At 39.4% G+C, this 63,917-nt stretch overlaps 1 protein-coding gene across 1 annotated transcript; it reads right to left on the reverse strand.

Annotated features, from left to right (window-relative positions):
• Positions 1–14,817: 14,817 nt before the first annotated feature.
• Positions 14,818–58,931, reverse strand: cdh22 (cadherin 22). Its single transcript, XM_079684495.1, has 10 exons — positions 58,817–58,931; positions 55,838–56,005; positions 53,967–54,148; positions 53,043–53,299; positions 48,434–48,570; positions 38,777–38,898; positions 26,312–26,429; positions 22,332–22,481; positions 21,394–21,495; positions 14,818–16,404 (listed from the first exon to the last, which is right to left on the reverse strand). The coding sequence occupies exons 1-10, from the start codon at positions 58,923–58,925 to the stop codon at positions 15,878–15,880; spliced, it is 1,872 nt and encodes a 623-aa protein (XP_079540621.1). The 5' UTR covers positions 58,926–58,931; the 3' UTR covers positions 14,818–15,877.
• Positions 58,932–63,917: the final 4,986 nt, after the last annotated feature.

Raw genomic sequence — 63,917 nt, forward strand, 5'->3', positions numbered from 1 at the left:
AGGTTACAATTGTTGTCAAAAGCTACATACTGTTAATTTTTATTCTAAAACACTTGTATATTCTGAAATGTGGTCATTAATACTTTTAAAAGGCAGTCAGGCATTCACGATAGAATAATGTCATTAATAATTTGAACACTTGGTAAATGTTCTAGTAATACTCAAGTGTTTCTTATTATATAAATCAAGTATAATCCAGAATAATTAGCCACTGAACATGTCTCAAGTAAGCCTGATTTCTCCCTGTTGTGCATTTTAGCAACACCATTGAGCAGCCGGTGGGTGGAGGTTATAATCCGTTTACAGTCTCCTTAAAGAGACTCATGGGTAATGAGATTGGTACATAGTTAATAATGCATCACCATAGACTTTTTAACAATTGTCCTACTTCCCAGCATTAACAATTATTGTTTTCTTCTTTTTTGTTAACCTCAAACTGAGCTGACCTTAACGTTTGGTCAGTCTGTAAATGCACAGTAAGTCAAATTAACTCACAATAACAAAAAAGATGTGCAATACACATTAGATCAGTAGAGCCTCCAACTCTACCTCCAGCAGGAAGCAGAACATTTAACTTCATGCAATCTTGTACAACTGCTGTGCAGAGTTCACTCATTAGTGAATGTCAAATGTGAGATATGTGTGTACTTACAGTTTTTTTTAATCAGCTACATACTAAAGCACAGACCTTTTCACACTCATGTGGATGACATATCACTTTGATGTATCTGCAATGACGTCCTCCTTTTTTCATACAAAAGAAAATAGATCAAAATGTAGAGAAGAAGGGGATCGTAAGGACACATCAGGCGGAGTAATAACCTTGCCATTGGCATTCATTTTTTGTATGGAATGGTCTGTGTGTGCGATTAAATATGTATGTGCGTAGCAGAAGGCACTTTGTCAATGTAGGCAGGGACTTGCCACTATGCAGACACACGGAAACGTACAAACTCTACTAATACTTGGAAATAAACTACAGACACATTAAAGCATGCACTCATCGAATGTTTCCATGTGGAGAGGGGCTGCAACCCTCTCACTATGGGGTCTGGCCTGTTGCCTTCACATCACTTAACAAACTGCTTGATTGTGAACTCTTCAGTAATAGTAATCAAATGTGTCAAGAGTGTAGGTGGAACCAGCCATTTAGAGGAGACTTCAGCAGTAAACATGCCACCCATGCGAGAATATGTGCTCGGCATAATATGAACATCAAAGCAAATAATTTAAGCAATTTAAACTAAATAAAGATAAATCTAAAAAAAAGTATTTTATCCTTGTGCTTTTTACATTTCTTGTCACACAAGATACAATATTGAAAGTATGATAGTCATTTTAATATTACCACATCACAATTTCAAAGGCTGAGAAGAAGGTAAAATCCACCGTATCGCTGTAAATATTACATGAGTCAGGTCAATGAGAAAGTAATTGGCTTTTAGAGTTGGCTGATAGTGCTCCATTGTCTCCACTGAGATTTATAATGTTGACTTACTGTACAAGACAGAGAGAGTAATCTCAGTGACAGTTTATTCTTAAGCTCCATCTGTCTCTCCCCCTCCGACATTGGGAGAGGAGTTCAGGTGTTTTAGGGCAAAACAGGTGTTAAACTAAATCAACTTTGAATAATCCATGTTAAAAAGGACCAGAAACTAAATGGAAGGTTTCAATCTATTGAAATTAGATCCAGGGAAGATCTACTTGTTATGCTTCATTCCAAATTAATCTTGTTGTATTTCCTTTTCATCTTTTTCTAATTCATCTTCCTCTCCCGCCACTTCTCCCTCCCTTGCTCTCTCTAGGTTTTAGCTCATATTAAATTGATTTGCATAATGAAGGGCGATCAAATTTACTGTACAGAAGCAAAATAGAAATCAAAAGGACTTTCCTCTGAGGGCGGAAGGGGTATGAGCAACAAGAGGAAGGAGAGGTGAAAGAAAGAAACAATAAAATGCAATTATAAAGCTTCAATAAACCCATAATTCCAAGACGTACGAAAATACCCAGATATGCGGTTCACATTATTTAATTCGACAAAGCTATAAAGACTCATTCAAAGCCACAGTGAGCCTTACAACACCACAAATTGGCTAAATGCTTGTGTGAAAACTAACCCTAGTGACAGCCTCCACTTTAGTTGTTATTAATAATTAGATTTCTTTATGATGGTAATGCTTGGCAATCTTCAACAACAAATATTCCTCTAATTATTCCGTCATTTGTTATATCTCTGTGCTGGGTACCTTTGTGAAGTGTGGGATTGCTTTCGTTTCTGATACAACAGGGACGGAGATCTCCTAAATGTTGACATATATGAGATGAAGGGAATGGGTCTTGACTCAATGTCCGTAAGTAAATTCAATTCAGTTAATCCGTTTTAATTTGAACTGTTTTATGGATTAATCTCAAACATTTTGTGATTATCCTCTATTTTCCCTTTACGGTATAGGACTGGTGTCTTGTCATTATACTGTGTTTGCAGAGGCATTTCAGTGAAATCAATAACCTTATGATGATCTCTGTTCATGGATTGTACTAGATAAAAAACTCATTATTTCCATTAGTATCAGAGACATCTTCTCCAAATCAACTGAAGGATAAAGGAGTTTAATGTGCTTCAGAGGATTGATACAAATGCTGCAGTTTCTGCCCATCATGGCCTCTCCTCTCCACTGCCATGCAGTTAATAATGTATGAAGGCTAAGTCTTCCTGTCTTCTTCCTCTCTTCATTGCTCAAATGTCAGGTGAGTAGAAAGGAAGTGCGGACTAAAGAAAATGATTGCAGCATAGCACACCATTTTAAGCAGCAATGCAAGCTTCATACCTACAATATTATTTAGTCATTTTTGTTTCTTCAATTCCTACAACTCAAATACACAGACATATATATTTATATAAAAATGGGTACCACTTTACAATAAGACTACCCTTATAAAGGATTCATAAAAGGTTTATAATTAGGTTATTAATTAGGTTGTAAACACTTTATTAATCATTAAGAACCATTTATAAACCAGTCATCAACGCAGGCTCACTATTTGGCAAGATGACTAAGCCTTATATTGGTATCTCTTGTTCATTAAGTGGAATCTCCCCCCTTCCATCTTGATTCTTGGCATCTCTTATGACCATTTATTTATGAGTTACTAACATTTATAACTGCCAAAAGGGAGCCTTATTTTAAAGTGTAAAACACATTCCCATTTATTAATGAGTTACTACTATTTCTAATAAGGCTTAGCAGTACAGATAAATTTGGGCTCACTATTTGGCAAGCAACCGGTCACGGTTGCCCTGTTTATGTTATGTCTTATAAAAGCTTATTAAGGATTTATAAAGTGTTCACAACCTAATTAATAAATGAATTACAAACTATTCGTAAACCCTTTATAAGGGTAGTCTTATTGTAAAGTGGTACCATAAAGGGTACATCATATATGAGCCATTACTTTTAAAATAGTCACAAAATGTATATTTGCTTTGTTTTTAGTTTTTTTAAAGGTATTTTGTCCGCACTTCCTTTCTACTCACATGACATTTGAGCAATGAAGAGAGGAAGAACACAGGAAGACTTAGCCTTCATACATTATTAACTGCATGCTATATTTATTTTATATATATATATACACCTACAATTTTTCATTACTCATTGTGCACAATTTCCATAATGGGAAATCATGAAAATAATGTGATATAAATATTTGTATGTATCCAAAAGTCCTAAACAAATGTTCACACAGGCATGTGCACACATCTGCAGTTGTTCTCTATTGCCATATGTTCTGTTCTCAAATAAGTACAGTTCCACTCAACCTTGTTCTGAAGGTGTAGACCAGGGGTTCTTAACCTTTTTGACCTTGAGGCCCAATTTTTATAGTACAAAGTGGCCCGGGGCCCATTAAATATTAACACTGTATAGGTTTAATTGACCTCATTCTCGGTTTGATTTGTATTCAATAATAAACCAAATCCACTAACTGTTTAACAAGCAAAAACCTTATCAAATAAAATGACATGATAAAATGGGATCATCACAAATACTTTTATTAAACATGTGTATGTAAACCTACACATACTGTATCAAGACACCGAACAGGCTGATAATTCCTGGACCAAATCAAGCTGTGACAAGAAAAAATGTCAAGGATCAAGTCAGGCTTTTAAATAATAATAAAAAAGACCAATATTAGGATTTTACTTTAAATTAATAAAAAAAAAATATATATATATATATATATAAATAATCAATCAATCAATAAAAGGGGGTGATAAAATAAATGCATTCAAATAATATAAATCTATTTTTAAATTAAATAAATAAACTAAATGAAATTGAAATAAAGTGCAAATGAAACTATAGCCTTATAATCTGCAAAGCTATTTGAAAATTGCTTCAGCAGTCTCCATTTTTGCATGGCAGAACCAGAATAATCTTTATATCTGTGACAAATGAACAATGACACAAATAATAACAACAATGAACAACAATAACAACAATAATACAACTCCCTTTTTATCTTGACCTCTTAATGAGACACTTGGGCCTGCTTCTGAGACATAATCAGATCCAGTCTGGGTGGAATGGGAGAAAGGCTCACTCTCAGAGTAGACTCCAGTGTTGCTCTGAGTCTGTTTCGGGCTTTGGTCTTAGTTGTGGCCACAATGGAGAATCCTGATTCACACAGGTACGTAGTTGTGAATGGGAGAAGGAGTTTCACAGCCCTCAGTGCAAGACATGGGTACTCCTTTGAGACAGCAACCCAGAATGAGCCCAGGTCCAGTTTGCCCCACTGCAGCTTTAAAGTGCTGTCAGTGGAAACGTCCAGAAGCTGGGATTCCAGGTGTGAGGGCAAAGCAACATCATTTGCAGTGGGATCCACTGAAAACGGGTCCAAAATCCACATGTTTCCCTCTCTGGGATCCTCAGGAAAGTAGTCACCAAATTTCTCTGCCAGTTGTGAGAGGTGCTGGGAGACTGAGTCGCTGATCTTCACCTGAGGGGAGTTTTCCAAAATGTCAGACAAAAGTGGAAACATGTCCATCCTATTTTCCTGGGCCCTCTTGGTCCACAAAGCAAGTTTCCTCTTGAAAGCTTCAACTTTGTCTGCAACACAAAATATGTTGCTGTTTCTTCCTTGAAGTGAGGTGTTCAGTTGGTTCAGTAGTGAAAAAATGTCACAGAGGTAGGCAAGTTTTGCTGTGAACATTGTGTCAGCATAGTAATCTACAAGATTAGATTTTTTCTCACTGAGAAAAGAGAAGACCTCATTCCTCAGTTCAAACAAACGATTGAGGACCAGTCCTCTGGAAAGCCATCTCACTTCACTGTGATATAGCAGTTGGACATGATCTGCTTCTATGTCCTCACAAAGCTTAGCAAAACATCTGGAGTTCACAGCATTGTTTTTAATAAAGTTTATGGTTTTCACACTTACATCCATCACCTGGTGGAGGTCTGGTGACATCTTTTTTGCTGCAAGGCTTTCACGGTGGAGAAAACAGTGTGTCCATTTAGCTTCTGGTGCACGATCAAGGATCTGTCTAATGACACCATGATGCCTGCCAGTCATTGATGCTGCACCGTCACTGCACACCCCGACACAGTTCTGCCAGTCCAGGCCGTTCTCAGTGAAGTAGTTATCCATGCAGCGGAAACATTCCTGAGCCGTAGTTCGTGTTGGTAGCTCTCCACAAAACAGTATGTCTTCGTGCAAACTACTGTCCCAGCGATAGCGAACAAAAACAAGCAGCAGTGCAGCATTCGTGACATCCGTGGACTCGTCTAATTGCAAAGAAAAAAAAGGGCTGCTTTTTATTCTTTCTATAAGTTGATGCTGTATGTCTGATGCCATGTCCGCGATACGGTGACTCACAGTGTCGTTTGAGAGTGGGATGGTCAGCAGCTTTTTTGCAGCGGCCTCTCCGACCATCTCACGGCACATATCAACAGCGGCAGGCAGAACCAACTCCTCCGCTATGGTGAATGCTTTCTTACTCTGTGCCACACGTCTGGCTACGAGGTAGCTCGCTTTCAATGCACATTTAGAGTTGCTTGTCAGTGACACGACAGACCTTTTCTGCATCTGCAGCCCACTTTCCTTCCTCTTAAAATATTCCACCGGCTTTCCCACGAGATTCGGGTGCTTGGTCTCTAGATGCCGCTGTAGTTTTGAGGGCTTGAGGGCTTCGTTGCACAGCATTAGCCCACACTCCACACACTGGGCTTTTGGCACTGCCTCTGTTCCTCCATTTACGAAACCGTATTTAATGAAGTCGAGATTGTATTTCCGTAAAAACTTTGTCTTTTGGGTGGGGGGGTTGGCAGGACATTCGTCTTCATTTTTTATTTTTAAAAACTTCTCCATTTTTGCCGCTTCATCTATGTGTATTGGCGCTTGTTAACAACTGAGTGGTAATAAAGATACATTGACAAAAAAAAAAACGCCACCACGTGGTCGAAAGCTGCACGCAGTCTCGCGGCCCTTGCGGCCCACAGGTGCAAAACTGAAAGTTTTTTGTGGCCCTCTGGGGGGCGCTGGCGGCCCAAGTGTGGGCCGCGGCCCTATGGTTAAGAATCACTGCGGAGCACTATTAGTAGGGCTAAGATATGTAGTATAATCAGGGGCGGTTCTGGGGGGGGGGGGGGGCAACAGTGCCCCCCTAACATTGACTTTGGAGCCCCCTGTGGCCCCCCTGAAAATGAAAAGTTTATGGTTAAACGATTTCTTGGCTGACGGAATAGGCGAAACTAACGTTATTTGTCATTCTAGTCGGACCCATTAGAGCGTAAAAACTGTAACTATAAGTATCTGAAATAAATATGTGTACTGAAACAAATACCAATAACTGTATTGAATTATTTTCTTATGCGCACTTCATATTATCTTTTTCGTCCTGCATGTATTGTGCCCCTCTCAGAAAATAACTGGCCCCAGCCTGGCCCCCCCAGTCAAATTGCTCTAGAACCGCCACTGAGTATAGTCCAACAAGAACTTTCAGAGTTGCTACCGCTGCCAGGGCTTACAACCTTTGTGTCTTTGAACTGTGTGAGGAAACCCACACTGACACAGGGAGAAAGTGCCACTCACACAGAAAATGTCTAGCTGGCCAGCTGTGAGCTGCTGACCACGGACATCCTGTGCCACTCTTAAGCACACCAGCCACACATCAACATTGAACACGTTTTTCGGCTTTTGAGTCTGTTTGCTTGTTATCATGGTGGCAAAAAACACGGTTTTAGAAACTACCACAGAGAGCCCATTTTTAAACACCTTGCAAACTGTGAGGTATGTTCCTGCGATTGGATCACAACCATGCAAGATATATAAAAACCAGGTGTGTAACACTAAAGCATGTGACGATTAGTTAGCAACTCTCTTATTAATGCAAGCACATGTGATTTTCTACTCAAACAGTGAAGCCTGGGAAGACCATTGCTCTTTTAAGTCCATCTTTGAAGTAGCCTCTTCAGAGTCTGGAGCCCTTTTACTGGGATGACCTTATAACATTTTATGCTCATGAATAGCAATGAATCGTAAAAGCATTAACGACATTTCTATTAATAAAGTCGCAGCACATTTAGGACAACACAATGTTCATTCATCCGAGATCCAAAAGTGTTTGTTAGTTTGTATTATTTTTCGGCCAAAGTGTGAAAACAAAGTGCTTCTGAGCATATAAAGCTGGCAGAACAAGCCCTTATAATTATTTTCACCATTTACTGGAGTTTATCTAGTATTGTTATTCGATATTGAATGCCAGTTCAAGTGACGAGTCATTGTTGTTCCTATGCTCATTACTTTAGGGCCACCATAACTGTATGAATAGTCAATCAAGAGAGAAGGAGCATAGAAACCCATTTTAATATTCACAAATACAAATATTTATGACATCCCAGAAAATAAGTCCAAAACCATCAAAATAAGAACTGTGGAAAGACTAAAAGAACAGACATTGAGGATTTTTTTTCCCGAACACATTAAGACAGTTAACCCAGTTCAACTATTCACAAGTTTAGTACTTTCTCAAACCTCTGCTGAGTTATTATCTCCATTTGGCAAATTGATCGAACCAGGGCAGAAATTGTTGAGGATAGGAAGAAGACCTCTGCATGGATTGAATTCTCTCACTGTGCCTTCCTCCAGTACAGCTTGAGGCACAAGAGACTCAGTCTACCTCCCTGTGGGAAAAGAGACTTTGACTTGAAACACCTCCCAGTAGAGGGATCAACTACCTCAACGCCATGAATTCATCCATAAATCTTAAAGTGAACATCACCGATGAAGTGCTGAATGTTCAATAAAACAACTTTTGACGTGTAAGTAGGAGCCTATATCCTTGGATAAGTCTTTGCAAGGTGCCGGTTAAATGGCTGGATCACATATAATATGCACTCCGTGTTGCAGGCCCTGTATCAGAAACGCCACACTTGTTCATGGCGAATGACGCTTGAAGGGCAACAAAATACAATTTTTTTTGTATGTCCTATGATGACATCAAACACAATTGTCTTCAACTTTTTAAATGTGCCATTTTATTTTATTTATGTTTTAAAGGTTGATGCTTCAATGGGCCCCATTTTAAGTGACAAGACCATTTTCTGAAAACATTCATGGTAGATATGTTGATGGTTGATGTCAGCTCAGGTGGAGTAATGTTCTAAGAGAGGAAGGTATCATCTAACACAGGGGTGGGGGACCTTTTTCTTCTCAAGGGCCATTTCAATTTTTACATCATCCTCGTTATTCGTTAGCATAGCTAGCTAACCAGATGCTAATAACAACAAAGTTATTGACTGTATGATCAGTATGACAGATGAACAGATCGCCACTGGGCTTACAACTAAAGACACAGCCACGCAAAAACTGCGGCATGTATACAGCTCCTTATGGGTACTGCAATTTTAGAAGTGGCAGAGCGGTGTTTATGGTGCTCTCCTTCAACATCTATCATCAGACGAGACATATACCACGTGATGACACGTTAGCTCGTGTTGTGTTCAAGGACCCTGACCTTGGCCAGTAAAAACAGACACTCGCTTGTTTAATTATTTTGCGGTCTAGATTTCTTAAAACGATTCTTTTGCGTGTGTTTATAAATTACCTCGAGGGCCGTATCAAATGGTCTCGCGGTCTGTATACGGCCCAGAGGCCGGAGGTTCCCCACCCCTGATCTAACGATCTAACAGATCTGGCAGAGCCTCAGAGAGTGCAAGGATATAGACAGAGCTTCTCAAGGGCATCTTTAAAAGAGATATGAGAGTGGATCAAGCTCCTTTGAACTATAAACACGTTAGTTAGATTGTCGGATTTTTCTCCACACCAAGCTTTTTTTTCTTTTGTGGTATGCCAGAAATGAAGAAGAAAAGGTGTAAGGATAGCAGATATGTAAAGCCATAGATATATATAAACAATATTTATTGTGTTTATATATCTATGTGTAAAGCCCCTTACACACCGAGCCTCTTTTGAATGACGAATACACACTACCGCCGCCTGCTGGTAAGGAGAGTTATTGCCACTCACGCATGCGCAGTTCGTGCAACTTGGCCGTCGGCTGAAGTCTTTGCGGCGTGTTCCAGTGCAAAACATGGCCAAGACGCAGGAGACATGAGGCGACGTTCCGTCGGGACGTGTTCTTTGGTGTTCTTTGGTGTCAGTTTGGTGTCTAAGAGGCTTTACACACTCACATTTAATTACTTATAGGGAGATTCATTTTTCTCTGCGACAACATTTTACATTATATTCAGAGTTCAACATAAAATAAGTTTCTATTAAGATTCCCATAAAAACTGCTCTTCAATCAATTAGTAAAGGCTGTTTGGTGCTCAAACATGGTCCAAGTTGATGGACAATGTTTCCCTGATGTCCAGTTTTTATTGTTAACATTATCTGCCTCTAATTCATTGTTTTTGTTGCTGTCGTTTACCTTTTCAATGAAAATGATGCACTTGAAGAACCAACTACTAGTTTTGTTTTGTCCAGTTGTAAATTATAAATAGATTTAGCTACAACTGCATTTTACTGTGAAACTTAGATTTTGCATAATGACGATAAAAGATCCTTTAATTCCTTGTTAGTGTCAACCTGCAGGAGCGGATATGGGAAGTAGCTGTAACTGAATCTGCAAACAATGAGTATGAGTAACACTAAAATGGTTTTCTGATGCATATTTTTGCGTGTTAGCAATGTGTGAAAATCCTTTTCCCTCATGCATCTAAAGCTGTAAAACAATTCACTTCACAGCATCCACACAGGCCACATGTCAAGAGACTACAACAGCACTAATGTCCTCCGCATTGTATATTGAGGCCTCAGTGAGATGTCCTCCGTTATTTAAAGTGACAGAGATGCTGTGGAGGCAGACTCAAATGTAGTAACAGAGACAGCGTCAAATCAATTGTCTGCAACACTGTCTGCCAAAGTGCAATGAGTTATGGAGGAGTCACGACTGACCTCTAAATGAGGTCTACACACTCTAAATGGACTGCTTCACAATAAGAGTATAGGAAAAGCTTTTAGAATATTAATCTCTCTGTGAATGTGTGTCATCATACCAAGACATCCTAATTTTAGGTGGTTTTTTGGTCATCTTAAACTTGAGGGCCAGATGTATGATCCCTTTAGTGCTTCAAACATAGTTATTTTAAAAATGGTTGTTGGTGTAGCAAATCCAGAAAGCTGTGCAACAATTGGACTTACAATCTAAAAAAAAACGTTTCAGTGCTATGTTTTTTCAATCTACCACCTTCACTGAGCAAAACTACCATTGCAATAAAGGCAAACGTCAAAACAGCAAAGGATTTCCTCAGCCAAGAGAGGAAACAGCTTACACACTTAAAAGTGTCAAATAAAAAATAGTAACTAAAGCAGTTGACTAGTTTACATTAATCAAGAAAAAAAAAGTTTGTCTTAAAACTGTGAAGTAACACTTATTTCTGTGTGAAACCGCTCAATGAATAACATCTCTGGTCTCGTACAATATACATCACCTTGGCACATTTCACGAGATGAAAATCATTAAACGTCTGGGTATGTTGAGAGCTGCAAATACACAAAAGGGGAGTTAGGCGGTTCCGTAAGGGCCAGCATGCGCACCGGCTGTACAAGGTTTCGGTGAGTGTTAAACGAGTTATGACTTCACTTACGTGACTCTTGGATTTGTGGTCTTTCTGGTTGCGTATTTTCATTGTCTTATATTTCGACAGTTTTATGACAAACTGTGACTTTCTTGATTTGAAAATTATTTTTCGAAATGTACAAACATCATATGTGTAATTCATTGCACAATTCAAATGAGATCAACAAATAATTTCTCTCTCGCCATTGACTACCATACATATTTATTCCGAAATGAGGTCCCATGGTAGCTATGTTCGTGTGACAAAATAATAAAGAACCTTGAACACTTGGTGGTCCACTGGAAAAGGAGGGACTTTCTATAGAGTCTTCATTTTAATCGCACAATGAATACGGTCTTAAGAGGTATAACTCATTGTACAATCTTTGTCTACAGCAGGCGTGCTGTACATAAAGTGCTGTAGATAAAGAACATAAACAGTGAACTGTATTTTGTCAGTAGAAAGAAGCTCACTTGAACCAGACCACAAGGGTAATTGCAAAACATGACATTCATGCATAAAGTCCTACTATTATTCATCAATGTGGTGCTAAACCATTTCATACATTATTGTTGCTTGGCAGAAAAACACAAAATAAATACTTTACTTTTTAAGTACAGCTAATTTCCCCTTATTTATTTTATTTTATTTATTTTTATTCCAGCCTACTGTAACTCTTTTTATTGGAGTATAAATCTAAATAATCCACTAGCCTTCAAAAAGCTAAATCCTCACTCTAACACCTTTTATAGCCCGGTTAGGTGTTGCCCCAGGCTATACTGCATACATTGAATCCCACTATAAGCCAGTGGACAGCCTGTGACCCCCCAGCAGAGCCCCCCCAAATGATCAAACATTCAGATTTAAACGAATGGGTATCCAGGGTGTTTTTGAGGTGATTAGGAACAACCTATACATAAGGACCTTGGGCAATAACAGAATCAATATAGTTTCAGCAGCTTCAAATGTATTTTCTGAATCTGTTTTGATTAGACGGAGGTACTGTTACCTCAAACTGAACAAATTAATTGTCTTTTGAGTTCACAGGCTTTTTCCTCCAAGGGTTTTTCTCTGCATCCACCGGTTTCTTCCTGCAGTCAAAAGGCATGCAGGTAAGAGGAAGAGGAAGCTCAAACAGCCCTGCGGCTCTCTGTTAGCCTGTGAGAGAGCGGCATCATGTCCAGAGTTTAGCCTGCCTCTTGCCCAATTCATGCTGGGAAAGTACCAATGCTCCACTGCCATTCTAAACAAGGTAAGTGGTTCAGAAAACGGATGCAATTTTTATTCAATTAACTTATCTACCCTTATCCTGTCTTATTTCGTTTTTTTCAATGTTTAATATTACAAGACTGTTTTATCTGATTTTCAAGCACTTCAACCTCGGTGTTTTTAAAGTGCTGTACAAATAAATTGAATTGGTTTTAGTATAAATTAAATGATCTGAAAGCCTAAGTAATTTAATGTCACAAGAGCAGCAAAACAACAAAATCATCCTCAATATCCAAGTTTTCCTTAGCATGGAAAAGGTGTGTGGGAATAAAACACAAGCTTTCGCAAATGCAGTTTTTGTTTGGAGTCAATGGCCATCTGACTATAATAGTAACCTCACTTTATTAATTCACTTGTCAAAAGTGCTGCATTTGTTGTGGTGTGCAGTGTTATTTTAGCTAAATGGATTTGTTGTTACCTCAGTGAAGCCTTGTTTTGAGTGTGTCTAAAATATGAAATAACGAATGCTATTCGGCTATTAGGCTATATATGATTGATATTTTCTGCGGTTCACATTCACATTTCCCCACAATTTAAAATCAATTGTAATTACACTGCCAAGCACAGAGAGAAAGATAAATAATATTTAACAGCGCAGAGCTGTCCTCTTTGAGATCTGTCCATCACAAAACATCTATCTGCATAACTAATGATGGGCCTCACGTTGCCCTTGGAGATGTGGATGGCATTTCATTTTGTATGTTCACATTTACAGGTCATCACTAATAAGGAATGACATTTTCTTTGACAATGATGGAAGATGAACAAAATACTTGTTTGGGGGGGGGGGGGAAAGGGTTCAAGTGACCAGGGGAGCTTTCTTCCTAATGTGCTCACTGTTTAACCTCAGCTTTCACAGCATTAGTCAAATGACCTAGCCATCCGGATGACATTGTCTGGTACATAGGTTCTTTAAAGGCACTCATGTTTTATCCTCTTACTGTATGACTTTTCGTTTGTGACTCATGCTGACCTCCATTTGTGTATATTTGTCCAAACCATGACATTTGCTTGTCACTTAGTGACTACAGTTGGGCCAAAGGCTATGATTAATAATGGAAGGCCATTCATTGGCAAACATACACATATACAATAAATATATACGCTGCAGCAGTATGAGTAAATCCAGTGTGAAAGAGTTTGCCACATATAAAGGAAGTCATGTACAAGGGAGAAATGCTCTGATATCACTTGCAGATTACGATACCTGAATTTAAATAACATAAAAAACATTCCAATACCAGTGATTTAAAAACACTACTATATACACCATATTATATTACCAAAAAGAATTAGGGCCAAATTTTCTATTGAGATCCAACCAAAAGTGACCAAAAATGTTGGGTTTTAAGTCAGGATTCCGACCTTAGTGTCAACACTCCAAAAATAAATTAACTTTTGGTCAGATGTAAATACTAGCTCACAAGAGGCCCTAATCCTCCTCCGTACTATATATATTCATAAAACTCTGTATTATTATTGTTTTGGTCTGGCTCAGGTTAAACCTTTTGAACTAATATTTATTTTGTACACAGAGAAACAGAGAATACATGTTTTTAATAAGCAAAACCCTAATCTGCTATTTGCAGTATCATTCCTATACTTTTAGACAAATAATGAGTATTACAGCTGCAATGCTTTGTACTATTCCAAGTTGCTTCCACTTTAGCTTTAACAGAACCGTAAGCGTGGAGAAAGCTTGTTTTTTTGTATAAGCAGCGACAGATAACTCGGCCCATCTCCACTCAGTTCTCAAAAAGTAGTCAGTGGATACAGTAGACCTACTTATGATAACAAAGCTGACATATTCTTTGAATTCTAGTTATGAAGGCAAGTGAATGTGAATTCCACTGTCTGGCTGGCCATTTCAGCAGCAGATCACAAAGATGAAAGCTGCTTCATATGCTTCAGCAACCTCTGGTGACTACCACAATTACAGAAGTTTTGGCAGAAGGCAGCCATGAGGGAGCCGTGCGGGGACGTCTTTGTTTGGCTGTGGCCTGTCATATGGGCTTTACTTTGAATCAACCTCTGGTGTAAACCCAAGCTAGCTCCAGAATTATTCATTATTCAGGAGAAATTCTCTGCAAACAAGTGGCAAACAATAGTTAGTAATACAGATGCTCTATTTACTCCATCATTATGTTCTTATTTAGCAAGTAGTTCACTGAGTAATGTACGATTGTTGCACACAGTGAGATGCAGGTTTTTACCAAGAAAAATTAAATATTTATTTGTTTTCATCTTCTTCTTTTTTTTTAAAATTTTCAATACATTTGCAAGTTAATGTCAACATTGAACAGGTTGTGGATATCAGGTGGATGTGACCAGTCCATTCATTACACAACCATCCTAGTTCCCCCCCCCCCCCTCCCTCCCTCCCTCCACTCAAGTAAACAAAACATCAAAAGCAAAATCAAACGTCTCAGGTTATAAAAGGAATTAAACACATTGAACACATTCTCACACAAAATCTAAAATTGAAAATTGGCTCCCTGTGGGACAATGCTGGCGACCAGCCAATTTAATGAAACAGTCATTTTGTTTAGTCTTAAATCACTGTTGCGGTTTGTGCCTTATTGCCTTACAATTGGCTGTGGAGAGGATAAGAAAAGAAATTGTTAACACACAATTGTCCTCAGTTGGTGACCGACAAAACCCCTTTTATAAATCACTATAATACATTTAAAGTATGTCAGTCTCAAATGTTCAGACTGAACTGCCGGCTCTTCTTTTCTGCAGTTTTTCACTCAATCTTTTCCCTTTACATTTCATTTATGTCTTCAGTAAGTTGTTTTACAAAAGTGGTCATAGAAAATAAATAGAAATATTTTCCAGAAGGTAATTTATATTTGACCCCTAATGTCACGTTGTTGCCTATATTTGTGTTGTCATCTGCCACTGCAGTCCATCTTTCTTTCTTCCATGTTGTCCCTCATTCTTTTCATAATGTCCTCCTCCCCTCACGTTTTCTTAAGCACTTCAGCAGAGTTCACTGTTATAGTTACCATAGTGATCATGGTGTTAATAAATAAATAAATAAATACATAAAAACAAATAAATATTTAAATATTTCCTCAAATAAATACATATTTGCCAGACAATTTGCCGTGGAATTGTTTTACCCTACCTACATGATGGTGAGACTTTGTAACCCTAAAAACAGTTTTTACAGTTTACAAATTAAAGTTTAGATGACAGAAAATCTAAATGGCAATTTTGGTGACTGAATATCTCTTTCTTTATTCTGTCTCGTATCATCGCCAAAGATTTCCTGCTGAGGTCTCACAAAAAGCAAAGAATGTAAAAAAAAACAAGAGTTCAAAGTTTGAAAGTGGGATTTGTCTGTCAAGTGATAAAGAGATGGTGCTCGGTCTTTAAGGAACACAGTGCTGGCTCTGATGAGTGCCAGAGGGTGAGAAGAGGAGGCAGAGAAGAAGAAGGAGGAAGAAGGAGTTTAAACGTCTCTCTGCAGAGGAGCTGTGCTAGGACCCTTCCTCCTCAGGGTTTGCTGGAGCATAGTAGCCTGCCAGTTGCCTGAAACGTGGTCCCCAGTCGCTGAGGTAGGAGAAATCCTGCTCTGAGGTGGTGGACATCGTGTGGATGGAACTTAGTGAGAGCGCCGGTGAACTGTTGCCCTCAAATGCGTATGTCTGGAAGGAGTCATATGGTGGCACCGACAGGTCTGCATCAGCTTGTTCCACCTTCTTCCGGATGTAGCCTTTGAATAGGGAGAAGTCTGCTGCCGCTGCCGCTCCCTCTGCACCCCCACCCACACGGTTCGCCTGTATCCACTGCGGCAGGGAGCGGATGTCTGGGCCAGAGTCACAGCTCTTGGCCTCTGGGAAGTCATACAGGTTCCTCAGGGCGCTCATGTCGTAAGCCTGAGTGTCCTGCTCCCCTCCGCCCTCATCGTTGTACTTGATGACGTTATCCCTCATGTCCTCCTCGTCCTCCGTCATCCTCTGGCCCTTCCTGTGGCGTTTCAGGGTCAGGATCAGCAAGACGAGAACTGTTGGAGAAGGAGACATAGCAATAAAGAGTAATATTGTGATTTAAATTCCACTCAGACAGTGAAATATGTGCAGGTTAATTGTTAGTTTACAAAGAAAACAATGATATTCTTAATTCATCATCATACAACACATGTTTTGGCACAGCACAACATAACGGTTACATGGACATTGTCAGATCAATCTGAAAAGTGGGAAGGAATAAAAAACTAGGATTGCAATTAAGGTTTTTTTTAAAGCATTTTATAAAACATTACAACATGCTTCATATGTCTTGCAGCACAGAATCCAAGAGATATCATGCTGTGTTTAGAGAGCTTGCATGCAAACATCGAATCCCCTCCTGTTGCTACTGCTATGAAAAATAACATACAGAAAAACAACACTGAAGAAAACAGTGTGCTAAATGTATACATACATGGTGTATGTTGCTTCACATCACACACATGTATGAGGGTCTACAGGAGTACTTCTTCATTCATGTGAAGGTTTTTAACTACTTCCATTGTAACTTTGATTTCACCTGAAAGGGCAAAGGCACAGCAGGGGGAGGATAATATATGATCAAGTTTTACATTCCAAATGCATGAGCATGGATTTTTCTCAATAGTAATTGCCTTGCACAGAGATATAACTCAAAAAACCCTAATGAATACCAAACTCTATTTCAATACTCATCCAAATCGAGTGAAACTAAAAGTTTGAAGTTCCATCACTACTTGAAAGCAGAGGCAACCATCTACAAAGAGAAAGAAATGCCTCGTAAAATTAAGTCTGGATTAAAGAAGAGAAAGCAATTGAGATGGATCACATCATAGACTAATGAGACGAGAGGAAAACAAAGGTTGTATGCAGAGATAAATCAATGAGGCTTTAATTTCAGCTTAGTTATTTTAATTAGTGCCTACATTTATGATTAGACAAGTCTCACTTAGCTCAGACACCCACCCCCTGACTCAATCAGCCCTCCTCTGGCTGCGCCCTTCCCCAATGTAACCACCACCACCACATTTGTCTTAGACGTGCAGCAACAGGAAATGTCATTTTCTGTGATGATAAAATCATATTACAGGCATTTATGAATTAATTATGCATACTGGAGAGTAATGAGCAACATACTGGACAACTCAATGTAATAGTCTCATGGATGAACCAAAATAAAAGCTTTGTTTGATCAACTTATTGATAAGCAAAGAAAGAAGTGAGAAGAGATTGATATGCGAAAGGAGAAAAATGCTCTAAAAGTATGCAGACGTGAATTCAAAAAGCCAAAAAAATATACCACAATTTATGAATCCACAGTGGTGGTCTCAGTTCATTAATTTATTTTTCTATAATGGATTACTAATCAAAATAAATCTGACCCTTTCCAGCACGTGTTTTTTTCCTGCTCCCCCACTTCACAATATCATCTGAATTAATAAGAGCTATGAGTGGCCATTTAAGTAATTATCATACATGCTGATACAATAATTTATATTGGAGATAACAATCAGGCTTATTAATAATGCATTTTGGTGGGAAGAAAATGTAGTACTTGTGAGGAAAAAAAGAAAGTGTTCAAATGTTATCTTAATTATTGAGGTTTGATTGGCAGCAGGATCTGTATCCTGTGGCCAGACAGACATGGACTGTGAAACTGTGTAGTGGAATTAATCCTTTTTTCTTCCCTTTAGCAGGGGAAAAACGGGATGCCAGTGAAGGGGACATTTAGATAGATCATTAAACAGTGGGCACCATGCATCTTCTGGAACAGATAGCCTGTTACCTAAAATAAATGCCTACAAGCCCACAGAGATAAAAAGACTATCAATTATACCGGGGCCTGTGCTGTCTGGGACAGATTGTTTGATGCTCTGAACCCACCCGAACACCCATCCATACATTGTGAAAATTAGATATGCCTAAATCACTTCACAGTCTAACTAGATCAATGTCATGACTTTATGTGCTGTTTGTAGGAAATTTACACATGTTAAAGCCCATATATTAGTGTGTGAAAAAAGCCTGGGATATAAGCAGCCTGTGAAAGTGACCTTGTACGTCAGGGTGTGACTATAAAACACACAGTCTGGCTTTCATCTCCTTCTGCTCCTCTTTCTTTCTCCAGAGAAAAGTGAAACCCGACTACAAAACATGGGTTTCAAACATATAATCTGTACAAATGACTTGTTGCTGCTCCTGGTAATTGTCTTCATTTGGTTTAAGTGGCCTAACAAACAACTTGCGGTGAAAACGCCCCATGTGTTCCTTGCCTGAAAAGCTGTGCCAGCTTAAAGAGCATTGCTGATCTTGAAATGGGGATTTGATGCAGTATCTCCGGATGATAATGTACGCTCTCTTCTAACTTTGTTTGCCGGGCTCCATTGGGAGAGCAGTGTCTGTAACCATTGTGTTTGTTCTTCTCCTCCATGAATGGGGTGAATTAATTGCCACTGGGTTGAGGAAACAGTCATGGTTTGTGGTAAATTGCAATGCACACTACCATGCATACTAAACCAGCCCTTAGACAATTACTCTAAATGTACACTAATGAGGAGAATAAATAGGAGGTAGAAAACTTGATGATGTAAACTCCCTCATATGTGCAGATCACATGCTGTTCAGTAAACAGTATTGAAGCAGTGAGAGCATGTGGCAGTTCACTCTGAAGCAAAGTCGATCGGATAACCGCTCTTCTGAAACACACATCTTTACTGATAACATGTGAGTGTCAGTGCCTATTAGGGTACTACGATGCTTAAACTGTATGCTATTGGAAACCTGTTTATTATATTGGAGGTAAACATGCCGCGGGCCATGTTAATACAACATCGTGTACAGAATATACCTAAGTAGGAAGCATATGCACCTGTGTATGGCTCCCTCCTATATGTAAGCTAGTCCCCATGTGTACAGATGTTGGGATAAGCGTTTCTGACAAGACGGTTAATTTACCCTTGGGCTGCGCTGGTTGCCCCCACCCAGGAGTTCATCACAAGCAGATGGGAGGTAATTGGAATGGATGCATGCAGATGCTGCGACGCAGTGAAATGGATTCATCATATCAGGCCTATAAATGAACTGATGGAGGGACTGTTTGTTTGTAAGGTAATTAGGCAGAGATTTGTTTTCATTTTTCTCATCATCCAACAATTGATGTAATAGAGGCGGTCCAGCCTCTGGAGATAGGGAGTGCTGGCTGGCTGGTTAGGTAGACGCTGTGTGTGGGGAGGAAGAATGTGTGTGTGTCTCTGTGTGTGTGTAATAGCACATTGAGAGAACGCATTGCATTGCAGTTAATATGTGAGGAGGGATTTGTCTAAGCATGTGAATGTGTGCTGGGCATGCATGAGCACACCCACACTGTGTGCACGGAAGTGTGTGTGCTAGTGTGTGCACAGTTTAAGGTAAAGCAGAAGCAGAAAGGTGTTGTGAAATGTGCAGTCAATAAGATTGCTGACTGTTATTCACACCACAGTAGTTGTGAAAACACTGCCCATCCCCCTGATCACAGGCCCTGCAGCCCTGAGTCCGTAGTGGACAGATGATGACTGGCAGAAGCCAGGTACTCTGATGCAGCTTGTCCTTCAGTGCTTTGATGAGGCGTGTTCAGTCCATTTTGAACCAATCAGTATCAGTCACTCAAAGTGGCAGGGACTGTACCATTGACCATATTCGAACCGACGATGCATCATTTCATGAGTCGTGTCTAAATACCATGAAACATGATATCATTAACTAATAGTAAAGGCATTACAGCTTATAGCACTCTGCCAAATGTATGTTTTAATCAAAATCACTTAAGCTGCAATGAAATAAAAAGATATTTTTGCACCACATCATTTGAATGTTCTGCAGTATAGCTGCCCACAAGTTTAAAGGCCAGAGGATTGTTTTGACTCCCAAAGCCTTTGAGGGCATGTCATCTAGCCCAAAACCACAATATATCTACTGCACACTGATTTGTATAGCCAGCAGAGGTTGCCTCAGATTTATACATAACATTCTTGTTGAGGCTTTTAAAACCATGATGAATAAATGATGCTCGGCTTTTGAAGTTCACTCCAGTTGATGGTTTGGTTCATGGAAATGGAGTTTTAACAACTCTCATTAGAAAAGCTTTTAAAAGAAATAGATAGCAATGCTAGTCACAGTTAAAGCTGCCTCGTGTCACATCATCCATCATTCACTGCCTGCAAGATGTGAAACGCGTATAGGTGAGAGTGGGGGAGACAAAACACTGTGACAGCGTTGTAGTTTTTTTTTCTTTCTGCGGAGTGGGATGCTAAGAAGAACAAGCTTACTCATACATTTTTTAGATTTGACAATGCTCAACCTCTGAGAGGGTGAGTGTGTGCATGCATGTGTATGTTAGCATGTGTGTGTGTCTGTGTATAAAAGTCTGAGAATGTCTGGAAAGCCTCATCTATTTAAAGCGTGTTCCAGAGGTATACAAGTGCTGAGGCAGCTCCTTAGCCTGTTTGCTCTCTCTAACCCCCCTCCACTTTACTCCCTTTTATTCCATCCCTGTCTGTGCTCCAACAGCCAAATTGGCTTGATATCATTCATAAACTCAGGCATCATCTGGGCTTCTATTTAAACCATGCAATATTTTCAGAAAATAAGCAATAACATGTCTAATGGGAAAAACGCTCAGAGGGAGATATCAAAAATGTATCTTGTTTTCATGTCACCCGACTTAGTTTTTCTGCAATTCCATTCCATTCTTGAACTATATATAACTTCCCAAAGTGTTCAATCCATTAGGGCACATGCTACATGTAGGTTGCATGATTTTATGAGCAGCAAACATGGAGCCATTTATTTAGGTGCAGCCCTCCATCTTACTTTATCCTTCCATTGAATGTAATGGTTGAATTTAGGAATGACCCCTAAAGAGCAATACTAATATGCTGTGCTTATCCCTTGCTCTAGTTATCAATCATAGACCCATACATGTATCTCCTCATACATCCATACATACATGAGTTCATCTATCTGCTTACCTATGAGGATGAGAATGCAGACCAGAAGGGCTATGAGTGCCCCGGGGCTGAGAGCCGCACTCATCGAATAGGCTGTGGCGTTGCAGGATTGGATGGCTCCCTCTGTGTTGCAAAAGGAAAAATAACATTTAGTGTAAATAATTTAACACCAGTTATCAGGCATATCAGTGGACAAGGATTAGGTAATGTATTTTTAAAGGTCCCCTATTTTACAGTTTTTCCTCACTGTATTATAGGTCTCAGATATATACAAACATGTCTCTGAAGTGTTTGTCTCCAAATACCAAACAGATCATTGCAGCATCCCATAATCCCCTCTGTTTCAGCCCTGTTTCAAAAGTGCTGATTCTCTGTCTGTTACTTAGAGGAAAATAAGGAGCCACTCCCCACGCCCCTCTGAGAGATATTTGCTTAAAAAGAACACAATGGTGCTCTAGAGGAGATTCAGGTGATAAGGTTGGGAGGGGTTACCTTGGTTGGTGATTGGCTAATGGTTACATAAGCCAAAAAAACGTTATGACATCACAAAGTGGCCAACATCTGATCGGCTCATTTTCAGACAGGTTTTTATATAAATGGATCAGGACAAAAAGAGAGAGAATCTTTGTTCCTGAAACTTCCAGAATCTCTTTACACATAGGGGACACATGTTGATGTATAAAACACATGAAAAACTGGATTTTGCATAATAGGTGACCTTTAAGAGAGAAAAACAGTTTTTATCAGGCATATCGTTTCACACCACTGAAAACCCTTCCGAGGGACAATAGTGTGCATATTTGTGGCTTTGTGTTACATTGTTTTATAAAATATAAGCTGATAAGTGCTGTTTTCTGACCAAACCAATAGCACGTAGGTGACCTTTTATATACTGCTGCTACTGCTGCTGATGAAGGTGACAGTGATGATAATGTTAATAATGGTGCAGTGGCTCTCACCTGGGTCGCAGCCGCAGACATGAATGGTCAGGGTGCCTGTGGAGCTGAGGGAGGGAGGCCCGCTGTCTACCACCAGGATAGGCAGGAAGTACACATTCTGCTCATGGCGGTTAAAGCCTGACCGCTGGGTCCGGATTCCAGCTGTGTTGTCTGGGTGGGCGGTGTGTGTGTGTGTGTGTGTGTGTGTGTGTGTGTGTGTGTGTGTGTGTGTGTGTGTGTGTGTGTGTGTGTGTGTGTGTGTGTGTGTGTGTGTGTGTGTGTGTATGTGTGTGTGTGTGTGTGTGTGTGTGTGTGTGTGTGTGTGTGTGTGTGTGTGTGTGTGTGTGTGTGTGTGTGTGTGTTGGGGGTAGGGGATAAGAGAAACAAGGATAATTACACATGAGCAACTTAATATTTGAAAAACAAACTCTGCTCGCTGATGCTTGGTTTCATCTGCAGTTGGATTGATAATACTACATGTAGCGAGAGCTTGAATTACTTTTTTTGTTCATTTGAACTTGACACTGTACTTCTAGAAGTGAACACATATAACAGCAGGACAGTTGTTTATACAGGCCTATTTATCCATACTATAGTAAAAGGGTCATCCTAAAAAAAGCACTATCCTTGTCTTCTTCTGAATAAATCATTAGCCAAAATGCATACTCCAAGGACTTTAGACAAAGGGTGGCACGATTGTCACGTATATCTCGGGGTAGAATGATTTCACTGGCTGCTTTTGTGCTATTAACATTTATCATTTTTTTTTTCTTTATAAAAAACTGGAGAGAAAATGAGTGAGAGAGCCACTGTTTGAAATTAAACTTCACCGGTGTGTATATGAGCTTTCTCCCGGAGACATAGATAAATGTAGAACAGAAAACGGGAGGAGGCTTTGACAAATAGACTCAGAAGCTTTGTGAGTAGACTTGCCGATACCAAGCCATCCATCTCCCAGAGCATAAATCACCGTTATCCATGTCGCCCTAAAGCTCCTCTGGCAAATGTAGAACAATCTTCATATTACTGTTTATGTGCGGGAACGGTACGCCCATGAATATGTCCTTTTGACTTTTAAACAGCACTCTCCTCATCGGCTGTCTTCTTTAAAGAAAGTTCTCGAAATACATATAATCTAAGGCATCTTGTGTAGTTTGCGATTAAAACCAAATTTCTAAACAAATGTTTGGAACTCCAAAGAAACATATGCTTGAAGTGAAGTGAAACAACACTACAAATGGCAGAGTGATGACCCTAGTGGGAGGCGGGTATTGTCTAAAAGGTCAAAGCTAAAATAAAAAGAGTCAACAGCCATACTAGTGGATCTGTGAGTCTGTACTTCGGCACAGTGGTGCTTTGTGCTAAAGTCAAAAGTCAGCATGCTAACACCAACAATGTTACCATGCTGATGTCTATAGCAGGTATTATGTTTTCCATGCTCACTATCTAAGTTCAGCATACTGATATTTGCTGATTAGCAATAAACACAAAGTATGGCTGCAGGCAGATGAGAATGTCATTAGTGTTTCAGGTGTTTGATTTTAGAATAATTTATTGAAACCAGTGACATTTTGAGCTAATGGTGATGCTGAAAGAAATGTCAGTGGATCACCAAAGTCATTTGCATTCATCCTCCGAGGAAGCTTAATATTTTTACACATTTTAATCGCAATCTATAAAATAACTGTTGAGATATTTTCTTCACTAACAAAGAGTAGGACTGACAAACAGCCCGAAACTGCCATCATGGAGCCACGTCTCCTGCACGACTAAAAGGAAATGCTTGTTTAATGTTAGAGAAAATAGAAATGTTGTTATTTAGTGGACACACTTGAAACTGACCTTAAGCTGTCACATTAGATTTACATTTACAGGCAGCAAGCATAAAGAACAAATACAGCCATACAAGCCGAAGAAATACGCTATTACAGCCTAGAGAAGCCGTTGTATAACGTTAACATTGCCATTCACTTTTTATACAATTGGCTGACATTAGCATATGTTCTCTGACTGACCAACCCACAGAAAGAAACTAACCTGTTCACAATATTGAAAACAGAAGTACAAATAATGTGCTATAAAGTTTCAGTTATGTTTTTCTTCAGTTTTGTTTCATTTATTTTTAAGCATGATATGGGACTATCTAGGTAACATGATGTCAGTTTGTCACATAACAGCAAACTTTGTTTGGTAAAGATGAGGTTTTGCGCTACATACTGCCAGCAACGACCTAAAAGAGTTTAGCAACATGGGGGGCGGGAGGGGAGAAACCTAAAAAACAACCTTTTCATCATTGTATGTCAAGGCTTGGAGACAGAACGCAATGCGAGGCCATGATGGGGAAAAGAAGAAGTGACAGATTGAAAGTGACAGGTTGACAAATGTGTCAATGAAAAGAGACACCAGTGTGGAAAAAGAGGGGTGGGAGGATCAAAAGTACGTGCAGGGTTTTGTTTGTCTTCACCAGAATATATACAGGGGTCTGCCTTGGTGTTTGTTTTCACCAGTACATATATCTTTGGTACAAACGAGACAAGTGTGTACACACCCACCCAACCACACACACCCACACACACCACACACAATACACACACACACACACACACACACACACACACACACACACACACACACACACACACACACACACACACACACACACACACACACACACACACACACACACACACACACACACACACACACTCACTCACTCACTCACTCACTCACTCACTCACTCACTCACTCACTCACTCACTCACTCACTCACTCACTCACTCACTCACTCACTCACACACCACACACACACACACACACCCCCCCACACACACACACACACACACACACACACACACACACACACACACACACACACACACACACTCACACTCAAAAATACAGACACACCATATATAAAAACTGAGGACAAAGGACATTGATTGACTGTTGTAGTGTGTTTATATGTATTTATGCATGTGTGCGAATTTATGAGAGAATACAAGGGCCAGAGGGTTATACCACTTCCTGCCACTCTATGCACATGTGTATGTACAATATGTGTGTATCTATTCACATGGATGTGAGTGGCAGTGCAGCGGGCCTTGCTGCCGTCACGCTGGGACATTTCCCTTGCTAGGGCTGCTCCACTGACATTTTCCTGGTGTCAGATCAATCTTGATTTAGCCAGATGTCACATTCACTTTGCTACACATCTATAAACAGGGAATCTGCAAGTGCGTTTGCAAAAACACAGACAAGCATGAAAAAACTCATCTTCCTGACAAAGCAGACTCATCACGGGGGAGCACGGTGATTGTAATGTTTTCTTACATTGTGTAGATACGTGTAAATGTTGTGTTTTCACAGAATGCAATTTTCATGATGACACTTGAGAAAATGATTTAAGCTGTTCACATTCCATTCAAGAGGAATCAAGATGCTGTGTTAAACTGTTTAAAAGTGATACTACATTAATACAAAACATAGACCTGCTTAGACCAAAAAGCTATTTGAAAAATGTGTCTGATAATAAGTTGAATGATAAATAAAAAAACTTTTAGAAAGCCTCCTGTGATTGTTAAAATCGTTTGGTAGTGTATTCCTTCAGTTGTCTTACTTTAAAACAGCAACCATCTGGCATCTCAATGAACTGTGACATTGTCAAAGTACTCACCGATCATTTCAATACTTTTAGAGCTGCAGTCTTTCAAACAAACTCAATTGTTCTTAAAGGTCTACATTTGAAAAATACCCTCAATCATTTGACCAAACTCTCATAATGCCAATCACTCAGGGAAATAGAAGAACGTCAACACAATCTCGAGCACTTGTCAGTCAAGCATTATCTTCCTTTACCTTTGCACATTTAAATCGTGTGCACATCCACTAAAAAATATAGCAACCAGTCTTACAGATTCTTACTTGTATGTATGGATGTTGACATCCATACCATAAAAATATGCTTCTTTACCAATAAACCATAAGGTTCTTTGCCCTCTCACCTTTGACATCCCATAGGGTGAAGTGTCGATTGCTGGAGCCTTCAGGGGCCAGGGTAAAGTAGAAGCGATGTCCAGCTTGTGGCTCGTCTTTATCTACCACACTGATAGTGTGAATTAGCTAAGAGAAGAGAAGCACAGAAAGAAAAGAAACAGAGGTTAGATCATATCCTCAGATTCATTCAATGGAAACGAATGAATACGAAAAGCACTTTAAACTTTCCATTTCAAATGCCTCTTTTATGAGGCAGGAAGTGAGTTTGAGTAAGTGTACTTGGATGCAACAGACTCCGAAGGCTTCCTGTGAAAGTGCAGTTCAAAGGGGCTGCAGTCACAAAGAGATAAACATGTCTTCCTCCAGAAAGTTGACAGCAACATGAAACAAATGTCTTAATGTTAGAAATAAAAAACTATCCTAAAATGCATGCATTCAAACAGTGAAAGGAGGATATATTGTGTTGGGCTGGCATATGTTTTTGCTCTAAGAAAGAGCAAAGACTAGGTGCAAATGTGCAGAGACAGAGAAGGAAAGATCTGCAACTAAGTGAGGGTCTAGTAGTCCTATGTAATGTCATATAATAATAGTGATCCACGTTCAAAGATACAACTCAAGTGTGATCCAATTTTCAGAACTCTGTGTGGATACAATAAGGTGAGATATGATTCACTGTGATCTGAACAGACATCAAACAACCCCTTGAGATCCTTTCACATTAACACAGGCCTCTCAGTGACAATCCATCCTCCTCCAGGTCTATGAATCTGCACTAAGCATCAAACCAAAAGCTGATAAATGATAGTTTCACATCCCATCTCTCAGCTGTTTCTGCTCTGCTGCCACACATTTCTTATTATTTTGATTCAACTCATCTTTGTTTACTGCACACTCCAACTTAAAGCAAGCCCTTATTGCCTATATTGAGTATTGTCTTTTGGTAAGAGATGAATGGGGGAAACAAAACCAAACAAAGTCTACTCAGCATAAAAGTTGAAGACATTTAGGGAAATTATTTTTCACTAACGGCCGTTACGAGAGCTGACATTGCACACCTAGAGCACTGGAGTAATAGTACCTGTAATTGTTGGAGTTATATTTATTTTCAAAGTTGCAATGCTTCAAAGAAGTTATTTTGTCTTCTGTGTTGTTAACACATTTGCCTGCGCTGGTCAGCATGCATGGGCATAGTGCTCTCAGAATGAGGTTTGGTTTGGCACTAATGTTTTGACGCATTTGCTTCTTGAAACGTACTTTGCACCTAAATTGTGTGCCATTAAACTACATCAACTGGATTTTGACATGCCCGTAGAGCAGCCATTACACTGAAGGTTTTTTTTCTATGAATAACCATCCCTCCCGAAAGCAAGAAAAGCCATCATATTTTATAAATCAATAGCAATCTGGACAATGGGTATGATTTCAGATTACATGTTTCTTATATAATTTAGTTCTGTTTTAATCAACTTTTGTAGGAATACAGGCTGCTATTCCTGGTTCCTTTCCATGTGTTTCTGTGTGCTTCTCGAGTGCACATATTGCAGCACGCTAAGGAAGAATCAAGTGATTTACCCTGAAATCATGCCGTAGCATTTTCTAATTACGAAGTAAGCCATATTATCCCAAACAACCTCCCTGAGCTCTGGGTATGACTAAGCCTCTTCTGTGTCAGGGATGCAACATCAATGCTGAGGAGCTTTTTATTGTGAAGGTACAATCGAGGCCCCGGAAGTGTGCTCGGCAGTATCTTAGTCACAGTAATGCATGGGCGCGGGATCATCATTCAGAGTTGTGTGCATTGCTACAAATGAATGAGGCTGTCTTGAACAGGCAGGCAACCTGAGCATTTAAAGTGGCACAATAAAGCAGATGTCTTTACGTGCCAGAAGGGTATGGATTATATCTACGGTATTGTAGTTTGAATAATCAATTTGCAAGTGGATGAGAAATGAGAGACACATGTTTCTGAAAAGGACAAGCGTAAGAGGGAAATGCTTTGGAGAAGATAAATGCAAAGGACAAATATTCATAGGAAAAGAAAATCACAGTGATGAATAGAAAGGGCAGATAGAGGAGGCATGTAAATACACCTATGTTTGACATTTTACAAGTATCCTGCCTCATAAAGAAGAGACTGCTCTTGGAACAGCTGAGTAATGGTTTGATAGATTTCCCTTGATCTTATCTGACACCATGCGGTGTAAGATCTCGTAAAGAAATTCCAGCAATCGAACACCCTGCTTCAATCATTCTGATAAACGCCTCAAAGTAATAGTCCTTCGGGTTGTTTATCATGTAAGTTGTTGTGGATCCATAACAGTGTGTTTCTGTGAGAGAAAAATAGGTATGGAAGACTCCGCTTATAGTGTTTAACACCATGAACAACTCTGACATTTTTCTACAGAAATAAAAAGGCTGGAGCTAAAACATTACAACAAACATTTCCTTTCTCAGAAAATGAACCTTCCATACACATTTTTTATATTCATGTTTTATTAAATATACATTTTATGATGGAAATCTCCCTGAGCCTGTGTAGCTATACTTTGTGTAGCTATACTTTGTTAAGATACCCCTAAATGCAGCTCATTGAGGAATATTCATTGAGTTGATTATAAAGGAATGTATATGAAATATTCAGAGGAAATCGCTTTTGTCGAGAGACCTCTGTAGAATAAGGCACATAGGAAAACTGACTGTGTTTGCAATAGAAGCAATAATATTGATACGATAAAATAGTGGGATGAACAAATACAGGAGCTTTGAGAATGTGTTAGACAGAAAGGAAAATAAAGTTATAAAGTCAGTGTCAATACTAAGCTTTTTTCAAGCAGTAAGGTGTATGTACGTACACAGCAGATTTTCGGGATAAAAAGAAGGACACAAGGAAAAAAAGCGTGCAAACTTGTTAAAACTTACAATAAATTAGTGTTTTAAAGGAATAGTTCCAACACAATAGATCATGGCTCTGTTCAACATATTCAAAATGAGCCTAGCAGCCCCTTTAAAGCTCACATATTAACATGCTAATGTTGTTTGTTTGATTCTTAAAAAACAACAATACATTTCTGTAAAGAACTTAGAAAGAATATTAGACTTTAGTTTTTGTACGAGTTAGAATTAAATAGAACATGCCATGTTAACTTCGGGTCTCAGCTGCCACCATATAAGAACAGCAGTTCATTTTCTCCCATCCGGATGTACAATAACCAGTGTGTAGTACCACATTCCACTACTTGTTCTGGCTCTAATGTATTACCAGCAGAATGTACAATGTTACAAGAATTGCCAGAATGCTGCGAGACTCATTTAAGACTTACAAACACATGATATAGTAAGTCTTGTTTCATTATTTCAAATATCACACCACACGTCCAGCCAATCCACAGTGATCTATGAAGAATCCCACTGTGTGCGCTGTGTGTCAAAGCAGTCCTGGTGTTATCTTCTCATCATTCTTTGGAGCCCTTTCAGCTTTATTTCAGTCTAAAGGTATAGTAATAATGAGCAAAAGAGATGACACTTAAAGCACATTTTATTTTATCTGCTGAGAGATGAATCTACTCATTTCTTTGAAGAAGTAGTGAAGATGCATTAAGTGAGTTGAGATCTGCGTCCTGTGACTGTGCCCTCAGCAGGGGGACTCTCAGGCTGCCTCTCGGGGTGAGTGCAAACTGCTGAGGGAGAGATAGAAAGTGAAGCGAGAGAGGGAAATGAGAAGAGCAGAGCGAGCGTGTGGGAGTTTATCGAGCATCTAGCGAAGCTCCCTCAAGCACAATCACCTAATTAGATTTCTATCTAGCAGTCCCCTTTCCTGACCCCCTTAAATCTCTTGCATCTCTGGAAAGCTAGGAGTGGAGACTTTCCCAAAAGTGCATCCCATCTGCACTGGAGGTGTCTAAAAGGTCAAGGTTGTGAGAGGGAGGAGGCTTACTCATTTAAAGCAGATATCAACCATGTCAACAGAGGTAATTAATAAATAAATAAACAAACACACGACTACTTAAAATGCGCTGAGAAAGGTTCATCTTGGAAGCCTGGAACACACAATAAGCATCTTAGGTGTGTGTTCAAACACATCCATTATTTTTAGTTGTTAAAAGCGTCCACATGCTGTACAGTGGAGCATTACATTTCTCAATGCATTGCTCCGAACATGATTCCATTACAGGATTAAATAATGGCTGCTTTTATATGTTTGGGGGCCACAGCCTAGGATTTAAGCTAAAATCTTTGAGGCAGCAATAAGCATTATATGTTTGATTCATTTGAAGGATATTCAAATTCAAAACATGTTATACTCATTTATTACACTGACATGTTAATCAGTTAACATACATGTAGCTTGTCACAATGGCTAGCCATTTAGTCTGGATCGAATATACAAATGATATACAGCAGAGTAATGAGTATGTTTATTTGGGTCTGAAGATAGCCACATTTTATGCAGTTAATCTGAAACTGTTGTTACCAGAAAAAAAAGAAAAGAATATAAACTGTGTTCTGCAGAAATATTAGAAAAAATGACAAAAACAAAATGTGTACATGAGTGACAAAGGCATAAGTTGGATGAGGTTTTTATTACGCCTGTAGAGGTTTAGAAAAATAAATCTGCTGGTATTGGCTCTACTTTCTTGAGATTGAGTTTCTCTCTTAATGTTTTGATCCATATCAGAAAATCCTCCTGTGTGACCTTTTGGACAGCACTGATAAACCTGGAACCAATCAAACAAGACATCAGAAGGTCCGTCTAAAGCACCTCAAGCGTTGTGCTGTAGACATTGATATGAGCAGGGTGAAACTAGCAAAACATTCCATGAAACATTGAATATTGCAGTGTCTCTCTGCTGCTTCTGATTCAACATTGAAAGACAAAAAGGAAGAGGCATTTGGTGAGTAGAACAGATGACTCACTCTCCTCAGTCTCCTACTCGTGAAATACTGTCTGGCAAAACTGTGAGTGCGTCTGGCTTTTTTTCTTTGTCTGGGTTGCTACTTCTTTTATTTGCTTCTATTGTGCTATATGTATGCGTTTGTTTCAGTAGTATTTCCGTATGTCCATGAGGTTACTGTAATATGAGTTGCGCTCATGTGAATGCAATGTGACGTGTGTGATCCAGACAGGCCTAACATTTAGCTATTTCTAACTGTCTCTCCCAGGGGTTGGAAGTCGGCGGTGACGTGGTCAAACTGAGGTGATCTGTCGCAGTGACCCACTCGGCCAGCTAGACAGCAAGGCCGAGCTGACAGGCCTCTGTTTCCTCAGGCCATACTAAGTATTAGCTTTCCACCCAGCCTTTTCTCTGCACACATTGCACTGTATGATATCTGTCCCTTTGCATTCAGTCACATAAATACCACAAGGTGGGTGAGGAAAGGGCTGAGAGGCGTAGATTGTGTTCGTGTGTCATTCAGTACAGTGCAGCCGATTGGGAAACAGGCAAATCTCACACTATAACGTACTCATATACTATTTTGTCTTGTCGAATATATGACTGAACTATACTACTTTAGTTAAACAGATCAGTGCTCACTGGGGACATTGAGCTTTGAGCACGGTGATAGGTGTGGCACTTACAGTACATTTACATACATTTGGGGAAGGGTTCTGTTGGTTGTGAGAGCTAAAGGATACATTGCATCAATTAGGGTTCTCAAAATGACATGGGCAGTATGAGAGAGTTTTAAGGTCGGCAATAACCATGAGGTTATGCTTATTAGACAATAACTCGCTTCCCATCAAATCCTAAGAAGATTCCAAACACATGAACACATTTCCACCAATGCATTTTTATATACAAATCAAAACTACCAAAATAAGTGACTGATAGGTTTGGACCTATGTTTTCATTGATAGCAAAGCAAAGTGTAAATCCAATATGTATTTACTTTGTGACCTTTTCTTTGCATTTATCTCTTCTAATGCCTTAATGTCATTTTTGTTCTTTCTCTTTTCCTCTCTGTACATCTACAGTATATGCATAACACCCCTGAGAGGCCCTGCTAAGAAAAAGTTGAGAAGCTATTTAACACTTTGTGTCATAGCACTGGCCTGAACCCTGTCCCCAAGAAAAAGCTTCTTAGCCTTTGTCACCCAATGTTTTTATTTACTTCTCTTGCCAAGCCTTCATCCTCCCTCCACAAGCATTCTACATTCAAACACAACCAAAATAGGTTGCTTTGCCAACTCTCAAATGGGATCAAAACCAGCCACAGTTAAAAGGCTTAGGTTAATCTGATTTTCTCTGTGGTTCCACCAAAAGCTAGACCTGAGTCAGGGAGCTGACACTCAATGAACAAGACTGGATGATAACACGGTGCACAACAGGAGACAAAGGAACGCTCCTCATTAGCTAAGTAAACCGGGGGTTGATCTGACATTAAGAGTGTGACAAGCAAATATGTGTGTGTACAGCATGTGTGTGGGTGTGTGCATGCTTGTCTTGATTTCATTATAGCATGCGTCTGCACAGGGAAAGGCATGTACTGTATTATTGTGTTTGTGGTAAACAGAAGCTGATTCGGTTGAAAAAGAAAGAAAAGATGGATGCATTGATGGTTATGTGCAGAAAAATGTACAGATGGTAGGCGCGTCCCGACAACGTCTGTGTAAAACAGCGTTTGGCCCCCACAATGTCATATATACTGACATACACACACATACACACAGATCAAAATAACACAACACATAGACTGGCTGAGCAGTGTTTTCACATAATTTGTCACATCAGTAAACAATAATGAATAAAAATACCCTAAACTGATGAAAACAACACATATAACGATTTAGTTATAAAATAAATTACTGTTTGCTTATAATTAGCCAAAATCAAGACTTGCTATCAATCAAGGGATACTCATAATGCCTCACGGATGGGTTTGAGCTGATTTGCAATGGCGACAAAGGAAAAGACCACTCTTTTGAGAAAAGCATACAATCTCGAGCCAAACCATTTGACAGTTGAGTCAGTTGAACGATAACAGGTGTGCTGTTTTTCTTTAATTAAAATTGCCAGTGTCGCAGGCCTATAAAGAAGGCTCAAAGAGCCGGCTCTATTAAGTGAACGACGAGAGCCGGCTCGCGTCCGTGAATGAGCCATTTTTTGTTGTTGTTGTTTTTTGTTAAGTAATACAAAACAGAATGATACGATGATCTCCGTGCTACGGGTGCTCCGTGCATTCATGCAGTTACAAGTAATATCCAAGGATTAGAGACGGTTGGATGCTGCTGTTTTGAGGGTAATTTATACTTTTGAATACTTCAGTACAAAGGATGTATTGAATAATTTAAGTGATATATATGTACACATGTAAATCATTAGTCAAAACAGGGCTACATTTGATTGAATTATAAAACGTATGTGTGGTAAAATGAAGAGGTGTTTGGGAGCCGAAAGAGCCGGCTCTTCTTGGTGAGCCGAGCCAAATGATCCGGCTCACTAAAAAGAGCCGGAATTCCCATCACTAGACATGCTACACGACAAACAAAGCAGCAACAAACCTCTCTAACGTATGGTTTTATTTTCACAGTGGCCAGATGAAGTGAGCAAGGGGCTCTGAGTCCAGAGGCGTCTGTGTGAGGCAAAGCTCTTTGACGTCTATTCCAGGTGAAAGACAAATTGACTTAATTACGCCTATTTCCAAGAGCTGTTGTCCTTTCCAAGTTTCAAAATGTATTAACAACATTCTAGAGAGCTGGAACTAAATTGAGGTTCATTTTACAAGCAAACATCTGTTGGTAGATGCTTATATCATGGTCTCCTCCTTTGGCAGCTTATTTTACTGCATAAATAAGTACATCTTTGGAGGCAGTAGAAAATCAAAGTGTTTCAACATATAGAGCAACAGCCTCTGACTCTACAGAACCCTTCGTCTTTTACTTCTGAATGTATATTGTAAGAGAACACCAGAAAAATAACTCTCAAAAGTGGGGTACCTTATTCTAATATTAACCTACACTTTTAGAAAGTTATTGTTTTATGTATGATTGTATAATTGATACTTCCAAGCAAAAAAGGCCTACAAATTTGGTATTTCAAGCATTGTCTTTTATGGTTAGCTTTGGAAATTGAGAATTGGATTGTAGTTTAATCATTACATACAAGTACACAGCACCACACAAGTACATTTAGTGTCTACGTTTTTCCCATTATCGTATTCGTAGCAGCATGGCAGTAACTACAGTACACTATAGATTGCCCCAGAAGCAGCGTGGGGGGAAAAAATACAATATATTTGCATGTGTATTGGCTAAGGTGTGTGTGATTTTGTGACAGATATTTTAGAAGCTGCAGAGGCAGAATGAGAAGAGGAAAATATAGAATGATTTATCAATGGCAATGATTCCCAAAGACATCATCTTGCTTGTTCCGAATCCCCGGACCAGTGCAAGTGACAGCTCGAATATCGGATGTAGCCAAATTGCTCTGGTCGGACACTTGGTAAACAACTTGATTACCTCTCAAGTGTTTGCATACACTCTTTTGATTCAAAATGTCAGTTATTGATTCAGTAACCTTAAACTGTATTTTGTTTACGAGACAATTTTTTTTTGTCAGACCTGTGTATCCTGTCTTTACCTAAACCTTTATGGGTCTCGCTTGGATGGAAAGGTAGAACATATGATCTACGGGTAATTAATTCAAGGGATTTTCTCATTCAATTCTCTCTTTGAGTTGGACAACAACAGATTGACAAAAATAATATTACTTTTACAATCACACGCTCACGGCAGCAGCGTAGACACAGCAAATCAACGGAGCAAAAATATTTTCTTCACACCACTCAATCCACTTTTCAAAGGTAAAATGCCTGAAAATAACTAGAGAAAAGTGTTTTTTTATATTGTTCTGAAAATAACATGGAGGAGAAAATTGTTTCCCCCATGACCCCCCATTGGTACCCCCAGGGTGAAAATAAGCATTAAAAACCTTCGACCCAAGGCAAACACATTTCATTCCATCTCGGCAGCCAACTCCAACTGAGCATCTCACAAAAAGAGACTGTACAGAGAAAATAAAAATAAACATATTGTCAGATGTTCCGGTCCTTCCATGCTAACTCACAGAACACAGAAAAACAGAGAGGGAGATGGACATACAGTATTGCTAGATAGACAGACATATCTAAAGCGGAATGTCATATTCTCCTGTTTGTACTTCGGAATCCCTTTTTTGGATGTAATTACACTGTGAAATATTTTTGCTGCATTTGTCTCTAATGAGAGCATTAAAAACCCTTTATTTTACAATGCTGGGAGCCAGCAATGATCTTTTTGCTGGAAGACTAATCAGCTCTGTGTGATTAGGAGCTGAAGGTTAATGTGGGCTCTTGCAGATGGGAGAGAAAGTGAGGTGGGAGTGAGGGAGATGAGACCAGACAATGTTCTAGAAAGGCGCAGGCATGCGGCGTAGCGGAGGCACAGGGGGGCTATAAGTGGTTAAGAGTCTTTGGATCAAGGGGAGGAGAGGCCTGAGCCTCATTACACATGTAAATGCAGCTTCCAGCATGGAGGCCCCACTTTAAAGCCTTGCTTTTTTAATTATTTCTTTGCTCTGAACATGATAATTGGGTTTAACTCAGCCCAAGGCCTGTTGACTGTGTTAGGAGAATAAAACACCCTAATGACTTTGTCCATTTTTAATGGTGATCAGTGGAAAGACCTGGCTTCCTACTGGATTGCAAATGAACGTGGCATCACCTTTTGTTTGAATTTTTTAAACAGACTCCCACTGTTTGACTGTTGCTGGGTAATGATGCAACATTTATTTGTTTGCCATTTAAGAATTCATGTTTATCTGTGTTAACTGCTCTCTCACATTTGTTTGAAATGGTGTCATCTTCGCAAATGATGTTAGGTTTATTTTAAGTGTTTTTGTCTTTGTCTTGTGACTTTCCCCTTGATTTAGATTAGTAACCTTCCCTCTCATTTCAGATACTCTTACCTCCCTTCCTTGGCCCTTTCTCACTTCTCTTATTTTTCATTTCCTCGCTCCTCGGTCTCGGTCTCACCGGAAGTTGATTTGTCTGCGCCATCTCGAGTAGCGTCCCAATAGCCTTGTTTTTGCCGGAGGAGCGAGGAGCGATAATGGAGGAGCGATAATCGAGGAACCACCAGACCATCCTTCGATGAAATCCTCAGACACTCGCCCCGCCCCCATACTGTGTATCGCTCACTGATTGGACGATGCAGTGCATGCACTGATCTGATGCTTCTTGACATGAGAGCAGTTTCCCAGCGGAGTGAAGAAAATACATGAACCTCACGGGAGTCACTCCTCAGTTTATACCGTGTTTTGTTTCAATTCATGTATCATTTAGTTACAAGTATGTGATATATCTGAACAACAAAGTGGTCAAAAATCATTTTATTCATTTTTTGGAAACATTTTCATGATCGCTTTTTTCATTTTACATTTTCATTTATTATCATTTCCATTCAGTCAGTCATTAAGTGCTATTTAAAATGTTAATTTGCTACATATCCAAACAAACCAACAAACAAAGTGTGCAATCCAATGAATGTTAATCTAACTGGGTTTTGATAGATAACATATCTCTTTTTCTTCTCTCAATTATTTTATTTATTTTGTGCACTCTAATCAATATTAATCAAACTATTGTTCGTTTATACATTTTAAGAATGGCGTTTATCTTTTTTGAGAATGAGTTTTTAAAAAAATATATTTATTGGGGTCTACAACAGATGATACAAATGTTTGTGTCAGTAAATGTGTGGCGGGGGTGTTTGTGGAAATAACGGGGACAGAGCTGGCTGCTGTCAGACGATCAGCTGTGCATCGTCATCACAAACGGACGTCGCTTCACGTGACGCTCCGGAGGAAAGGACGTCCCATTGCTCTTGAAACTCATTTCCCTGCTTCTCGTGGTTTCCTTGCGTCCCTCCATGCTTCCCTGGTGGGAGGGACTAGACGCAGGGAAACGACGCAAGTGAGGGACGCAAGGAATCCATTTAACCGAAGTGAGAAGGACCCCCAGTGTGTCTCCCACTCCTGTGATTGTCGACCCCGCCCCTGATTGTTTCCACCTGTTCCCCATTACCTGGTGTATTTATTGTCCTCGTCTCCCTTTGTCCTGTGCCAGTTCGCTTCGTTCTTTGTGACAAACAACCAGCGTTATCTTGCCAGGAATACTCCCAAGCAGAGCTTCGAGCCACGTCTTGTTTTAGTATCATTTGTCATTTATGCTCCCAGTGTTTTTCCTCGTTAAGAGTGATTTTGGGGTTTGCACCGTTGTAATTGAGCTTTGGTTTGAATAAACCCTTTTTTGTTTAATCCTGTGTGAGTCGTGCATTTGAGTTCAAACCCGTTTACAAGGTCGTAACAAATGGTTTTAAAAAGATCAGCAGAGAAACACCATAAGCAGATTGCATGTGTTTCACTGTAGCTTTCGTGACAAATTAAAGAATGATCGACTGCAGATTAAAAAGAGCGTGTTAAAAAGCATGACAAAATGTTTTTCTGGCAGAGATAATAGTCATACCATTTCTGAATCTATAAAATGTAAATTTCCCAAGTCAATTCGATTTAGTTTTTACATTACAACAGTGCTGACTTAGATCAGAACTCCAATACTGAAATATGAGAAATATTAATCCTCGTGACTTTTATTCTGCATTCAGCAGGAAAAAGAAAGAGCAAATTCATATATTTTTTGGAAACAGGAAGTTTGTTTCTGCCTCTCTTTCTGACACTCTACGGCAAATTATACCTTTGCTCAAAAGCTGAGTTTTTCATTTCCTTCAGTACAAAGTGTCAGATAGATCACGGAAGAGAAGTATGGAAAGGTAGCAGTTATATGCTGTATCAATGCGATGGCAAAGATATCACAATTTAAACTTGTGATACTGTCAGATAGGTATATTCTGCCATTATTACTGACTTGTTATCTTCAAACTTTTCTTTCTGGCAGTTCTGCCTTTTACTAGTTTATGGTTTTTACATTTGAATGACAACACATTTATTTATGTTTCCATTTGTATGTTAAATAAGCTCAGACCCAATTGTATTGTTTCGTTTGTCACACATCATTGAAATCTTTGTTAACTCCAGTTTTCTCACATATCCTCATGAATTATAGCACATAAGTATCTGGCAATATATCACACCGCACAGAATTGATGTTTCACTTACATGTTCTGTCATGGTGTCGTGACATCTGGGACACATTAATGTCTAAATCAAGAATAATGCAGATTGCAGGAAGATACTACACATTCCCAATCATTCACAAATGATAAATGACAAAGCAGGCTAATCATTTAACTTGAGATGAATCAGCCTTATGACAACATGTGTTTTTTTGGAATCAAGAAGGGCTAAGAATATGATTGAAGAATAATTTCTCTGTGTATTTTAACTTCCATGATTATTGCATTTTTTCTACATCATTCCAACTTGTACTAATTCACATCTTAATATGACATGTACAAATTCTAAATTAGGGAAACTCACCTGTCCTGGTTTGGCATCTTCACATATGGAGGCTTCGTACGGTGTGGCCAGTTCAGGAGGATTGTCATTTACATCCAGAATCCGAATACTCACTGCTGAGTGAGACGCCATGGTGTGGTTTTCTACAGAAGAGATGAAAAGGAAATGCATCAACAACATCTGCCTAGAAATGTTTTAATATCGTCAAGAGCTGTGGCAGAAATGTTTCTTAGCTGCTGCTATGTGCTGGTAGAGACCACTGTAGAGGTGTAGAAGTCCATGGACAAGACCCTTAATACTATTCTTGTCTGCCTTCAGTATGACTGAAACAACACTGAGATGGATGCAATTTCCCACAAGAAAGCAGACATTTGGTTTGGAATTGTGGCTAAGTGCTGAAGGGTTTTAATCTAATGCCTCGCCAAATTGCACCCATTACCTGAAAAACACTTTGTGGCACCATCGAGCGACATGGAAATGGAACCAGAGATCCCATGTTTGTCTCTAGGTCCTCACTATCTGATAACGACACTACAGTATATATAGCTGTTTAATAGTCTCAGTTAAAGAGCCACACCTCAGCATGGTAATAATGACAAATAAACGCTTTTGACAAAATTGCAAATGTAGTGCTACAATTTTATTTCTCATGCCATTTTCAACTAGATAAAACAAAAGTAATATCACTTTAATGCACTCGAGAGAATGTTCTTAATGAGCCAGATTGTAAACGTGGGAGTAGAGAGGATTATATAATTAGTACAATCAAAACCTACTTTACATTAGCTCCACTTCTCATTGAATCTTAATTCCCATTTGTAATCATATGATAATATCTGATGGAGTTTTCCTTTTACTTATAAAACACCATATAGCTGTACTACAGGAGGGGGCCTAGGTGTGTTTGAGCTTCAGTGTGTGTACGTGAGAGGTGAGATAAAGAGAGAACATTAACTCAGTGCTAAATGAGAGATTTGGATACCTTGCTGAATTAGAATACATAGCTTATGAATAAATCAGTATACACAGCTGTCGGCACCAAGTTCATGCACCCTACAGAAAATATAACAGCAACCACTGCTGAAAAAACACATAAATCCTTGCAGTAAAATGAGCTAAAGCGAATTAATTCATATAGTTGTAATCAAGTTTGGTGCAAATTAGGTGAAATCTCTCATTCAACCAACTATGTAAGGTGATCCAGCGAATCATTTTCAATTTGAATCAATTCTTAGTTGTTATATTTACTCGATAAACATTGCAAATAAAGTAACAAATTAAATAAAAACAAAATCTCACAAACATATGTGAGCTGGCAGTGTCCTAAACCCAACTACCTTTGAAAACATCAATATTACTTTGAACCAAGATGTTCTACTCAGTATTTGCTACAAGTTTAACCTCAGAAAACTAAATTCACAAACCAAAATTTAAGACGGCAAGTTTGTATACAAAACATCATGCATCATTCTAGATTTGCTTTTCCTATCACACAGGCACGGAACACTTTTGGAAATTCAACTACCAATTCAAATTTAGAGTAATCTTTTGCAGAATTAAGGGTAAACTCAATATAACAACTAATATACAGAAACATTATACAGTATTTCTGGTTTTGCAAACGTAAAATGAACAATTTCAATAGACAACACTTGAATAAGTTTTAAAAATAAAAATACGTGTATTGTTTAAATGTTTGCTGAAGTTGATTAGAAAAAAAGTACAAATTGGTAACTTTATAAATTATTTATATGTTGTTGTTTCTCATAATTGCCGCTAGGTCTTCCAATGACCTTGACAACAGACAGATGTGCTAAACTTGTCCTTACAAAGTCGATGTATTCCCTTTGTTCTCAATTCTCTAATTTTTGTCCTCACAGCTGTTTTTAAAATTATTGTTCCGTAAAGAAGACATTAGGGCTTAAAGGGTGACATGTTTGGAGGCGTGTTTGATTTAATTGATAAATCTCTTCCACACTGAGCCGTGGTAATTGCTGCTTCACGCCCCACCTCAGTTTCACCCAATTTCCTCTATGTAGTCACCATTTGGATTTTTCTGGCTCCAGCAATTTGTCAGAAGATAATGTCAAGGGTAGACTTAAGGCTGAAAACAAAACCACAGGAATTGATTCCTGTGGGTAAACTCAGAGGCATTGTAGCTGTTAGTTTATTAGGTATATGAGCAGGAAAGCTAACATTCAGGTTAGATAAGAAAAATGTACAGGACAGCGGGGCAAAGTGATAATTATCCTACTTTTGCGGGCAAATTCTGAAGCTCTCTCCCTCTTTCTCATCACATAGTTCTGTCCAACAGTGGCACATAAGCTCATGAAAATTCCGGTCTCAACCAAACGCATAATCCTCACATCAATGCAGGGTTTTAATTGACTGTGCATTTATGTTCTTGCTGCTCTGGCAGAAAAGCAGCGCTAGATATTTCCTCTCTTCTTCCTCTAATTTTATCTTCACATTATGCTGCTGTCCCCTCTGTGCCAGAATAAAAACCAACAATCATCAGATGTAACACATTTTATATTTGAATTCCCAGAATTGAAAACAGATGAAACAATATGAGAAAGCCCCGCCTCTACCCACCCCAATCTCAGTTATTTTTTGAGACAGGTTCATTCATCTGGACCAATTGGTGGTGTGCTAAATCTGTCTTCAGATACAGAAAAAAAAAAAAAGGATTTCAACAGATTATTGGCATGCTCTGCATCTGTGCAGCACTCACCAGCTGTTGCAAATCTTTAAGAATGACTGTGTAGTAGATCTCTTAGGCACTGCATTACACTGACATAACTTCAGGGAAGACAGATGGAGGATGTGAGTGTTCGTGCATGTCTTTGCACATGTGTGTGCTTGCATGCGTGGGTGTGTGTGTGTCAGGACTCTCATGTGCATGTGACCTAACGGCTCATCTTCTCTTCTGGAGGACACAGTTTGGTCTGAAATGTCACTGTGGTCATGAAGGGAAATTGAGGAAAGAAATATTCACAACAGTGTCTGCTTTTGGAATCTTTACTGAGCCAGAAGCCTGGTAACGTAGGCACAGAGGCTACACAGTATTAGTGTTATTTTTCTTTTTGCACTGTTGCAATATATTACAAAAACTCACCATTGTACAACTTAAAGTTATAATTGATGTTGTGTGTTTAAGAACTGTCAGCTGTAAATGCTTTGAGTAATTGCCAATAGTCTCTAAAATGGTTAAAGGTCCCATGACATGGCCATTTCTACTGATCATAATTCCATTGTTGAGGTCTACTAGAATAGATTTATATTGTTCAATGTTCCAAAATAACATTGGTTTCTCATACAGCATGTCTGTATAGTATGTGCATTCACTCTCTGTCCTAAACGGCTTGATGGAGCTCCTGCCCCCCCCTCCCTATGAGCCCACTGTGCTCTGATTTGTCAGCTCGTCCACTCTGTTCTGATGAGTCCACCCAGGAGCGGCGGGTACTGTAGGCTAGGGAAGGCTAAGCCTTCCCAAATATTTGTGTCACTGCATCCTGGTAAAATACAAATATAATGTTTGTGTCTCTGACATTAGCGCTGCTATGCAGCCACCTGTGCCCTGTACGAAGCCAGTTCAACAGACCCTGGATATGTTTGAGTTATCTTAACTAACCCTAACAAACGAGATCTCGCTAAGCGGTCCTACGACGCTGGTTATCAACTCGGTAAATCAAGCCAGGGTTTCTCTCTCCAGCTGAGAGCGCGTTCACGTGAAAGGGGCAGGGTTAGAAACAATTAACCAATCACAAACAGGGACAAGTGTAGTAGGCTACTGACAGCGCAGCGTCATACTTCATTAATGAAAAATAAACTAATATTAGACAAATATGAGCTTTAAACATCCATGACTTAAACATATAATCCAGGATACAAGCCACATAGCTGCACCTGCAAGGTGAATACAGAACAACTGGTTAAAAAATAAATAAACTAACGAGTGTTTGAAAGCGTAACAGGTGTATGATATCACTGCCCCGTCTAAGACACGAGTGGATCTGACTTTAATTACATTTGAGTTGAGTGTTTCGTCAACTTAATGTGTTGCTTAAAATAATACTTCTGCATACAGTATGTGACACTGTGAGTGTTGCACGGCCAGATACGGCTCAGCTGACTCAGGTAAGGAAATATTGTGATATTATCTGATCGATGATCTGATGGATGATGTGATATGAATGATAAGTGCGACACGTCGGCGTCTTCTCTGCTACGGCAGTTTAAACTGTATTTCCTTTATCCTGTAATATGACTTGATAGATTTAAACCCCGCACACTGAGCTCTGATTGGTCACTGAGTTGATCTCTCTTCTATATACGCCGGAGGCGGGCAGCGTCAGTTAAAAAAAGTTATTTAGCCTTCCCAAACCTGAGCCTCACGCGCCGCCTATGAGTCCACCACCGTTACAACGGAACATCAGTGTTTATGTGTTACAATGGTGTTTGTTAGCAACCATAAAATGACACCAGTAATGAAAAACAGATGAGAATGCCAAGTGGGGTCTGGGTGCCGTGTTGGCGGGACGTTGCGGGGCTCGCTGCTGCGCCCTTTGAGGCTCGAGGAGCGGACAGTGTGAGCTGGATTACTGTTGTAATTTCCTGGTTGCTGCGTGGGGTCTGCGAGACAGTGAGACACCGCGGAACTCAGCCTGAGCTCAGCCTGAGCACACACAGCCAGGCTGTGAGTGTATGTGTGTGTCTGTGTGTGCGGAAATCCATGGAGCCGCGGCTGAGAAAAGATAAGGCTGATGGAGTGTGTGTGTGTGAGGAGCTCCGTGGCGAGCCGTGACTTTTGTACCTAGGAAAATAGGGTATAAAAGTCACGGCACCCATTTAGAGGGAAGACACGATTAGTCAATTGTACTGTCATTTGACATTACTCTCTCGTTGAGTTACTGTAGCGGGCCCTCTGTATACAGCTGGACCACCAATCAGCTCCTGTCTTCACAGTAACTCGCAGAGAAAAGATCCTTTCATTTAACCCTTCACATTCCAACAGAAACTGAACAGGCAGATTCTAGAATATTAAAAAAAAAATATATAAAAAAAAATATATAAAAAGACAAATCTCCAACGGGGCGTTCTGGGGCAGCATAGACAGGTCTTTTCTGTGTTAAAGTTTTACTCGCTACAGAGTGTACTTTGAGGGTTTGTAACTCTGCAGACCGTTTACATGCATAAAAAGCTACATAACACACAAGGGGACGGGTAATAACCAGAAAAGCATGACATGGGACCTTTAAATGATATGGCGCAAAAATAAATCGATGATAATTAATCAAGTTCCAGACAATGGTTTTCAGTCAAGCTAACTGATTCAGGTGCTGATCCAGATAGAGACAGCCACACATGTCCATTACATTATACAGCTGAAAAAAAGGAAAATAAGTTTAACCTCAATACAGATTTTGCATGTTAAGCAACTCTGAATGAACACATACAATACACCAAGGATATTAAAGACATGCTTCTAAATGCATACGTTTTTCTTCTGTAATGTGCCAGCTGCTTGTCATTCAGTAACATGTCAAAATACCCTTCAAGAATGAATAAAAGCAATCAATAACCGCAGAAAACCTAGGGTTTGAAACAACTCTAATGTATTCCAATAGGATCTTCCATCTGCACTAACTGAAACACGGTTACACAAAAAGCTATATGAAAAGCTATCTCTCCCTCTGAGATATCCAAACAGTCCAGATAAGTAATACGTTAGTGGACTCTTGGTTCACTGATGGCGAGACATCCCGTGTAATATAATACAATACCTTTTTGTCAACATCATTTGTATAGAACTGGATGCTGCTGTCAGAGCTTCAATTTCCAAAAAGGAAATCGGTAAACATAACCTCACAGTCTCTCTGCCAAAACACTCTGCTGGTGAAGACTGGAGAAGAGGGTCCATCATCTGATCATTGATTGTGGTGCATTTGCAAAAAGGTGCAATCCGAGTTTAGAAAACGTGTGTAATGCTTCTACTCAAGATTCAAGAAAATGGGAGATTTTGGTGTTAGTCTATTTTATATCCTTCCAGTCACATGAAACTTTGGTTTCCTGCTGACTGCAGATAGACAGATACCACATCGACAACATTAGCCCTTTTCTAAAGTTATTTTAACTTAAATAGTTAGAAATGTAATTGTATCATCACGTTATTATTCAAATGGTTAATTGAACATGCTACCTTTAGATCAAATGCATCATCTTGAAAGTCTTACTCTTCGACTAACTGGAGAGATGCACAGTTTCAGGTTTCATAATAACTAGTAGTTATCATGCAATGTGATCACAAGTGAGGTTTGAATCATCGTGCAGAGATGATGAAGCAAAAAAAGGTTCCCTTCATTTTCATCCCACCTAAGACTGCTACTCTACAAGACACATCAATACAACTCTCTGGCCACTATATTGTATTTGCTATGAAAGGTGAATACGAATACGAATGACAACCTTTCAAATCTAGGAAAACACCACATATCAAATAACTGTTTAAGTATTCAGGATCTCCTCCCTCAGCGCAGCTACCCCGACAGAAAGGATACTTCAGTAATTATATAACAGGACAGACTAACAGTACACATCCACCAGGTCACAGCCTCTGGTCCCTGATTACACATTATTATGTCTTCCCACTCTTGTTCACAGATGTGCTTTGCACTACAATAATATAATGCATCCATCCAAGCAGGGCACTTTAAACACTCTGTGGTGCATCATTTACAAAAGTGTAATAGCACCTCCTGTTTTGTGCTTTACAAAATGTCATCTCATTTTGAATGTGACCCAAGTATTGTACTCCACATAGAGGACATGTTTTTTTCCCTTTCTTCTTTAGATCAATTTTCTTTAGCATTTTCCAAGTGCGATTGAAAAGAGACACTTATCTCAGTGTGTGTGTGATTCATTTGGAGTCAGAGACAATAACATTCTAAAGGTATAAAAACCAAACCGCATGCATTTGATTAACAGACAGCAGGTAAGAAAAGTTATGCTGTAGAAAACGTCTGTTCCGTTCAACAGCGCAAGAGATAAAGACTTTCCAGCTACTTTCTAGCTCCAGTATGTTTTTGCCCTCGGGTGATGCTCTTTTTTTCCACCTACCTGTCTGGGTAAAAAAAAAAGCAGTTTTGCAAAGGCGATATCAGTTCTCGAAAATTATATGTCACTCTAACTTACCCTGATACTTTTCTATGGAGAGAAGACTGTCAGGAAGTAGGAGTACCGCGGATAGTGACAGTGCGGTTAAATGCTCCTCCTGTACTCGGGGGGGTTCTGTGTTCTTTAGAAGGGAGACAAGTGCTATACAGATGAAAGGCTGTTTCCTCATACTTTACTGTGACAATGTCTTCAGGAAGAGATGCCAGTAGATGCTACTATTAATTGGTTGAATTTGAAGACAGGCGGGGTGTGCAGGTGTGTGAATGGTGGGGTATGATCACAGTGCTGTTGGCATTTATTTGCACTTGAACTAAAACATTTTTGACTTGGTGCACATGCTGGGGTAATTGACATTCAGGATATTTCTCGCAGTTTTGCAGCTGGGGTTAATCCTCGGGCACAGACTTCTCGCATTGTCAGAAAGCAGTTGTCACTTGTCTAATACTTATACGGTAGCAATACAAGAGTTCAAAGGTCAGTAATGGACTGGGGGAATAATTAAGGGCCACAAAACTCTAGCTTCAACAATGTCCTCAGACAAGTTGACCTTGTGTCTCTCCAGCCTTAATGAGCAGAGGGACTCAACAAAAAAAGAGGAACAAAATCATTATGGAGAAAATGAAGTCCTGTCTTAAAACACTCTGTCGGCTCCTTCACAAGCCCCACCCCCCATCTATTCCCATCTCTCTTGTGGTCTCTTTTAGCTTTCAATGCCTGTCCTTGTTTTTTTTTTCTGTCTCCTGTCTGCGTGTCTCCAGCTCTCAGGACTCTGTGAGCTAACTGGTGATAAAAGCGTTCTGAATGGGAATTCTGACGCCGTTGACCACTGACTCCATCTGTCCGAATGTTTTCTTGGAAGGAAATGTGAGAGGCTTTATCTATCAAGTGCAGGCATGTGTTTATCTCTGATATTGGGAGGGTTAGGGCTGTGTTAAATGTTGAATTAACATTAAAATGTGGCTATGACATAATGCCAAGCACAAAGAAGAGGAGCACAAAAGCCCAAATTGCTCTGGGAATTACATACAAAAAAAACTGAAAAAGAAGAAAACACTCAGAAAGTCCGATGATGTCTTTATGTTTGTGTTGGGTGAGTCTGCTTGCCGTTCTGTTTTGGCTGTATTGATTATCGGAGTAATCACAGTCTGAGGGAACATGAGAGAGGAACAAACATGAGGACATTTTAATATCTGCTTTGTTTATGTGCATTGTTTTCTTCTCCTTTCTCGTGTGCAATGGTGGTAACCGGTTATATGTGGAATGCAATCTCCTCTGCTTTCACTGCAATCCCAAAATCACTTCATCTGAATGAGATTGAAAAAGCAGGGAACACCAGACCTCCTCCTTCTTTTTGTCAAGTTTACTTCTAATGGTATAGTAATAACTTCCTAGCTCCCACAATTTATTGCATTCTTCATTTCCGTTGCTTTTACAAAAGGACCCAATGAGATGAACAAAAATGTAAGCTCTTTGTTCATTTTCCGTCATGTGTTTGTCAGCTCTGAGACAAGTGATAGAATGATGACGGGGTTTTATCAGAAAGATGACACTGATGGCTACCACTAAGGACTTACGATGAGTGTTTCCATATGATAAGCCTCTGAAGCTGAACACACAGTGAATATATTTTTGTCACCCAAAAGTAAAGAAAATTGCTAAGTAGTGTGTATATTAGTAATGCTTGTTAAATACATTTTTTTATGAAGACTGTCACATTACAGTATGTAAAATGTGGTCTTACACAAATTAATTCCACTTAATATTGTACATTTTATTTTTGATTTAATGGTGTGGGCATTTTTTTACGATTTATTAATCCATTTTCATCCCATGGCACTTTATCACATTATCTTGCTCTTGGATCAACATTTTTTTTTACAACAAAATCTAATGCATATTGAAGTGCTGTTCTACTACCGTACTAAGCCACAACACTTTTCAGCTGAAAATGTGCCAAAAGCTTTAGTAGCTAATGATCACAGCAGTTTGAGGATGTCTGTCACCCATTATCACACTGGTGGGAGTGAACAAATGTTGGGAGAATTCAACTCAAACACATTCTCCATCACTGGCAGGCTATGAGTGTCGGCAAAGCTTGCCAATAAGAGCAAAACCTTCTCATTTAAAAAACTGAAGCTTGAACGAATAAAAGTGTTCTCCATCAGAGCAGTTTTAGCTGACCCTTATCTAAGTTACGTACTTGTTTACTTAATGTAGCAGCCTTATTATCACAAAAATAACTAACTGTGATTGTGACAGATTACGGCATAATGTCGAAATTTAATTAGTCGTTAATCTCATTCATTTTATTTTGTTGGCATCTTGATGGTTCATTGCTTTGAGGCTTTGTTTTGACATTTAGGAGTTAATTAAGCATTCTCGTTTAACTTTCATACTCTTGGGCAAGTTGAAAATGTCAACAGATAACAAAATCCCACTTATCGTAGCAGCATACAAATATACACAAGCGATAAGCACAGTCTGAAAAGGGAAGCAGTGTACCTGTCTCTACAGCCCTCACAGTGATATTGTGCCAGCCTGCGGTCTCTCTGTCCAAAACCTTTCCCAGTGTGATGGCACCCGAATCAGGATCAATATGAAAGATCATCTCCTGGTCTGTGGTCCGATCAATAGAGAACCTGTAACAATAATCACAAACAGATAAGATATAGATGTGAAGATCGAGAAGTAAGAGTAATGAGAGAGAGACTACTTTTACAGGAATCAACATTTTGCTGTGCTCTAAATGTTGAGTTTCTTTGTTCCTTAAAAGCTTAACCCACCCTGGAAGAGTTAACTTATGGCTGCACTAAATAATAACGGCTAATACAGAAGGGAACAGGGTTAGGGTAATTACTGGAGCATTTACTGGAGACTTGTCACCAATCCTGTGACCCTAATACCACAGGGTCCCTTCACTGCAAGCGACCAAAGTAACTATTTCCTTGCCTATTCATAGTAAGAAAATAGTCATTACTTTTTCATTGTGCTCTTTACAAAAAAAAGCGAGTGCATCTTTCCTTCTCGGGGTGCATGGCTCTCGGTAAGGATGGGTGAGTCAACAAAATCTGCTGAAAGCTTTCTTTGTTCTTAGTTCCTCTCCCCCACCGCACACACGCACACACCACGCATACACACACACGAAGACACCGACAGACACACACACAAACACAGCTGGCTGCCTTAGTCATGCCCACATAAACCAACAAAAAGTACCATGTGCATTATAAGCTCTTAAGGCTTCATGACAAACATGCCAGACAGCATTCTACTGACTCATTATAATAAAAGTCACATGTTTTGAATATAAAAGATATTTGAACAGAACCATATTTTTTTTTCAAAGCTATGTGGGTGTAGAATTGTATTTGCATTTGTACTTAAGTAAGCAACTGTCGACATGAAACTGAATCCAGGAGGACTAATATTTATTTCACTGCTTACTAGAAATCAGCTTTGGATAAAATGCCCTCAAGTTAATGTATGTTTGATTGCTCACATGAATAACTTGTTTTTAACCATGGCAGTGATCCACTCAGGGGCAAATTCACAAGTATTGCGCGACTTGAGTGGCAAATAAACCTGCATAAATAAGAGAAAAAATGAATGTAACTCTCAAAGGACCTACGTACCCCTAACTGCGCTACCAAGCGAAAAGCGTCTCTTTGCTCCTGGGCTATTTGCACATAATTAAATGAAGTAATATGCATCGCTTGGTGCAAATTGGTGCTTTTCTAAGCAAATGAGCCTTAACATTACATGTTACTTACTGTACATACTCAATACTGTGAACCCCACAGGAGCAATTTGGGGTGAAGTGTCAACGACATGCTGACTGCAGTGGGGTTTGAACCTGTGCTCCCTTGATCCGAACGCCAACGCTCTATCCACTGCGCCACCCGCCTCTGCCTCAAGGCAAAAACTATCCACTTTACAAAGATCACCGCTTATAGCCCCATGTTGTTACAGTCAGATTATAAGTGTCCTCAGAGTAAGTGATAACAGAAGCACATTTAGTTATAATGGATTTCACACACATGCTTTTTAGTAATCATGGCAACAATGATTGGCAAAAGCATCATGCTCCACACAGTTATGCATTTTTGAATGCAGTGACAGGATAAAATGCAAACAATACATACAAAAAGGCTTCTGTATATTTCATTCTTAAATGTACATAAATGAAGAAACAATAATAAATGGTTCATACATTCTATTTATTCTCTGCAAATATAGAGCATAATGCACTTCTTTGCAAAATTCATCAGCATGTTTTAAGGTTTCTTGGACCTTGAGAAAGCAGTAGGAACATTTATTGAGCATCTCTTGCAACAGTTACAAGCAGTCGCATTCCAGCCCATTTAATGAGGCAGTGAGTAGATTTGCATAGGACACATTTACTTGCCATATAAAATATGTCTCCAGTACGATACAATTATATTTCTTACTCTTTACAAAACTTCTAATCCTGCTTTAGAGTATATTGGTTTAGCTTTCTTTCTTGTTCATTCAGTCCAGTCCTGTTTTCAATGATCATTTGCTTTCCAGTGCATGACGGTTGGGTGGGATGGGAGTTGGGGGAAATCATCACAATGTCTTTAGTCTCTTAACAATCGTTTTGCACAAAAACAATGTGTGCCAGCTGTTTGACACCCTGCTTGCACCCTTGCTTTTCAGACATTCTTTGTTTTAGTTGTTACATGACTGATTCCCTTTTCAGCAGTTTGTTTTTATCGTTGCAGCAAGAACCTCTTGACACATTTGCACTAAAACATCGCCATTTAGGGTGCATGAATATGCATAGTTCACAGAAAGTCTGGCGCCTGAGGCCATGTGCCCACTAACTTTGCCCAGTAGGTGGCTCCTAGCCAACCTTTCTCCCTCTCTTTCACAAACTCATCTATTCATTTACTCAAGCACGCACACACATAAACACAGACACACTTATATATGCTTGCACACGTATCACGCGCGCATTTCCATCTACCGGCTGCCAAGACACTGGTGAGCGACAGTTCTGTCATTGTGTTGTACTTTATTACACCTGTAACTCTGAGCTTCATGCATTTTTAAACGAGGTAATTTGCACAGGCACTGCGTGTGTCGGCGTACACTCTGTCAGTGAGACTGTCTTAGCCCTTATCTACATTCCCCTCTCCACTGAAATTGCTCTTCTGAGGACATACAATCCTCAGACCTTGGTACAGAAGATTACCAGACGATATTATTTTTATCACACGTAGTGATATGAGAGAAAAAAAGAGACATACAGTACAGCTTTATCCATTGTACAAGTCTCCCCGTTTCTAGTTTGCCTCGGCTTTAACTCCATCTCGACGAGGAATTGTTAAAACATTTATGTTTTGCTGCCTATGTATTTACTTGCAGTTGGTGAGTTATTGGTTTTAAAGTGAACATTTTCCTAGTACACATTTTGTTGGTAGAGTAATATACAGTTCATGCTAGGGCTGCTCGATTATGGCAAAAATCATAATCTCGATTATTTTGGTCAATAATTGATATCACGATTATTAAAAAAAAAATTATCCATTTACTTTGAAAACATCCATTTATTGAAAAAACATACTTGAACAATATGTTTTAACAGTTGATTACCCTGAACTTTAGGTATAATTCAACTGAAAAACCAATACAAAAAAAATAAATAATAATAATCGTTATATTTCGATTACGTTGTTTTCATAATCGTTGCAAGCCAAAATCGTAATTGCGATTAAAATATGATTAATTGAGCAGCCCTAGTTCATGCACAATGCATTAGGCGCGTTCACACCAAGTACTTTTCCCACAAAGGTTCCTGAGAACTACGATTTAGTTGCATTGACACCAAAAACTCCCAGGAACTAAATTAGTTCTTGAGAACCTTTTTACCCCCTTTTCAGTCCCTGCTAGAGAGCAGGGACTTTCGTGGGAGAAAAAGGTTGCTGTGTCCGATTGGCTGGGCGGAATGCAAACTACGCCCCGTCAAACTCCCGAAAACGTTTGTGAAGCCGCCATTTTATTATCATTATTATCATTAGCATTAGCCCAGCGCAGAAACGCAGAGAGACTAACTTATGACAACACAAAATAAAACATGGGAGCGGTGGAGATGAGGAGGTGTCGGCGTTCTGGCCGTTTACTCGGAAGGCTTCAGTAGAAGCTGCTGGGACTCAGTGCTGCTCAGTCCCTAACTCCGGAGACTTCCGGCTGGGGATTTTGGGCGGCAGTAGGCCTATATGCCGTGAAGTTGTTTGCGGCCTGCCAGTAAGCCCAAAGCAGAAGAAGAAGAGGTGACGTCAGCAGCTTCATTTGCCTAATCCAACCCCAGGAACTCATTTCCGGTGTGAACACGATCTGTACTTAGTTCATGAGAACTAAAGAGTTCTCAGGAACCTTTGTGGGAAAAGTACTTGGTGTGAACGCGCCTATGGAGTTGATAATAGCGTGCAAATGGAGGGGCGGTGAATGTGTCAGCTCTGCAGTGTCCCAGCCACGCCACATAAAAACAATGGACTCATTGGCATGCAAAACTTTGTTCCGCAATGTTATTATTCCTGTTCAGCAGTAATCTTTCCATAGCAATATTTTATTGCCAATGTTTTGGTTGATATATTTTATTAGGCTACCTACTGTTCCAGAAAGCACCTGTATGCCTAAAGTATCTAAGTACTGTTTTCAACCTATTTCTTCAATTTTCAGTCATTTATTATCTGGCACATTTTCAACACACCCAAACGATTTTCATGGAGCAAATGTAATAATATTGCTAAATCAAATCACATATGCACACTAGGTATCATGACAACTATTGGTTCAGACATATGTCCTTCTTTAAGAATTCAGTCTGTTCTATTTATTATATTTGAAGAAGTCGTGGTTTGAACATGGCTTATTCTTTTTAGCTTTGAACATCTGCAAATTCAATTGATCATTTTGTTTTACTTTTGGTCAATTTGGATACTTTAATGTGGACTAATGTTTTATAAAACACACTTTCATATGTTATCCATATGGTCAGTATACACCAGTCAGGGTTATTGATTATCTTTCTCTATCATTTAGTGCTTTTTGAGTGCTTGGGTTAGTTATCTGTGATTTGTTGCCTTACCTAACAGGCTTGTTCTTCACATCCGGGTCCCTGGCACTGATGACGCCAACCAGTGCTCCTACTTTAGTATCCTCCTGCACTTCCATTATAGTGCCATCTACCGGTTGAAAGATGGGTGGCTCATCTATGTCCGACACGCTGACCCGGACTATGGTCTGGTCGCGGAAGGAACCCAGGTCCACAAAGCGAGGGTCCACATGCTTATTTACTGCCTCCACCACAACATTGTGTGTGCGCTTGCTCTCAAAGTCCAGCGGCTGAAAGAAAAACAAAATTCAGTTTTATAAAAATGGTTCAAACCAAGTACACCTTAATCAAATCCAACTTGTCTACAGTCATCACCAGTGCTAGAATGATTAGGACTGCCACATTTTTTGACAGTCCTAATCAACCCCTCTTTTCAAGCGAAATACTGCTACAGGCTGTGTGTTGTAAGATAAATATACTACATCTCCCATTTTTTGTAAAAGTTCAAAACAGTTTGACTTTTGAAGAAACACGGCATTGACGACATCTATCAAACCCACTGAGAAACCAATGTTGATCAATATTCAAAGACAAGTCACTTCCCTTTTTCCATTTCCTCAGCAGGCATTATATTTCTCTGAACAGCTTTGGCTAGTGGGAGCAAAACCAACCTTTTTGGTTGGTTAGTCCCTTTACCTTATGTCTAGCTGTCAGTCCCAATCACTTTCTTTAGATACCACCAGATATGGCAGGGATTGTTGTAACTAAAGATGTAATAAAAAAACTAAAAGACAACTGGAGTAAAGAGACTGCATGACAAAGGTGAGTATTTAATGTAAATGTTTTGAGAAATCATTTTGTGCATTCTTATGAATATTTGCCTCTTTACTGGTGACAAAAAAGTTGCTTCACAGACAACAATGAGAGCAGTGCGGAATTAATTTAAGTTTACTGTACCTTCTTGATCGAAACAATGGCTTCCTGTGTTTCTACATCGGTGGTGACCTTAAAGAGATCCCCTTCCTCTTTGATCAGATAGCTCATGTCGGTGTTTTCTCCCATGTCTGCATCTGTGGCAATGATGCGCCCAACCGGGGTCCCCACAGCCGCCCCCTCCGACACAGAAAACTGGTACATCTCTGGTTTTAAGGAGTAGGTGGTCAGAGGTGGAAATCGCATTGAAGGATAAAATGAAGAAAAGTTAAGTTAAGCACAGCAAACGAAGGATGAAGTAACAAAAAACAATGTGAGTGTAGAAAACAATAGAACAAGGACAAAAGACAAACAACACAAGAGGAGAAAATGAAGGGGAAATAAATGGATGGTTGGCTGTAGGTGGGAAAAGAACGGTGGGAGCAATAAGGAGCAAAGACGGAAACGTGAGGAGGAAGGGATGAGAGTGTAACAAAGACAAAAAGGCTGAGAAAAGAAAAATACTTATGGAAATACAGTCTGCATGGGATTATATTAAAATAACTGCAACAGACTTATCACACACATTGTCAGAGCAATCATTGCATTCACATAAAAGGTTTACGGGTGAACAAAATAAAAATGTTGCCATAGAAAACTGTTTCCTACATCTGAACGCATCACACTTCAAACTAACCTACATCTTTTCCTACTTTCAATGTATTAAGATTGATATAATATGCACTGTGTTGGAATTATATTAAGAAGAAATGTATGTGTTATTTGTTTTATTTAGTTAGTAAACTGCATGATCACCTATGACTTTTATTTGTTTTTAATCTCCTGTCTTCCAATCTGAATTTCAAATAACAGAACAGATCCGCCAGAGTTCATTATGAAAAACATAAAAAGAAACAAGTAAGTAAATAAAACTTTATTGTTCCCAGAGGAAGAACTAATGTAAAAACATCCAAATATACTGCATTGATCTTCTTTTCTTTTTTCTTTTTTTATGAAGCTGCTTTCCAGCCTCTATCTTTTCCACACTGGAGATACTATAATCCTGCAGGGTTTATCCCTCTGACTGCATGGTAAATATGATTTACTGAAATGAAAAAAAGGATTTATACAGAAATAAGAAAAGGTGTGCAGGGACATATCGAATACAATCAACCAGGGCTGTCAGATGCTGTTTCCCCAGCTGTAACAAAAGTAATAGTGTTATGGTTTAACTGTAAAAAAAAAGAGGGCAGAATGAAAAGTGCAAAAAAGTGCTATTTCACATAGTCAACATGGTGAAATATGTCTTCTACACTTAATTTTGAGTGTGCTGCTACTTATTTTTGTGCAATATGCAATATTTCAAAAGCTTTTTTGTATGTATTTGTGTGGTGAGTTGCATGTTAAACCTTTGTGCATATGTGCACAAAATACATGTGAAACCCATTCAGACCACAAAGGACCTCACAAGTTAAAAAGCCATGACATAACAACGAGGGAACAATTAACTGTATTGATTAAATCCTCTCTCGAGCCTCACTTGAAAATGAAAATGAATCAATTTAAATAATCAAATCTGCAGGGGGTCTTATCAATTTTCCACATTTGATAGACTACTTTGTTATGGGCTGCAGGTTTCATTGGTCAATAAATGTAACTTAGTTGATTTCTTGCACTAAATGCAAGCCATTCAGTATGGTTGTTGATGCTGCTCTCATGTGGTGTCAGATACATGCATGTTACAAACTACATTGTGCCTCTTTTATTCACCTTTTTAAATGACTTTCTTTACTTTCGTACCTTTCACTTCTGTCCAACATTTTTTGCCATTTTGAAATTGTATTACCATACTCTCGTCCTGTGTTCCACCATCTTATCCTCTGCCCAAAATAAGAACTTGTGCGGGATAAACTCACTCTGTGGGAAGCGCGGTGGGTTGTCATTAACGTCTGTGATCACTATGGTCACCGTGGTAGAGCCTGAGAGTCCGCCCATTTGTCCTGCCATGTCTGTTGCCTTGACGACCAACTCATACCGATCCTGTGTCTCACGGTCCAAATCTGCCACTGCTGTCATGATGATTCCTATACATTGAGAGATGGAGCAGATATTGAAGGAAAAAGACTGAGTGGGAGACAGAGAGTGGGAAAGAGTAGTAAGTGGGGCCAATGTAAAGATTACATTAGTGGTTAGCACTTATGCAACAGTCGACTAAATCCCCCCTCTCAGTTTGAATATCAACTTCTGCTTAGCACTGTATTATGGAGACACAAGTGCAGCACATTCCATTTCACCTCCTCAGACTGGCTGGATGGAGGAGATTGTGTCATATTTGCGCCTCTGCTCATACACCATTTTATGGCTCAGCTGTATTAAAATGAATAATATATAGGGGTATAGAATGAAGGCAAGCCTCAGCCACGGTGAATAGAATCTCAACGCCTCCATGGTAGGTAAAACTGCTCTCAAACCTTGGAAGTGGATTCTAAAAGAGGCTGGACGAATATGGAGAAATATATGATGTAGTGAGTGAGTAAGAAAGTGTACAGGGGAGGTAATAATAATAATAATAATAATACATTATATTTATATAGTGCTTTTCTAGAACTCAAAGACGCTTTACAGTATGAGGGAGGGTAGACAAACAAGGACAGGCAAACAAATAAATACATTGTACATACAGGTACATTGAATGCTTAATTTAGCCCTGATTGCACAAACTGTCACATGTATTGGTCAGTTAAAAACAGGTTGTTTTCCTGAGTCCTGCTGGTCTGCACATTTAAATAACTTTTATTAAATGTTAAAGTGAAATTCAACATAAGATCAGCAGAATGCAAAAAAACCACTGACAACCCATTGCTGGTAAAACCGGGTCAGTTAACTATGACCATACGCAGACAGCCTAATGCTATTATAAGTTTATGTTAGATCCAGACCATTAAGACCATTCCGTCTATTTCGGGTGAGAATAGGACATTCACATTGTACATTTTACACAAAAACTATATTTGGTATCTGAGACAGCCAGTACTGTGGGGTCTGGTTGTATTCTATAAATATATAGCTAAGGTATCTCACAGACTAGGAGTTAGTCCTTCTTGGTGTAAAAGAGACATTATCCTTGTTGGCCCAGCAGCAGTAGCATCAGTAGCTGGCTGTGCAGCAGTAATGTATTTTCAGTTTACCCCTTGGGATTTTCCACATCAGAATCTATTGATGCATTTCCTGGGCTTGGTGTGCTGTATCACTCCCAAAGGTTTGCATTGTGTTGGGTACACAACTCACTGATTCCAGTCACATTTAGCCCAGGGACATTTTCTATGAGTAGCCAAAATACAGTACATGCAGCAGTGCAGTTAAGGAGGGAGAACGATGACATCCTCCTCTTTCATCCACCAAAGGCCAGAGGGAATGCATCTAAATTAGGGCTGTCACTAGTAAAGCCTCAATCCACAGCTAGTACACAGGACCATTGCTCAAACATCAAGGTAGAGCCTATATGTAGATGAGTCTGCATGACCTGTGTTCATGAATGCAGTCTATGCAATTCATTTCAAATGCACATGTTTAACAGTAACCAATATAAACGAGTAATTGGGCCGTGTATACCAATTGTGAAATAGAGCAGCCTCAGTATTGCAATGCATTACATTAATATAAAATACATGATGATGTTCAACTTCTTTTTGCTTAAATTAATTGCATTTATGTTTTTATCTTTTTAGGCAATGGCAAATCTAATTATACTCTAGTTCTGCTTCTAGTGAATCAGGGCCTTTACTATAACAACTTGCATTGGTCAGATTCTGCAACAAATGTTTTCTCCCAATTACTGAATAATGGATGCGGGGGAACCTTTATGAAAATCAAAATGAAAACAAAAATAAATCTAAAATCAGTAATAGAATAGAAGGAACATTTTTTCAAAAGCAATGTATGGTTCAATTTCTGTAAAGTCACCCCTTTGATTCAGATACGTAACACCTAGAGACAATTCCAGCCTGGCCAAAGTGACAGAAACAACACAGTGACTTTCTCCTCAGTTTGTTGTCAGGTTGAGAGAGAGTGATATTAACGAGACAGATTTCACAGCTGTTTTGTCCCCTTTTTCATTTTGACCTCCTTGACTGCACCTATTAGGCTGGCGCGTCTGCCTACAAAATGGGTAGAGGGGGTGTGTGGAATAGGAGTCCTGAGACAGAAGCTGGAATGAACCATCCAGTCTCTTGGCTAGTCCAACGGAGGCAGGGCCATTTATCATCCACACACCCAGGCTGACCAAATCAAAGTGGTAAAGACTAAAAAAGGAATCATTAAAACTTTAGTGCTTTTCCCTTGTGGGGCATTCAAAGGCAACACTGATGCTAAGCTACTCATGAAAGACTTTGGGTCACTTCTATAAGCCCCAGGCCAGTATGGCAGAAGGGAATTATTCATTGTATAGCTGCAGGAGGGCCTCAATAGGGTGAATTTGGATCTGCTGGAAACACAACACATCATTCTATAATAACGGCACAGTAGGTATACACTTATTATGATTTCATCCCCAGCACTAGTGGGCAAACAAATGCTGAGCACCCAGTGCATTTGTTCTGATTGCCATCAACAGAGTGCAACAAAATCAATAAAACAGCATGTAAAAAATGTATAGTTATTATTACGCTCTGAATGCCCAGGTGTTTTATTTGTATACATAATATATTTACAAAAGTATAGGGCTTGGAGGTGACACTGTCATTTATGCCATATGGTATGTTGAGTGCTTGCTGAAAGGAGCCGTCAGTTATAGGCTAAAAATATATAACGTTGCTTGTTTTTTGGGCAAAGAAGCATTTAAAGAAGCACTAAGAAGGTTTAGGGAGGTCTGAATGTGTGGATGTAATCATTCTTACCTTCGTTTCTGTCTACCGTGAAAATCTTTTCTCCATCCATTACGCTGTACACCACTTTGGCACTGCTGCCGTATGTAGGGTCGTCAGCATCAGATGCAGTAACCTTCATAACGGATGTTCCTGTTGAACGGAGAAAACATGGTCAGAAAAACAGAATAAAAGCTTGCAAGCCAAGAGGTCACTGGAAAATAGCTGGAATTTAGTTAAGATAGTATACAACTTATTATGGAAGAGCAGCTGTGGGGATGTGGGTGTTTTATTTGTGTGTGTGTGAGTGGTTGAGTGTAAAGCTCTGGGACTTCTATCTCACTTTTTATGTTTCTGAAGATAACTATGAGTTTAAGACCTTGAGAGTGGGGACAAATGAACACAATTAGGACAGACTGGCATGTTTGAAGGATTCACTGTGTCTTCAGTTTAGCTAAGTTTGGAGTTGGACACATATTTGTGATGGTTAAGGTTGTAAGAAAGTGATTAGAAAATATCAATTATGGGGACACACCTTTGCATGCGTTCATGCATACTTTTCTGTGATTATAGTGATTAAATGTGAGAGACGAAGGTTAATGTGTTTTTGCTACCGCTGCACCAGGTAGCTATTTCATCTGCACATCATTTTCCAAACAAATGTTTTGATGTTTGAAATTACCTTCTACTAAACCAATGCTTAGAGTTGTTTTGCCTCTCATTGGCACAGAAGTTGCGCTCATAGATGAAAGGAAACATGGAGTCATAAAGTCAAAATTATATCTTCAAAGACTGTTAGAAGCTTAAGAATTCTACAACAAACAATTACTGGCACTTAGGGAGAGAATGGATTCCTTTCCACATGAATCCTCCAAATGTGGATTTGAGGGGCAACAGTGTTGAAGTCATTATTTCTCACTCAGAGCTTTATATTTGTCAACAGTGTGCTTTCTGAAGCCTCTGGCAGCAAATAGGCATTCACTGGCACATCTCTCCATTTAGTAACGCATTTTAGTTAAAGCTTGGCCTGAAGCATATCAAACTTTTTGATCATTTTTACTTGATTTGATTTATAATTGGCATATAAAAAAAAGAACGTTCACAGAAGACCATATGCAATACCAAAACATGCAAGGGAGGCAAAGGCCTGTTGTTTAAATAGTACTGCATACCTGCCTTACAGCAAGTAAGCACGTTGTGTCTTATTATGAATAATTTCAAAAAAATGAAAAATGAAAGAAGGGACGTTACTGGGTGCCAAAGGTCCTCAAGGACAAGGAGTCGGTCTTTGTCTCCAGCTCTCTGGCCAGTACTATGGGTAATTACTGACAGCTGGTGTTGTCGACCAAAGGTCACCGCTGTAGCCTTTCTTAGAGCCCTGTCATGCTACTGTCCAGCCACATAATGGCCATATGCTAATGGTGCTAATTAGTGGGAAGTGTCAGAGCACTGTTTGTTTCCTGTCCTCCAATGGAGCTCCTAAGGGGGAGGAAAGCTACTGGATTATCATTAAAGTCATCCAGCCATTAAATCAGACAGCTCAGATCACTATTCTGTCCCTGTCACCTACTGTATAGCACTCTTTTGTTCCCCCTGTATGTAGGAGCTTGCAGAGCAGCACTCTACCTGGTATATACAAGTGTGACTAATGAGGGTTTGCTATTTTGAGGTTAGTTTGTGGAAATGGGAAAAAATAGCTCAAATGTAAATTAACCTAAAAGCCTATTGGGGTGAAAAAGACGAGGACACACAAAAATACATGGCGCGTTTCCTCAGCAAGTGCAACACCAAAAAGATTTCAACCACAGTTTGTTGGTTGAATCCTGATATGTTGTAGTTCTCAGTGGATTCACAGCACTGCACATTAACTATATTAGCTTTTCATTCATATTCCAAGTCGCATCATACAGTCATTACCCCATCCATATCAGAATACAAACCACCTTAATCCTTAGAAGATCAAGATATGCTGTATTCCATTGCGGGATGAGGTAGATTTAATTCTTATCACATTGAAAACATGAGGCTGTATAGGTATTTTCATTACTAGCAGGAGGCAGGGGTTTGCTAATTCTACCTGGTTGGCCCTACCGCTGTTGGTCCAACAAAGCCATTTTCGTCCAAGGGATTACTTCCTTATCTTAATTTTCCCCAGGTAACAATCAGTTTGATGCTGAGCTGTCTCTGGGTACTGGCTGGCAGCAACGTCAGACGGCTTGGAAGAACTATATAAATGCAAATGCTTCTTTATTGTGTTTATATTAAAAAGAGAAGTGAAGCAGTGAGTTAGGCACTTGGGTTCTTATTAAAGCTCTGGCTTGCATCAGTGTTTTCAGTGAAGGAAGTCATTACTTACAGTATCTGTTGGCTTGGTTGGCATCTCACTTAAGCAGATTCTACAGTTGATGGACTTGTGGAAATTCAATGAAAATGATTGGCTTTCTCAGATTCGAATGTAATGCATATTGCAGTAATAGAAGTGTGTCTAATGGAGAGAAGCTCCTGAAATTCATTAGCTTAAGAGTTGTTTTTCTCTCACCGACTAAAACTTCAATTAAAAACTGCTCTCAGATGAAACAGCAGGCATTGTAGCAATAATAATTGTCATTACAAAACATAGGTTGGTTTCTCTTTATTCCTCACCAAAAGCACATTTGTTTGGGCTGTGTTTGTTTGTTTTGGAACTTTTCTATTCTTATAAATATCATTGTCATATCAACATAACTACACCAATGAGGACATTTAATGACAATGTCATTTATACCTTGTGTAATTGCTTCAGTTTTTCTTTTTGATATAAATAATTTAAAATAAATGTTATTGTTAACACCCAATGGTTAATTTTCTCTTATTGCTGCATTGGTGTAGATAGGTGTGATTTCACTGTAGTACACCCTGATATACTGCTGGGTGACCTGTTCAGCCATTAAGCTGAGGTCAAAGGTGCTACTGTCAATGACATCAACATTATATAAGAGTTTTCAATGTGCACATTTATATTATGCTAATCGTCAAGTGTAACACAACTGATTAACTTTTAAATAATGAAATGGTATAACATAGAATGTGCATGTTTTGTTTCCTAAGCGTTCACCTAAGTGATTATGGGTGACTATAATGAGAATATAGCTTGCTCATATTTAATCCTCAGAGAGCAAAAGACGTCAGACATAATTGGTGTTCCTGTATATTTCACGTTATTTACCTCTTCTATAAATTCTTAATATTTATATAATTATATTATTGTAACATGATAACTCTCTTTAAGGCACTAACAATCCCATATGGTGTCAAGGATTAAAAGCTAATTAAGTGTATCAATTAAATAACAATGAGAAGTTTAGGGATTATTCCTTTCTATTAATTAGTCTGTTTATTTCCAGTGCACACAATTATTCCTAAATGCTGTAACATTGTCAAGGATGGAAGAACATGAGAGAGGCAACAGTCCTTCTAAAAATAACCCCATACTGTCTGTGTTGGATATACTATTAAGGCAGTGTACAGTATCCCTTGAGGAATAATGTAAATACTGTAATACTCAGGTGCAAAAATACCTCTGAGGCTATCTTTGGTGAAATGGAGCAAGGGGTAGGGTTGTTTTGGGGGTGTGGAGGATTCAGTAGATTGTGGGTGACGATGGTTTTGTAGTGAGATTTATGCACAAGTTTGGTTTAATGGTGTCAACACAGGCTGTCGGAATGGGTTCCCACACCATTTCAGCACTCTGGGAGAGATTGTTCAATTACTGCAAGGGGAGCTGGAGGAGTGTGCCACGTGCGAGACACTAGACTGACAGCTATTTAAGAGGCAGCCTCGTAAAAGAGATTTGTGCCTACCTCTGCTGGTGCTATACTGGTGCGAGCTTCAGTGGAGGGGTCTAACGGCTGCAGCACTGAGCCTCTTTCCCGCTACGACCCGCCTTAATCTGCAGGACTGAGTGCTCCCCGCCCGCATTATGGATCATTTAGTAAAGCCATAAAAGCTGAGGTGTTTTCACATGAAAAGTTATTTCTTCACTACTTCCACAGTGATTCATTCCTCTCTCATTCACATAAATGCCCCTGGAGAGAGAAAAAAGGAGGGTGAGAGAGAATGTAAAGTATAAAGGGGAGGAAAATCCGCCATGTCATAAAAGCCAATAGCCTGCTTACATTGATCCCCGTCCGGATCTCTACGAGGATTTGAGGATATTTTTCATCTCTCCTGACACAAATTGTAAATCTATTCTTTGCTAACCTTTGAATTTAAGTCTTTTGAAAGATCCCACCATTATTCATTTTGCAGACAATAGTGTGGGTCACCGTAGCATCACAAGATTATATTTTCCTCTCATTACTTTTGAATATGTTTCTCTAGACAAACAATGACACAAAGATTTGAACAAATATTGAAGCACCGCAACTTTCCTCTCCTACCATCCTCCCCCAAAGGGCCAGGTATCAACATTATTGTTTCAGACACAGCGTATTCTTTACACAGTGTCATAATAAATAATTCACAAGACACTTAAGACAGTGTCCCTGTTTCTCTGCTTGATCACATCTCTGCAATATTGAAAGAGTGAGAGCCTTAATCAATTTCACAATTGCATATATTTTGTGCTGCTTTTGTCTTTCCCATGTTCCACGCCTTCTCACACACTAAATCACACATTTTTCTCTCTCTCTGCATTTCCCCAACATACACACTCATTCAAATGAATACACATGACACCACACATCGGCCACAATCAATTATATCAAGCACTGCTGTTGAGCACATAATGGTGGATGTTACTGGTCATATACATAAAGGAGGTTGGCAGAGAATATTGATTGTAAGTTGCTCCTGCCTTGTCGCATATCTCTCTCCTGTGATCCTGCTGCTCCGAATGTCTCATCCTCTGTGAGCATGACAGGCCCCGGCTGTCCGTATGTTGACGGCAGCAATTTGCAGCCTCCTGGGCATCCTCTCTCTGGACCCCAACAACAGGGGGGGGGGTGATTATGTCTTTAATCCCTTGCCGAGTTACATACATTACATAGAAAAGTGGGAGGGAATGTCTCTCATGCTTACATTGCAAATGGTTAGGACAAAAGACAGGACGAGGTGAGATAAAAGGTCAAATAAAACGGGACATGTTCTGCTTATT

This window comes from Notothenia rossii, assembly GCF_949606895.1.
Source record: "Notothenia rossii genome assembly, chromosome: 5".
NCBI lineage: Eukaryota > Metazoa > Chordata > Actinopteri > Perciformes > Nototheniidae > Notothenia > Notothenia rossii.

Coding starts and splice junctions, on each gene's coding strand:
- cdh22 (XM_079684495.1), bottom strand. CDS start 58,925: ATGAAGGTTACTGCATCTGATGCTGACGACCCTACATACGGCAGCAGT. Junction 53,300..53,966: donor CCATTGTTTCGATCAAGAAG/GTACAGTAAACT, acceptor TTTTTCTTTCAG/CCGCTGGACTTTGAGAGCAA. Junction 38,899..48,433: donor TGTGAGGGCTGTAGAGACAG/GTACACTGCTTC, acceptor TCTCTTCTGTAG/AAAACCACACCATGGCGTCT.